This window comes from Prionailurus bengalensis, chromosome C2 (assembly GCF_016509475.1).
Source record: "Prionailurus bengalensis isolate Pbe53 chromosome C2, Fcat_Pben_1.1_paternal_pri, whole genome shotgun sequence".
NCBI classification, from domain to species: domain Eukaryota; kingdom Metazoa; phylum Chordata; class Mammalia; order Carnivora; family Felidae; genus Prionailurus; species Prionailurus bengalensis.
The window spans coordinates 4,516,952-4,587,905 of record NC_057350.1 but is presented as its reverse complement, the minus strand read 5'-3'; the positions used below and the strand labels follow the sequence as shown (position 1 = coordinate 4,587,905).

Below are 70,954 nucleotides of genomic sequence, written 5' to 3'. Positions count from 1 at the left end.
CTTCCACGGGCCTGCGGGGGTGTCTACCAAAGAAGCCCCTGATCCCACTTTATACGCCGAAGCACTGCGCGGGCAGGATGGAGGCCGCTAATGGAGCATTTTCTCAGAAGCACTTTAATTCTAAAGTCCTTCCAGGGAGTCTCCTCTTACCTTCCAACACTGAGTGGTGATTATAAAGGGCAGGGAGGAAGCCACGCCCGGCTTGGAGCAGCCCGGGCCGGTGCGTGCCTACGGGTAGCAGGAGCAATGACGGGGCTTCCAGGCCGAGAGCTCTCACACTCCCCCGCAGGGGGCCCTTCGCAGGCCCCGCCGCTGTGGGGCACACTCTTCTGGCTGTGGGACCCTCCTGCAGGGACCTTTGGCTGAGCAGTTTCAGCGACCCCAACGGCAGAAAAGCCTAAGGCAGTGTGAGGGGGTCCTACGGCAGGGCGGGCCGAGGGAAGGCCTCGGTGGACCTCCTGTGGCTCCCCGGGGCCCGCCCAGCAGGAGAGGCGGGGGTGGCGCCCACGGGACACGGGGGGCGCGGGAGAGGCGGTGGGGCCCCCTTTCGGCGCCGCGGGGCCTGCGCGGTGGGGAGGCGGCGGGGAGGGGGAGGGGGGGAGGGGGGGGAGGAGGGAGGTCGGGAGAGGCGCCCCCAGCGGCGGGGATGGCGAGGCGGCGCACACCGGCTCCGGCCCGCGGAGAAGGGCGGCGGCAGGGTGAGAGCGCGCGGGCGAGGCGGGGTGAGGCGGGGCGAGGCGAGGCGGGGCAGAGGCGGGGCAGGGGCGGGACCCCGGGGTTGGAAGGGAGCCGCCCTTCACTTCGGAGGACTCAGGCCCCTTCTTCTCGGCCGCCGGGGACACCCGGCCCCGACCCAGGGCCTCCGGGCTTGACCCCACGTGGGCGGCCGGGGTCGCGCGTGGGGTTGGGGCCCGAGACCCGTGCTCCTCCTTGAAAGCGGGGCGGACGAGACACGTGGGGAGGCATCCGGAAAGGAGGGGAGGCGGCGGAGGGGGGCCCCTGTCGGGTGCCATCCGGGTCATCCAGCGGGGCTGGGGTGGGGGGGGGGGCGGTCGGGTGACGTCACCAGAACCGCGTGGCGCGGGACGGGCGGGGCAGTGGGGCCGCGGGGGACCCCCGTGTTGGTGCGGGCCTGCGGTGAGTTGTGCGACGCTTTGTCCTTCCCTTCGCTGCTGATGCTTTCAGTTCTCCGAGGATCCCCCCCTCCCGAAAGGACGTCGTGTCCCAAGTGAGGCGTCACTCATCCCGAGACAGGCTCCGATCCCGCCCCAGGTTGGGGGGGGGGGCAGCTGTCTGCGGGGCTGGGAAGGGGGCCGCCCTCTCTCGGGTGCCTCACAGGAGGGTGGAAGAGAAAGTGGGCCTGCGGGTTCCGCGTGGGGGCCCGGCAGTGATGGGTGACGGTTTGGGGGTGCGGTGGAGGACGAGGGCAGTCCTCCCCAGGTTCCCAACCGCCAACCTATGGCAGCTGGTGCCGCTTCCCGGTCACCGAGTTTCAGAAATCCTGTGTTTTCCTCCTTTTAGCATTTTGGGACCGTTACGCGCGCTGTTGACATGGTTTGTGTTCTTTGCCAAAGGACTTACCTTTAGGAAACATCTTTTCTCGTCGGAATATTCTAGGACAGGTGTCCCACGGTGTGTTTGTGGTAGTCTCTTACTTAACTTTTTCCGTTTCTTTCTTTCTTTCTTTCTTTCTTTCTTTATTTTTAAAATTTATTTTGAGAGATAGCCGGGATGGGCAGAGAGGGACGGAGAGAGAGAGAATCCCCAGCGGGCCCTGCACTGTCAGAGCAGAGCCTGATGGGGCCTCCGTGTCAGGAAGGATGAGATCATGACCTGAGCCGAAACCAAGAGTCAGATGCTTAAGTGACTGAGCCACCCAGGCGCCCCAACTTTTTTCTAGATCAAAGCTGAAATTCAGCTAATTTTTCATCTTGATTGCTTGTGACAATGAGAAATAAAATAACTCCTAGAATCTCTTAAAAATAATAATAGTGACCATTTATGGGTTCCCTTCTTACATCCAGCATCGTTCTGGTACCTTCTCTGTATTCTCTCACCTCTGGGGTGGGTGTTGTGGACATCGCTCCCCACCTCCAAAGTAGCTCCCACCCTAGACCACCCAGCTGCTGTGAGAGATGGAGCTAGGAGATCAGGGTCAGTCTGATCCGATTTCCATGCTCTTCATCCTCCAAATTTCAGTCACTGTAGCCAGCAAAAATTGTTTCATAAAAAGTGAAAGCCAGCAGCAAAGGAAATGAGTTTGGGTGTTTGTTTTTTTGGTTTTGTTTCTCACAAACCTCGCATTTCCCGGGGAGGTGTGAGGAAACAGATCACAGGCACTTCGCATCTCGCGGTGTGTGGGTTCGAGCCCCGCGTCAGGCTCTGTACTGACAGCTCAGACCCTGGAGCCTGCTTCGAATTCTGTGTCTCCCTCTCTCTCTGTCCCTCTCCCTGCTCATGCTCTGTCTCTCTCTCTGTCTCTCAATAATAAATAAATGTTAAAAAAAAAAAAAAAGATGAACATTTCCTCTTCCAAGGTTGGAAGAACTTGGAAGGGTCGGCTCTTCCATTGTCCTATGGCTTTCCTAGGAGACCTCCCAGGACATGGAGAGCCTTTACTTTCCTTGTGGTTGGTCAGCTGGCCTGGACTCTGAACAGTCTCACTCCCAACTCAGCAGACTCTCTGGCAACCCTCAGTGCCTTATAGGACGAAGTGCAGTGTGCATAAACAATAACATGTCTCAGTGCCTGCTAGCTTCGGGCTGTCTGTGCCAGCACATTCCATATATCAGTTCATTTAATCTCAGCAGTTCTAAAAATGCTATAATACCATTTAATTATCACCCCCCAAAATGAAATACTTAGGTATAAATCTAAAAAAAATATGTACAAGATCTATATGAGGAAAACTACAAAACACTAATGAACAAAATCAAAGAAAAGGTAAATGGGAGAGATATTCCATGTTCATGGATAGGAAGACTCAATATTGGAAGATGTCGGTTCTTTCCAACTTGATCTGTAGATTCACTGCAATCCCAATCAAAATCCCAGAGAGTTATTTTGTGGATATTGACAAGTTGATTCTAAAGTTTATATGGAGAAGGAAACCACTCAGAATAGCCAACACAGTATTGAAGGAAAAAAACAAAGTCTCAGGACTGACATTACCCAACTTCAAGACTTACTATAAAGCTACAGCGATTAAGACACTGTGGTGTTGGTGACAGAATAGACAAGTAGATCAATGGAACAGACTAGAGAGCTTGGTAATAGACCCACATATAGTTAGCTGATCTTTGACAAAGAAGCAAAGACAAGGGAGCAAAGATAGTCCTTTCAACAAATGATCTTGGAACAATGGAACATCCACATGCAAAAAAAAAAGACCCAACCCCCCCCCAAACCCCGAATCTAGAAACAGACCTTACACCTTTTACAAAAATTAACTCAAAATTGATCCCGGGGGCTCCTGGGTGGCTCAGTCAAGATTGCAACTCTTGATTTTGGCTCAGGTCATGATCTCACAGTTTGTGGGATTGAGCACTGCATTGGGCTGTGCACTGACAGCTCAGAGCCTGACTGGGATTCTCTCTCTCTCCCTCTCTCTCTGCCCCTGCCCCACTCACGCAATCTCATTCCCTCTCAAAATAAATAATAAATAAACATTAAAAAAAGAAAAACTGATCCCAGACACAACTGTGAAATGCAAAACTATAAAACTCCCAGAAGATAAACTAGGAGAACACCTACATGACCTTGGGTATGGTGATGACCTTTTAGATACAACACAAAAGGCGCGATCCTGAAAGAAATCATTGATAAGCTGGACTTCATTGAAGTTCAGCATGTCTGCTCTCCAAAAGATAGTGTCAAGAGAATGAAAAGACAAGCCACAGTCCAGGAGAAAATATTTGCAAAGGACACATCTGACAAGGAACTGTCACCCAAAATATACAAAGAGCTCTAAAAACTCAACCATAAGAAAACCGACAACTAAATTTAAAATGGACCAAAGGATTTAACAGACACCTCACCAAAGATATACAAATGTCAGATAAGTGAATGGAAAGATAATCCACATCATATGTCCTGAGGGAAGTGCAAATTAAGACATGGGGAGGAAAGTTAAACACAGATCGCTAAGTGAGAAGAGCCCATCGGAAGAGGCGGAAGAGGCTAGTACTGTATGATTACAACTGTAGGACATTCTCGCTACAACTGTGGAGACAGTAAAACGGTCAGTGGTTGCCAAGGGCTGGGGGGCAGGGAGAGATGACAGGCAGAGCACAGAGGATCTTTAGGGCAATGAAGCTACTCCGCGTGATACTATGACGCTGGAAACCTGTCGCTATACGTTTGTCCACACCTACAGAATTTACAACACCATGAGCAAATCCTAGTGTAGACGGTGGACTCTGAGTGATTATGACATGTCTGTGTAGATTGATCAGTTTGTAACAAATGTACCCTCCCGTGGGGAATGTTGACGGGGTGGGGGAGGGGGGACTATGGGAAACCTCTATTTTCCGTTCAATTTTGCTATGAACCTAAAACTGCTCTAAAAAACATTGTTAAAAAAAAAAAAAGACACCTGGTATATATTTTGTCTCTAAGACAGTGCGGTGTGGCCACAGTCATGGTCTGTGTCCGTGTCCTCCATTTGTGGCCCCTCGTGTGGTCGGAAGAAAACTCAGGTGGGGCTTTATTACCTTTAGTTGGATGACTCCTTTCCTGTTTGTGACCTTCCTTCTTTCCAGATTCCTGTAAACCCTCCTGTTTATGGACTCTGCCTTCGGGCAGCCTTTGATCTGCTCGCTCAGTACCTAAATCAGAGTCCTAACTCCTTTCCCCTTTCGGTCTGCCGCCCTCCTGACCTGTGTCTCATTCAGTGGAATCCTTGGTTCACTCGTGAGTTCACGCACTCGCGTGTTCACCAGAGATCTGTTGAGAAACGCTTCTGTGCCAGGCTCTGTGCTGGGCACCCGGGGGCCGGCAGTGCGTGGGATGTGGCCCCGCCTTGGTGGAGCCTATGTGCTGATGAAGGAGGCAGACATTGAGCGGCTCCCCAAACAAGGCAAAGAACTTGGCTGGTCTTCTTTGCAGAGACCCCTTTGTGGGCATGTGTCAATGTCATGTAGGAGTCCTCATTATCCTCGGCCACCAGTCACGGGGGTAGACTGATCTTGCCCTTATCTCTTCTGTCTCCTGCTCGTTGTCCCTTACAGTTGACGGCATCCCTGTTGACAATGCGTTCCTCCTTGTTTACCGTGATGTTTCTCTAGCATCCCATACAATAAGTTTCTTGTGCCCCCTACTCCAGACTGAGCTCACCACCTCCCTATGCTCCCCAAAGATGCACCCCCACCTCTGGGGGCGGCATGCCAGGAAGCCGCATTCTATCCAAGGGCACTGTTAATCCCCCAAATTAGCACGAAGGAGTATGACACAGACCTTCCATGTAAAAAAAAAAAAGCGCGGGGGGGGGGGGGGGGGCGGGGAGGCCAGCTCCGTCAGGGTAGACACTAACCTCAGATGAACAGCTTATGTTGAATTATAGCCAGTTTTGAATCAACTAGGTCATTCATGAGTTTTCAAGCCTTGACTATATATATATATATATGTATATATATATTAATGTTTATATATATATATTAATGTTTATTCATTTTTGAGTGAGAGAGCGCATGGGCCAGCGGGAGAGGGGCAGAGAGAGGGGGGACAGAAGATCTGAAGCAGATTCTGTGTTTAACAGCAGAGAGCCCAAGGCAGGGCTCAGACTCGTGAACCTTGAGATCATGACCTGAGCCAAAGTCGGATGCTTAACCAGCTGAGACATGCAGGTACCCCTATATGTATATTTTTATAGATGGTCCCAGAGTGGTCATGACTCAGATCCCAGCAAAAACAAACACAAATATTTTCAGGAGCAAATTACTTTCACTGGCCCGAAGACGTTTTTTCACACATTGTTTTTTTTTCAAATACAATGCCCAGTGCACAGCCAGTCAGGCAAAAATCTCCATGAGCTACAAACCAGGAAAACAGCTTGCGAAGATTTCAAACAAATTATAATCAGATTATAGACTGTAATAATCTCTAGGTTATAGCTCTAGACTGTTAACTGGCTACACTAATTATGATTAAAGTCAAATCAGGCTTTAAGATACCTTCAGGAAACAGAAAATTATATAATATAAAGTTCTATTATAAGTAGCTTTGAAAAAGAACCAAATCGAATTCCTAGAAATAAAAGTCTGTACAATAACAACAAACTCAAATGACCGCGTTTAACAGCAGATTAGATAGAGCTATGTAATTAGTGACCGGAAAGTCACAAAAAGCTAAATAAACATAGTGCAGCGTAGAGAAACAAAAGGGTGCAGAATAAAGGGTGAGGGATGTGGAGACACAGTGATGACGTCTGACACCTGCCCCAGGAGAAGAAGGGAAGTTCGTTTCCAGAAATTTCCAGGCATTTCAACATGTGGAGTCTCCAGCTATGGGATCAATAAGAAAAACAACTGGCTTAGTTGTTAAGAGGCTAAATCTAATTCTTTGAAAGAAAAGTTAAAAGGCCTTAGCATTTTATGTGCTATGGATTTTTGAGATGGAGAATTTGGAAGCCAGGTCATTCTGAGGATCCAAGGAGACAGAACTTAGGGGCCATGACTATAGAGTACTGCGATTAGGAGGCCCTGGCCTGTCCTGTGCTGTGACTTCAGCAAGCAAAAACACTCAAGGAGAACTTAGTACATTCGGACTCACTTAGAATCCTTTGGAATCCTCACTCCCTAACTGATGGCTTTTGTGACAATTGATGCTTCATTTTACCATTAAGTCTTATTTTTGAAAGAGACACACACAGAGTGCGAGTAGGGGAGGGGCAGCGAGAGAGGGAGACACAGAATCCGAAGCAGGCTCCAGGCTCCAAGCCATCAGCACAGAGTCTGATGTGGGGCTCGAACTCACAAACCACGAGATCATGACCTGAGCCGAAATCGGACGCTTCACTGACTGAGCCACCCAGGCGCCTCTCACTTTACCACTTGTAAAGAGGTTAAGATAACTTCCCTTTAGGCTGTGGTGAGGGCTGAAAAAGATCTCTCAGTCCAGCCTCCAGATCAGAGTGTGGCCCATGCTGGGGGCTCTGTGGCTGGAGTGGGACGGCCAACATGAGCAGTGACAGCTGAAGCCAAAATTCTGGGTAAAGTGAACACACAAGGGTCACTAATACCTGAGCAGAGGGAGACGAGGCGGAGAAAACAGAATATAAAGTCCAGACATCAAAACAAGTACACTTGAGCCTTAATAGGGTGACGGGGCAATTCAGTCAATATTAGGAAATGATCATTCAACAAATAGCAAGCAACCGGCCAGCCAGACGGGAAGAAAATAAAATCTCCATCAGAGTTAATATGGAGGGATCAAATATTTTAATCAAAAAATAAGAAACCAGGGGGAAGGGGAGAAAGGCCTTTCTAAGTAAGGCAAAACTCCAAAGCTGTAAAAACAAAAAAATCAGATAATTCTTTTATTTTTTTAATTTTTTAAAATGTTTACTTATTTATTTTGAGAGAGACAGAGACAGCATGAGTAGCGGAAGGGAAGAGAGAGGAAGAGGGAGAGAAACTTAAGCAGGCTCCGTGATGCCAGCACGGAGCCCGACGCGGGGCTTGAACCCACGGAACCATGAGATCATGACCTGAGCCGAAACCAAGAGTCAGACGCTCAACCAACTGAGCCACCCAGGCACCCGCCCCCCCCCTTTTTTTTTTTAATTTTAATAAGGGGAGACCCATTTTAAATGGCAGTGCTTTCCCAAGTAAGCAAGTAAAGTGAAAATCAAGAGTAGGAAAAGTTATCCTGGAGAAGACTTTATGACGAAACAAACGTGCATCAGCATGATTGCCAATGAGTGCAACAGCCATCCAGGTCCGTTTTGGCAAACTTTTATCAAAATTACAAATAGCAGAGGCTCGGCAGTTCCGCTTCTAGGATTTTTTTTTTTAAGTAGGTTCTATGCCCAGCATGGGGCTCCAACTCGTGACCCCCAGACCAAGACTGCCCTGCTCTACCAACTGAGCCAGCCGGGCGCCCCAACATCAAAGATAGTTTTGTTATTGTTGTTTTATTCATTTCACGTAAGTGAAACGTTCTACGTGCAAGATTCTTGTTACAGTGTTAGTCCCAATGAGAAGTGGAAAAGAATGTCTCTAGTGAGGAGCTTGCTAGACAAATTGTGGTCCAGCCCCGCTGTCAGATGCTTTGTAGCTGTTGAAAGAACGAGGGAGAATTCTGTAGACACAAGTGAAAACTCTCCAAGATATCTTGACAAGCAAGAGGTGGGGGCAGGGGCAGAGTATGTGACAGTTTGTTCACGTGTGTGTGTGTGTGTGTGTGTGCGCGCGCGCGTGCGCGCGCGCGGGGTGGGGTTTGGTTGGGTATGTCGGAAGAAATTCTGGAAGGACACCCAAGAAATTAATAACTCCGGGTTTCTACTAGGTAAAGAGGATATGTGAGTAGGGAGGTGATTTATCACCATATATCTTTTAAGACACTTAAAAAAAATTGGACTATATTAATGTATTATCTAGTCAACAAAGTATTTCTCACAGCTACCACAACTCAAAAAGAAAAAGGCTAACAGCTTCATAGAAGACTGGGCAATTGATATGACTAGATGGTTCCTGAAAAAGAAATACAAATCACAAATGGCTTTTAAACCTACGAAAGTATATCAGAGCAATCACTTTTTTTTTTAAATTTACATCCAAGTTAGTTAGCATATAGTGCATCAATGATTTCAGTAGATTCCTTAATGCCCCTTACCATTTAGCCCATCCCGCCTTCCACAACCCCTCTAGCAACACTCTGTTTTTTCTCCATATTTAATAAGAGTCTCTTCTGTTTGGTCCCCCTCCCTGTTTTTATATTATTTTTGCTTTCCCTCCCTTGTGTTCATCTGTTCTGTGTCTTAAAGTCCTCATATGAGTGAAGTCATATGACATTTGTCTTTCCCTGACTGACTAATTTCACTTAGCCTAATACCCTCCAGTTCCATCCACGTAGTTGCAAATGGCAAGATTTCATTCTTTTTGATTGCCGAGTAATACTCCATTGTGTGTGCGTGTGTGTATATCTATAGATACATATATAGATATATATATAGATATGTATATAGATACATATATCTATCTATAGATAGATAGAAAGATAGATAGATACACCACATCTTCTTTATCCATTCATCCATCAATGGACATTTGGGCTCTCTCCATACTTTGGCTATTGTCAATAGCGCTGCTATAAACATTGGGGTGCATGTATCCCTTTGAAACAGCACACCTGTATCCCTTGGATAAATGCCTAGTAGTACAATTGCTGGGTCGTAGGGTGGTTCTATTTTTAGTTTCCTGAGGAACCTCCATACTGTTTCCCAGAGTGGCTGCACCAGCTTGCATTCCCACCAGCAGTGCAAAAGAGATCCTCTTTCTCCGCATCCTTGCCAACATCTGTTGTTGCCCGAGTTGTTCATGTCAGCCATTCTGACAGTTGTGAGGTGGTATCTCAGTGTGGTTTTGATTTCTATTTCCCTGATGATGAGTGATATTGAGCACTTATTCATGTGTCGGTTGGCCATCTGGATGTCTTCTTTGGAGAAGCATGTATTCATGTCTTTTCCCGATTGCTTCACTGGATTATTTGGTTTTTGGGTGTTGAGTTTGATAAGTTCTTTATAGATTTTGGATACTAACCCTTTATCTGATATGTCATTTGCACATATCTTCTCCCATTCTGGTGGTTGCCTTTTAGTTTTGCTGATTGTTTCCTTCGCTGTGCAGAAGCTTTTTATTTTGTTGAGGTCCCAATAGTTCATTTTTACTTTTGCTTCCCTTGCCTCCAGCAACATGTCAAGTAAGAAGTTGCTGCGGCCAAGATCAAAAAGGTTTTGCCTGCTTTCTCCTCGAGGATTTTGATGGCTTCCTGTCTTACGTTTAGGTCTTATATCCATTTTGAGTTAATTTTTGTGTCTGGTGTAAGAAAGTGGTCCAGGTTCATTGTTCTGCATGTCGCTGTCCAGTTTTCCCAGCACCACTTGCTGAAGAGACTGTATCCATTGGATATTCTTTCCCGTTTTGTCAAAGATGAGTTGGCCACACATCTGTGGGTCCATTTCTGGGTTCCCTATTCTCTTCCATTGATCTGAGTGTCTTTTTTTGTGCCACTACCACACTGTCTTGATGGTTACAGCTTTGTAGTATAGCTTGAAGTCCGAGCAGTCACTTTTTAGAAAATCTGTTTTTAACGTTTCTCAATATTTATGCCAACGTGGATACATGAAGGTTATTCATTGCAGCATTGTTAATAGTGCAAAAGACTAAAAATAACCAAAACTGCTCTTCTACACCTATTTAAAGAATATGTTCATCCCAAAATAAAGGGTGTGGCTTAAAGATATGATTTACCATGGTGGGGGGCGTGGGGGGAAGAAGAGAGAGATAAACAAACCACAAGAGACTCTTAACAAACTAAGAGTTGATGGAGGGGAGGTGGGGGGGGGGGGATAGGCTAAATGGGTGATGGGCGTACTGGTTGTGATGTGCCCTGGGTGTTGTGTGTAAGTAATGAATCACTGAATTCTACTCCTGGAACCAATATTACACTACATGTTAACTAACTAGAATTTAAATAAAGTTTTGAAAAAAAAAGTGACAGAGACGTGCTTCACCCAACCATGGAATCGAACACAGCACTCAGGAAGAATGAGCAAAGCCCGGGTGTGTTTATGTACAAAGCTTTCTAAGATATTCTAACATAAAAAGGTGAGTTGTGAAACACCACGTACAATATATCTTTTGTGTAAAAAGGCTGAGGGAGATATGCGCAGGCTTGCGTATGCGGAGACAGGCTCTGAGGACCACGGGGAATGCTAGGGACAGTAGCTGTCTCTGGGGACTCTGGGGAGGGAACCCTGGACCTAGCGGAGGGAAGGGGCCTGTTGAGAGGGAAGGGCTGTGCAGATGAGCCTGTGGCCCAGCTGGCCCACAGACGCATGAGGAATTGAGGGGGAACTGTGTGCTGTGTTCATTTCAGGTGTAAAACACAATGAGTCAGCATTCTGTGCCTTACTGCTACACAGCGCTCACTGCCAACTAGTTATCGTCTGTCCCCATACAAAGGCATTCCAATATTATACTGTACCTTTCAGCCCTGGGACTTATTTATTCTACAAGCAGAAGTTTGTGCCTCTTCGTCCCCGTCACCTGTTTCACCCATCCCCCCAGCCCCCTCTCCTCTGGCACCCACCAGTTCTCTGTATTCATGAGTCTGTTTCTGGTTTTGGTTGGTTGGTTGGTTGGTTGGTAGGTTTTTTCGATTCCACATAGAAGTGAGATTATGTCGTATTTGTCTTTCTCTGTCTGACTTGCTTCACTTAGCGTTATACTCTCCAAGTCTATCCATGTTGTCACAAATGGCAAGGTTTCATTCTTTTTTTTATAGCTGAGTAATATCCCATTATATATCTACGGCAGATCTTCTTTACTCATCTCTCTATCGATGGACGCTTAGGTTACTTCCATATCTTGTAGTGCTTATTTATTTAAATTTTTTTTAGGTAATGTGGCTTTATAGTACGCACAGGCAAATACCACAGGTTTTTTGCTTTTATGTGTTTCCGTCTAGTCTTCTTATAGGCATAAATGTCTGCTTTTGTTCCTGCTTTTTCACTTAAAGTAAATTTCATGTATATTTTCCATGTATATTATAAGTAATATATAATCTTGATACCAATCATTTTAAGTTCCTGAGTTGAGTTCCAAGTGGGTAATAGTAATTTATTTAAATAGTCATCCCGCCTTTTATTAGCCTCATAGATTTTTTTTTACATTTTTCACTGTTCGTATACATAGCATTTACTTTTTATAAAAGAAAAAAAATTCCTTAGTATAGATCAGCAGAAATGGAAATTATATCATTTTTTTTTTCTCAAACAATGGGAGCTGCTAGGGAGAATTGATTAGACATGTTTGTTACAGACCGGCTGAGAATGGGGAACAGGGTCTAATGCAGGTGATTAGAGCAAAATGAAAACACACCCTAACTTAACCAAGGACGCAGAAAAGCTTATACACTGAAAACTAGAAAACGTAGCTGAAAGAAAGGAAGGAAGTCACCAATAAATGAAAAGACACCTGGTGTCCACAGATTGGAAGGTTTATTATCATTAAGCTATCAATACCACCCAAAACAGTCTACAGATTCAATGAAAGCCGCATTGATCAAAATCGCAATGATGTTTTTTTTTTTTTATGGAAATAGAAAAATCCAACCAAAAATTCCAGTGGAATCCGAGAGGGCTCTGAATATCCAAAACAATCTTGAAAAAGAAAAAGTTGGAAGGCTCACACTTCCTGATTTCAAAACTTATTATAAAGCTACAGTAATCAAAAACGTGGTACTGGCATAAAGAAAGATTCTGTATACATCAATGGAATGTACCAGAGAGCCCATAAAGAGACCCTTGCATATATGGTCATATGATCTTGGACAAGGATGCCAAGACCATTCAATAGGGAAAGGACAGTCTCTTCAACAAATGGTATTGGGAAAAGTGGACATCCACATCAAAAGAATGTCGTGAGGCCCTTCCCTAACACCACATACGAAAACTAACTCAAAATGGATCAAGGACCTTAATGTAGGTCCTAAAACTGTAAAACCCCTAGAAGGAAACACAGGAGAAAAACTTCACAACACTGGCTTTGGTAATGATTTCTCGGACGTGACACCGAAAGCACAGGCAAGAACAACAAAAATAGAGGAGACTGTATCAAACTTATCAACTGTGCATCGTAGGACACAATCAACACAGTGGAAAAGCAACCTGCCGAATCAGGGAATATATTTGCAAACAATACATCGGATAAGGAATTAATATCCAGGATATTTCAAGAACCCCTACAGGTCAGCAGCAACAACAACAAAATCAGACTACAAAATGTCCGAAGAACTTGAACAGACATTTCTCCAAGGATGATATGCAGATGGCCAAAAAGCATACGAAAAGATGCTCCGTATCACTCATCATTAGAGACTCATGCAAATCAAACCACAGTGAGATACCAGCCCATAGCCCTTAGGATGGCTACTATTTAAAAAATTTAAAAGCAAAACAAAACATGTGTTGGTGAGGATGTGGACAAATTGGAATACGTGCACACCAATACTTTTATATTAGGAATATAAAATGGTGTAGCCACTGAGGGGAACTGCACGGTGGTTCCTTAAAAACTTATAAATACAATTGCCATATGATCCAGCAATCTCATTTCAGGGTGCGTACCCAAAAATAATTGAAAGCAGGGTCTCGAAGAGATGTGCATCCATCTGCTATGTTCATAGCAGCATTACTCACAGTAGTCACGAGGCGGACATAACCCAAGTGTTCATCAACAAATAAATGGATGAACATAATGTGGAATGTATGCACGGCGGAGTATTATTCAGCCTTAAGAAAGCATGAAATCCTGTCGAGCGCCCCTTGAGGCATCCAACGGATGCCCCTTGAGGACATCATACTAAGTGAAATAAGCTAGTCATAAAAAGACAAATGGTGGAGGCTCCACTTCTGTGAAGTATCTAAAGGAGATGACTTCATAGAAAAAGAGTAGAATGGCGGTTGCCAAGAGCGGGGGGTGGGGGAGGGGAGCTGATATTAACGGAGACAGAGTCTCAGTTTCGCAAGACAAAAATGTCCTGAGATCTGTTGCACGACAATGTGAATATACTGAACACTACTGAGCTGTACGCTTAAAATGTAAAATTTTAAATGTGGCAAAAGACAGTAGGTTTTATATTATGTATTTTTTTACCGCATTAAAAAAAAAGAAGAAGAAGAAAACAACAGGACATAAACGCTCAGTCTCCGAAGTCAGGTGAGCCAAAGGCAAAAAGCCGAGACTCTTGGTCAATGAAACCAATATCCACTTTATTAAAAACTGTTTTTAATTATTTTATTTTATTTTTATTTTTATTTACTTTTATTTATTTTTATTTCTATATTTTATTTTTATTTCATTTTTATTTTTTTATTGAGAGAGAGAGAGAGAGAGCATGTGTGTGTGCATGCATGAACAGGGCAGGAGGAGCAGAGAGAGAGAATCTCGAGCAGTCTCCATGCTCAGCGTGGAGCCGGACGGGGGGCTTGGCAGCACGACCGTGAGATCACGACCTGAGCCGATATCAGGAGTCAGATGCTCAACTGGCTGAGCCGTCCCGGCGCCCCCCAACATCCACTTTAATGAATCGATGCGCTTGCTCAATGTAACTTAGGAGCAGCTGGAGAGCAGCCCTGAAGCGGCATCCCAAGGAAAATGTGCCATGCTGAAGCTATGGTACAGTTCTCAAGCCCTGGAGCTGGGAGACCCCGTCTTCGGATCGCCCCGATGTGGGGAACCATTGGGGGAGGGGGTGACCTGGAGGACTCAAGCCAAACTGTCCACAGGACATGTGTCCCCAGGCTCCCTAGATGGGGCCACGCAGGAGCTCCTCAGGAGGCAAAGACCACGATGGGGAAGGGTCACGGTCAAGTCCCTTTTGACAGCCCACAGGTTGATGCGTATCCTGGGACTAGGTGAGGGGACTTTGTGTTGCACCATTGAGGCCTCTGGGCTTTTCCGGGGAAGAGAAACAGGGACCAGCAGAACTGTGGGGGCCACGGACTCGGGGGGTGGGCGTGGGTTTTTTGCAAAGACCTGTCCATCTGGAACACTCTTGCTCTGCGAAGGTGACCAACTGCCCTCGGAGCCTTAACTTACCCTTGGCAGTCTGAGGCCACGATGACTATGGTGTGTTCCAAAGAGCTGTAAAAACCTGATGGGTGTCTGGAATGTGAGTCTACACAGAGAGAGACTCTTCCTATCAGGAGCTGGGGCGTCTTCTGGGAAGCTTTCTTCGAACACCTGCCGGACTGCGGCCCTGGCAGCCCCAGGCCTCCATGTGAACAAAAGGGCTTGTAAACCTGTGACCCTGACCGATGGCGCCCGGGGCACTGTCCCTGCCACATTTCCCCAAATCAGGCCCCGAGGTTAAAAAAGGACACGAGGTGGAGGACTGTGGTGGGCGGTGGGAACGTTCTGGATGAAGCAAGGAGCCTCATGACTTTGGCCCAGGGGCTGATGACCGCTAGCCTGGACCCTGCTAGCACTCGGCTTTGACGATCCAAAGGCTCAGGACATGCTTGTCTTTGTAGCTGTTTCCTCTTGTGAGACATTATACTGGGGGCTGAGGCCGCGAACCGTTCCAGGACCCGGTGTCCTGCCTCAGGAACAAACCCTGCTCGTTACTCCTGGCCCCCTGTCGGCGGGGCGGAGGGAGCATCCCGCCTGGGCTGCCGGCCCGGAGCTCGCGGGCGCCGCCCCGCGCACCTGCCGGCCCGCACCTGCCGGATCTGCAGGCACCTGCCGGGCCAGCACCCGCCCGGCCCGCACCCGGCCCGCACTTCCGTCTCGGCCCCTCCGCCCGCCCTTTGCTCTCCTTCCCCGCCGCTGTGCGCTTCGAGGGCGCGTCTCGGTGCCTTCCTCGCCACACGGTCCCAGCGAGGTCCCTCGGGTCCCCAGGGAGCCGCACCTGGAAGATGCGCCCAGGGACGACCGGTGAGTGCTGCGTCCACCGCAGGAGGAAGAGGGGACCTTGGCCGGGGAGACCCGCCCCCTCGCCTACCCGGGACCCCTCCCGGTGCCTGCCGCGGCCGAGCCCGAGGGCGGGGCCGGCCCTGGGGCCGGGTCTCCTCGTCGTAGACCCGGGATCTGAAACGCGGAAAGCGAATCCAACAGGGGCCAGTTGGCCGGGGTTCCGGCGCAGGTAAGACCTACACCGTTTCCCGGCTCCGGGAGTCTGACGCTTTGCCTGGAAAGTAGGTCTCAGGTGAGCACAGGCACAGCCGGACCCAACGAGCTCCAGGAGGACGGGGCTCGGTCCCGGGGAAGGGCGCGTGTGCCGGCCGGGATGTCCAGGACCTCAGGCGCCAGCAAGGGGGGCGGGCAGCTGCCGGCTAGAGGCACTTGTGGGCTCCACCTGGTGGTCCTCTGGCTGGAATCAGGGGTCATTAGCCACAGGTCAAACTGACCAGCCCAGCAAATTATGGAAAGTGGAGAGGACAGTGAGGCAGCCGTAAAAAAAAAAAATTTTTAATGTTTATTTTTGAGAGGCAAAGACAGAGGGAGAGCAGGGGAGGGGCAGACACTGAGTCTGAAGCAGGTTCCAGGGGAGGGGCAGAGAGAGAGAGAGAGAGAGAGAGAGACTAGAATCCAAAGCAGGCTGAAGGCTCTGGGCTGTCAGCACAGAGCCTGACGCAGGGCTCGAACTCACTCCCAAACCGCAAGATCATGACGGGAGCTGAAGCCAGACGCTTAATGGACTGAGCCACTTGGCGCCACCGCCACCGGGAGGCAGCCTTTTTAAGTCCCTGGGGGATGTGGGTGGGCGGGACATGGGGAGGGACTAGCAGGGAGTGACCCGCGTCACTGACTGTAACAGTTCTGGTAGCATCTCTCCATAAGGCCCTTGTTATTTTCCCCAAACACCAAAATACTTGAGACCGCAGAAAGCCTGGGAGGAATAGGAAAAGGGAAAGAAACACAAAAGGGTCATCCCACCAGTCATTTGGTCTCCCAAAGCCGGCCTTGCTGACCGTGGCCTCTGTCCACAGTCACTTGCCTGGCTGCCTGGCTTTACAGGGCGCCCTGGGTTCCTGCGTTAACCTGCCCCACCTGCCTCCTTTCTGATTGGTTTTGCTGTTTCCTTCCTATAATCTGAGGGATCCGGATTCCTCCTGGAGCCGGTATGCAGACCTTGCCCCAAAAGGGGAAGTTCAGAAGGGGAAAGATCTCTCGGCCTCTTTAGCAGCCCCCTCCCCTCCCTGGGGGACAGCTTGTCTGCCGGGAGGGGGTCAAGGACCCTCTTTCCTTCTGGCACTAGCTTTCCAGCTGTGTGGTCACAACTCCAGAGAGTTCTAAAGGCCACCTTCACAGCTCCGGACCCAAAGTTTGGAAAGACGGATTTGAAGATTTCTCTTTACTGTGTGGAATAGTCATGTTCTCTACAAAACTGGTGGTTTGTGAACAACGTGGCTTTTGGTAACTCGTGTGGATGGTAGGATACATGGGTGGAAATACATGTCTCTTTTTGTGGGGGGAGAAAACATCTCCCCCAGGACACTGGCTTTCGTGATAGCTATTTGGGAAGATTTTTTCCCCCATTATTTCTGTATTGTATTCTTAACAATATTTTGCCGGTTACTTGATGGAAAATGCTGAATACTCTCAGATTGCTTTCCCCTCCCTACACCTTTTTCACACATAGCCCTATGAGTCATTGCACGAATCATGTGGTCCTTTCACACAAGGCTCCGACACGGCACCAGATTTGTATTTATATGGATGTGTGTGGTTATGAGAGAGGGTCACCTGCGGTAACTCAGAACCGTGTTGCTCTGGACTTTGTGAGCTAAGGATTTGGCAACGTTCTTGGAAGTGACATTTTCCTGGCTACTTCAGTCCAGCCCTGGGTCTGTCCCAGGCAGAAAGTTCACAGGAAGGACATTTTCAGATCGAATGGGTGAAGTGAGTTAAGCCAGCACCGCCCTTCGCCCGTGGGGCAGCTGCTGGGTGGTGGTTGTCCTAACTCCACAGAAGTGGGGCGTTGGTGTGCGAACCTTACAAGGCAGGTTACCTTCCAAACCTACTGTGGTGTTCGGGTGTCATACCTGCCAGTCTCTCTGCCCCCAAGCCCCAGTCAACAGGACAGCGACAACTGTGGACGCTGAGGCTGGCTGAGCCTGGAGCCACACAGCAGCCAAGTCCCGAGTAGGATGAATAGGGCTCAGCCACACCAGCCTGCTTGGCCCCCACCGGGGACAAGAGGGGCAGGTGTGGCCGCCTCCAGGGTGACGGGGGTTTGGGTTCGTGTCGGCAAGACAGCTTCCTCATCCTACTGCACGTTGAAGAAGTCCCACCAAAGAAGGTGTGTTCTTACGGGCTCAGAATTGCCTTCTTCAGGGCCCCCCCCCCCCAGGTTGGAGGGGTAGGGGGAGCCCTGAGAGCCACCTGCCTCCAGCCTGGCTTAGCGTGAACTCTGGGACTGCCGTCTTCTGCAGCGTAAGTGAAGGGGCCGGGGCCGGCCTGAGACCCCGAGAATCTGCGGGCGCCGATGAGGGCAGGACACACACACAGAGGCAGGAGTACACAGTGATCGAGAGTGTCTGGAGAGGAGTTTCACTGACTCCCTATCTGTGCTTAGAACTGACCTTCGCTCTAGCCCTCACATGTGATGCCTGCCACACGGAAGCACATAGGATACGTATCTGTCAGCCACCGAGGACTTCATTACGTCACAAGAAGAGGCTGGATCCTGGTTACAGGGTCACAGAAGGTTCCTGAACTCTGCATACTTCCTCACCATCCCCCCCCACCTCCTCGGAAGCTGCTGGACCCCCTCCCACGCAGGTCCAGGGAGCCGTCTTAGCTGAGGTCTGGCTCCCACTTTTCCCAAGATGAGTCCTCACCCGTGCCCTGCTGGGGCTCTGGATTCTTCTCTGCTGCCCAGGGTCTGAGGCTATCGCCACAAACTGCCCCGTGTCCCATCTGCTCTCCACTCACCCCAGGGACTGAGCTCCTGATGCAAGTGCCTCAGCTTGTCTGGACATTGTCCAGGCTCCCGGGCCTGCTTTCCCCTGCCAGCCGGGATGCTTCTGTGACTGTGACCGGCCTGTGCACTGGCTGATGGGCTAGCTCATCCCTGGCACCTGCCACCTAGGTCTCACTGTGGACTGGCCCCGGCCTGTGCTGCCCGGTCTCCCCTCCTGCCATCAGGTGGTTCTGGCTCCAGCTCTCGGCTTCTCTCAGCCAACCCCAGAAAGCCGCAAGGTCACTGGCTCACCCCTCACCTGAAGCACACACACTCCATAGCCTTCCGAGGAGCCCTGGAAAATGTCCAGGGTCGGGAGCTCATTGCCTTGCAAGGCAGGCCGGCCACAGTTTATACTCTTGCTTACGAGGATGCACGGGCTCCTTATTCGTTCCTTATTTTCTTCCCCGTCACTTCCATTCATTTGTCCTTGTTCGGCTGGGGACGAAATCACGTCTCCCTCCCCTGTCGCTGTCCTATCCATGTTTGGAAGGTAGCATCATGTTCCGTTCCAGAATTCTCCATGCTAAACGGCACCTCTGCTCCGAGATCTCACACGGGACATGGCGCCTGGAAGATCCTGAGAAGAATCTCTCATTGCCAGTTTTCTTCTTTAAATGTGACACTTGGATAAAATAGCCTGGCCATGATCCCACACACACACACACACACACACACACACAGGACACAGTGGACTATTGTTGCTTTGAACCTGACACTGTTAATGCTGACTCCATATTTCCAGCAGTCCTACCGCACTGTTTACTCAGTGTGCATCCAATGGAATATTCTGGAACATACATGGCCCGTGCACTCTCCTGGAGGACCTTGGTGTGCAATGCTGGCAGGGCATGTGAAGGGCTGGTGTGAGGGTGTGTGGCAGGCTGCACTGAGGTCGGGGGAGCCTTGAAGGGAGAGAGAGAGAAGGCTGGGCGTCATGGAGGAGAGCACCCCGTAGTCGGAGGGACAAACTCATACAAACGTGTGAGACAGGAGAGGGCCTGGGCTCCCGTGAATCGTGTGACCTGGTACAGAGCAAACCCAGGAGTTGCAGGAACAGGGTCGGCCACACCTGTGGCTGGTTTTTCCAGCTTTGAGGGGTCCCTTCAGTCCTGCAAATGGAGGTGGTCACAACTGCCCCGGGTGCTTCACAACAGAAGCCATCCCCGCAGAACCTTCTAGCAACCTTCGGGACCGCGGGGTTTGCAGAATGGAAGGAGGGCGTTGATGTCGAAGGTCACACTTGAAAAAGACCGACTCATCACGGTCAAACCGAAGCCTCCCATCCTGTCCCATCAGCACGACCCCCTGCGCTCAGGAGCCGCCCCCACGCACAAACACACACCGGCTCGAGTTAACATCCCCAGTGGACAACCCGTGGATCGGGGGGACCAACCGAACGAGGAGGCTTCTGGGGGGTAGGCTGGGAGGGCCCCGGCCTCGGAGTTCTGGGCCTTTGCCCCGTGGGCTGATGGCACATTACCGTCCTCACACACCCGAATGTTTGCTACAGGAAGGGACCCACCTTCAAGGTTCGGGAGTCCAGAGTTCTTGGATCTTATTATGCCTCGGTTACATGACCACGTGACCCAGGCGGGACTCCCTTCCCTTTCCTCTCCTGGAGGTCGGGGGCAGGGCTGGAAGCGCCAGCCTTCCGGGCACATGCTGGGCCAGCCCCTCCCTAAAAGCTACCTAAGGACCTCCCCTCCCCCCTTGTCACCTCCTTAGCACGGGCTCAGGTGTGGTTGAACGGGGCTCCTTTATGAACACCGCAGACACTCGTAAGAGACAACAGATAGCAAGGGTTTTAGGATCTCTTGCCAGGGACAGGGACAAAGACCAAAATCTTTATCGTATCCCCTGTGATAAATGGACACGTCATCTGGAAGCCCAGGCGGGTGTGGGCTTTTCTCTCCCTGTCAGCGGGAGGCAAGATTGAGGATGGTCGTGGCCTGGGGAGGGGGAGGCTAGAGAGAGGCAGAGAAGTCCGGGGAGGTGAGATTAATGGTGGAGGTAAACCCATGGAGACTGGCCGATGGATTCCATCAGGGCTGGGTGGGGAAGCATGCCACGAAGGAAGGGTCCCAGCTGCCTGGCACCTGACCCCGTCCATGCACTGGGATGGGCCGCACGCGGGTCAGGAGCAGACCTGGGGGGCAGGGAGGAGAAAGGGCTTTCCGGAACGTGCCAAATGTGCAGCCTAGACATCCCAGGGTGCTGACCGCAGGTCCGCGGTGGGGTGCCCCTGCCAGGAACTCAGAGGATCGTCTGGGTGAGCCGGCCCCAGGGTCCTGAGGAGAGGCCCGGGCTGCGCCCTGGGAGGGAGAGCCGGCAGAGAAGGCCAGCCGTGCCCACAAAGTGGGAGCCCTGTCAGGAGCGGGAGGGTCGTCCGGGGAGGCCATGCACAGGGGAGTCTGCCGTCCAGGGACAGGGCGCTGGCAGCGTGGAGGACTTGAGAGACCTCGACCAGCACAGCCATCCTGAGCCACCTGTGGGAGGTGAGGCCTGGAGGCTGTGGGAGGGGACAGTTATTTCTAGGCGCTTGGCCTGAGTGGGTGCAGATGTGAGGCAGCCAGAACATGGTGGGACCAGGCGTTGGGGGGGGGGGGGGTCCCTTCCCTTCCCCTTTTCTTTTTCCACCTTCTTTTCTTTCTCCTCTCCTCCCTCCCCCCTGTCCTGCTTTTTCTTAATTCTTAGGACTGGACCCATTAACACATAGTTAAATGCTGATCGGGAAATTCGTGCTGTCTTTGTATGCTGGGCCTGCATCTTGGCACTGTGGGTGATCCTGAACTGAGTCCTGATCTTTGAGATATTTGGGGGCTGAAATCAGAAAGGATTGGTGGCAGGTTGTCTGTGAAGGGACGAGGAGTTGACCCCCTAGGCTTCCCCTGACCTAGGAGTGGGTGATGCCTTTTTTTTTAAAAAATTGGGGCACCTGGGTGGCTCAGTTGGTTGAGCGGCTGACTTCGGTTCAAGTCACAATCTCACCGTTGGTGGGTTTGAGCCCCGTGTCAGGCTCTGTGCTGACGGCTCAGAGCCTGGAGCCTGTGTCTCCCTCTCCCTCTGCCCCGCCCCTGCTCACACTCTGTCTCTCTCAAGAATAAATAATAAAACATTAGAAAAAAGTGGGAGGAAGGTACCAGAGCCAGTCAACCAGAAAGACTCCCTCCAGGGACTTTCTGCTTCTGCCAGACCTAGGTTTCGCCGCCAACTTGTCTGTGATGATAATGACAGGCTTGGTGGCTGTTCCCAGTGTTACAGGGACTCCAGGTGCTGTTCTCAGTGCATCTTCACAGGGCTCCCGGTGCTGTTCTCAGCATAAACCAAACAAAGTCCCCGCCCTCTGGGATTTTCAGTCTGCAGGCCACTAATGAATCGTTGATGTTAGCATTTGAGGAAGCTGAGACCCAGACCGACCGCAAATATAAAAAATGGGCGTAGAAAACATCCCTAACTTGTTTGCATCTTTCGCTGCTATGGCGACAAATGCTTAGTCTTAGCAGCGCCAGCGAAGCCATCATGGTTTCATCGAGGCAGCCATGGGCCTGACCCGGCTCCCGCTTACCCAGGAGTAATTTCTCCTCGGAGCGCCCTGCAGACATGGTGCAGGAAGGGGGCTAGGATGGCACCTGTTCCCCGGGCATCCACCAGTGTGTCTTGTCTGTCCCCAGGCACTCTGAAGGCTGTGTTCTTCCTCTTCGCGTCCATATGCGCCTGGTATTCTGGGTACCTGCTCGCAGAGCTCATTCCGGAGGTCTCCCTGTCCAGTGCTGCTTATAGCATCCGGAACATTGGTGAGAGGCCCGTCCTCAAGGGTGAGTTCCATGAGATGTGTCGACTCACGGTTCTGAAACCCAGCCGTGGTGGTGAGGGGGCGTCTGGCCTCAGCTGTGCCCAAGCTGGCCATTTGATGTTGATGAAGTTGATCATGATGATGATGGTGATGGTGATGGTGATGATGAGGAGGAGGAGGAGGAGGGGGAGAAGGGGGGGTAATACTCGCCCCTTGGGCTCCCACACCTTTCCAAAGTAGGGTACCCCTGCTCATCCCCATATGAGATCCCACGACAAACTATGATGTTAGGAAAACAAAGAAACTTCATGTTCAGGAGGTGTCAGATAAAAATAAGCATTTGGAATACAACGCAAACTGGGAATGAAGTGAAACCACAGAATCTCCGTTACGGTCTCCATAGGAAAAGGCGTGGGGCACTCAGGTAGTAATTCGTACCCTTTTTCGAAATCTCATTGTAAGTAGGTAAGCTGGCACGTTTTCAATGCAGAAATGGGTCCTACAAAATTAATTTGCGCAAATATAAAGAACTGGGTAATGATTTTTTTTAAATTTTTTTTTCAACGTTTATTTATTTTTGGGACAGAGAGAGACAGAGCACGAACGGGGGAGGGGCAGAGAGAGAGGGAGACACAGAATCGGAAACAGGCTCCAGGCTCTGAGCCGTCAGCCCAGAGCCCGACGCGGGGCTCGAACTCACGGACCGCGAGATCGTGACCTGAGCCGAAGTCGGGCGCTTAACCGACTGAGCCACCCAGGCGCCCCTGACTGTTTTTATTTTAAATGAAGTTTCCATAGTGAATGTGCATGCAATTGGGTACGCTTACAGCATCCAGACTGCGGATGAGGCTCAGTGCCACGGGGGGCCCACACACATAGAGAACATGGGGGACACCCTCAAAGGGCTTTCTCATTGTCCCCATTGTTATACAAAATGTGCCGTCTGTCCTGGACGTGGGCTTGCCTCTGGGAGCTGCCTCTGAGGCCTGCCTTTTGAGTGGGGCTCCTTCGTGTGGTTTCCCAGCCCCCCCCCCCCCCACCCAGCGCAGGCCGGGGGAGGCCCTGTCACCTTCCCCTGCAACTGAAGCACTGTCTGGTTCCTGGAAACCCAGAGGTGGCGGGAGAGCGGGTGACCATGGCTGGTGTGAGGGCTGCGTCCTGGCTCCTGCTGGCAGTCGGCCCCACTTGGGAGGGACACATGACTTCCTGGGCGTCCGGTGGGCTCAGAGTTTGGGGGTTGAGCCTAAGTGATCGATTGGTGGTTCAGGGCTCGCGTGGATAAGACATTAACAGGGACCGCGTCGTCCTTGGGGCTCTGCGGGCTTTGCTGTGGGGCTCATTTCGTGCCATTGTCAAGCCCCCAGGGAGTGGCCTCCGTGCAAACACAGGTACCCTTTGGCCAGGCACTGCCTGTACAGCCCTGGGTCCCTCTGGACACCTGCACTCCTCTGTGCCTGTTGAGCACACAGGGACCTAGTCATCCTTGGCTTTGGACAGGGTTCAAGGTGAGCGCAGGTCCTGCCATCAGCACAGGGACCTCTGTTACTCTTGGCTCAGCAGAATGACGGGAACACCCTCCTGGGAGTGTTTGTTCTCATGTCCTCAGTGACCCCCCCCCATGTCTGATCAGATCTGAAGCAGAGGAAGGAGTGTGTTGGCCTGTGAGATCGGTGCTGGGCACCGACGGACGGGGGCCCAGGAGCCGGAGGCACCCACAGAGCACTCACCCCCGTGCCCGAGGCCACGCAGGCTGAGCCCCCCTCACTTGGCCCTGACGCCCCTCCACCTCAGGCTTTCCCCCTAATCCGTGGTTTGCTTTTCCACTTCATAAACTATTCTCTGAAAATGACCCACCTCCCGGCACAGCCGCCCAGCCCGGGGAGGGTGGCTTTGGGTTTTTGAAGTTAATTCTCACCCCGCGAGTCCGTGCTCTGCTGGGCTCATACCGTCCCCACGTTGGATGTTGCCTCCCCGCCGTCTTTACGAGACGGTAAATCTGAGCTCACCCCAAGTACCCCTGAATCTGGTGGTTTCCGCGACCCGGCCGTTGGGAATCCGTGCTCCGGCTGCCCTGTGCCACCCTGTTCCTCATGTTTGGTGAGAGGACTGACTGCGTCGGCCTGGCTCCTTTGTGAAGGATGCTGTGCTCGCCCCAGAGGACAGAGCGCCTTCCGGCTCCTTCTCTCCCCTCAGGCCTCAGTCTCCCCCCACCGCCCTTCCTCCCCACGTCTTTGACCCTCTGCCCGGGTGAGGGAGTTAACATGCCGGGTTATCACCTACCTGGGCAAAGGCGGCCCTGGTTTGACTTTTCCTGCCCCTTCGCCCCATTTTCCGCTCCAGTCCATTCTCCCAACCAGCATCTCTTAGTGACAGCATCTCTCTGTTTGGATACCTAATCGCAGACAGAACTGTCCTGTCCTGCCGACGAGTGTATCTTGGCATCAGAAGGCGCTGACCCCTTGGCCTGTGGTTCCGTGGCAGGTGGCGACTGAGAACGCCAGGCCTTCGTCCCTGTGCCCTGTCCCCTCCTCCGTATACTGCGCGTGTGTGCCTTGCCCGTTTCTCTGCGGTGGTTCTCTTTCTTCTTGTTGATTTGCAGGGAGTTTTGGGTACGTGTGAAGCTACTGATGCCTGATCACCCCCCTCCCCCACCCCACGGCACAGGTCACAATGTACCGTGACCCGTCCTAGCTTACCTTCCGTCTCCCACGTTTGCGTGTATGAAAGCTCCTGCGTCGACTGCGGTCCCGTCCGGTTGGGGCCGGTACGTGATGTCTAACAGGTATTTTAGTAAGTGTCCGTGGAAGAATTTGTACGTCACTCGAGGGGTGCATCTGGTGGGAGGCCCCGCGTGCCCCACACACAGCTTGCACCCCCAGGCCGCGAAGGTCAGTTTCAGGAGACAGCAAGTGGAAGGAGGATCCCGTTGGAGTTTTTTCTCGAATACTCCAGATACGAGGTCGTCGAATCATTTTCCTAGGCGCTCTTGCGAGAGGGGACCAAGCCAGGCAAATCAGCCGTGGTGAGCTGCCTTCCTAGATTCTCAGCCGAGGTGAGAGGAGCTGACGACCGCTAAATGGCTACCGTTGCACAAAAAAGCCAGAAAAAGTACTTTTTTTTTTAATTTTTTTAATTTTATTTATTTTTGAGACAGAGAGACAGAGCATGAACAGGGGAGGGTCAGAGAGAGAGAGAGGGAGACACAGAATCTGAAGCAGGTTCCAGGCTCTGAGCTGTGAGCACAGAGCCTGACGTGGGGCTTGAACTCATGGACCATGAGATCATGACCTGAGCCAAAGTCGGACGCTTAACCGACTGAGCCACCCAGGTGCCCCGAAAAAGTACTTTTTAAGAAATGTTTATTTATTTATTTATTTTTGAAGGGGCGGAGGAGGGGTAGAGGGAGAGGGAGAGAGAGAATCCCAAGCAGGCTCCACACTGTCAGCCCAGAGCCCGATGCGGGGCCCGAACCCACGAACCGTGAGATCATAACCCGAGCTGAAATCAAGAGCCAGACAGTCAACTGACTGAGCCACCCAGGTGCCCCTGAAAAAGCTACTTTTTTTTTTAACCTTTATTTATTTTTGAGAGAGAGAGAGAGAGAGAGAGCGAGCATAAACGGGGGTGGGGAAGAGAGGGGACAACAGAGAGAGAGAGGGGGACAGAGGATCCGAAGCAGGCTCTGTGTGGGCAGCAGAGAGCCTGACGCAGGGCTCGAACTCACAAACTGAGAGATCATGACCTGAGCCAAAGTCAGACGCTCAACTGACTGAGCCACCCAGGTACCCCAAAAAGCCACTTCTGATTCTGCTCTTAACTAGTTGTCAGTGTCTTCGAGATCCCTCCTCTGTCACTGAGGGGACATTGTAAATGCGGTCTACGTCTGAGGCTCTTTCCAGTTCCAAAATCAACCCTGCCTTCCAGGGTGCTGTGTCCTCCGGGATCAGCTGTGTTTCCTGCTTTCTAATCCCATGCCCCCTCAGTGAAGGTGCAATGCCACTCCCTTTGGGGGGACATGGGGACAGAAGCTGGTGGAGGTGACACGGCGGTGTGCCCACAGTCTCCCCGTGGGGTTCAGCATCTTTCTGCATTGGCATCACTGAGCCAGGTGAACCGGTGGGTGTGCCAAGCGTCTGCCACCTGTCACCGCCCTTGGGGCATCTGAGGAATCATTATCACTGATTATGAGAGACACCAGCCCTCTTTGGGTGCCTTCCGGGCTTTGCTTTTTGTGGACCGGACTTTGATCTCCTATAGAACAATGAGGCGAGTTGACATGGCTGAAATGCCTTCAGCGCACGCCCGGGAGCACCCTTCCTCTCTGCCTGGAGCACACGGCAAGATTGCATTTCTGGAATCACCTTCCTCATTTAAAGGGGTGAATGTAGCCATGGTTCCCAAATCAGGAAGTACTTCAGGAAGACAGGTTCCTGGACCCTGCTCCAGGAAATTAAAAATCTGGGTTCAGGGTGGAGCCTAAGAACCTTTATTTGCTTTAGTTAATGTATGGATAAGAACTAACTTCCCTCAGCAAGAGAGTGATTTCTGGACTGAAATTCCCAGCAGGAGGCCAGCTGTGTGGGAACCACACCGCCCATCAGGACATCGGGTCTTACTTAGAACAACAAGCAGGTTTTATGGGAGACCCATAAGCAGGATACTGACCAGCAGGCTGGCTGTTTGTGCTGGCTGGGCGTCAGCTTCTGGGTGCTCACGAGGGCTTTCCTGTTCAGTCTTTGGGGAATGAATTTCAGGAAAAGTGCCCAGGACCTAGATGTAACACAGTGTCAGGTATTTAACAGGTATTTTTTGAATACCTATCTGTGAGGTCAGACTCTGTGAATTTGTCAAGGAGTGAACCTGGTTGGGGAGCATGGTGGGGAAGAGGCAGGGTTTGGACAGAGCTCTGTCTTCTGAGACGATGTATCTGTCTTTCCACACCCCCACTCCAAATAACGAATACGATCTTTGTTCACGTAATGGTATTTTGTGCTTCTAGGGAATGGGTTGAAGGTTAAGAAAACCTTAAAAAATTTTTTCTTAGTGTTTATTTATTTTTGAGGGAGAGAGAGAGACAGAGCGAGGGAGGGGCAGAGAGAGAAACACACACACAGAATCCGAAGCAGGCTCCAGGCTCTGAGCCATCAGCACAGAGCCCTATGCGGGGCCCGAACTCATGAACCGCGAGATCATGACCTGAGCCGAAGTCGGACGTTCAACCGACTGAGCCCCCCAGGAGTCCCCAGAAAACCTTTTTAAAATGCCACACAACCGTCCCCAGGCCCTGTGAGAAAACAGCATCTCCATGTCACTTTGGTCACAAGAGCCACATTCTCCTTGGAGAATCCTATGAAAACCAACGCCTCCCTTCTAGAAAACGCACCCACACACATCTACACGAGCAGCACCTGCATTTTGCAAGGGCCTGTGAGTGGCGGGGCCACAGGTTTGGAAGACCGGCCCGTGGCACTCCCGGCAAAGCGTGGGGCCCTGCTCCCAGCCCACCCGGCCCCCAGGGGAGCTGGCCGCCGTGCAGACAGCAAGTCGGGTCATGCTGCTGACCCCAGGGGAGGAGGAGGCCACGGGAGAACATCCTTATGGGAGCCCTCCTCCCCATCTCCCAAGGACGGCCCGGCTGGGAAACTCCAGCGTCAGGCCTGGGGTGAGAGGGCGGGAGGGATGGGCGGGTCAAGTCTGTACTGTGCTTGCCCTGCTGCGCCAGTCACCTTGTCCGTGTCCCCGTGTCCCCGAGCCCCAGCCAGGCGGGGCAGAGGGGACAGCAACAGGAGAACAGGAACAGCTCAGGTTGGGACCCAGCCCTCACTGCCCCACCCAGCCCTTTGTTTCCTCCTGACCTTCACCAGGTCTCTCTCCCAGGTGGAGTCCCGGCTCCTGGCTCTAGAACAATCCAAAATCCCTTTTCCTCTAACCCTTGCCGTCACTGTACTAATCTGCTGTCGGTCTGTCTCCACATTCCCAGGGGGCACAATGTGGCCGTTGGGCACACGGGTCACTGGCCACCTCCGTCAGTCAACACGGCACTCCTGTCAGCGTGCTCAGTGCGTTTAGGACACATGTAGGTCCTTCTCAGCTTTAAGTTGAGAGGACCACATGGCCAGGGCCCTCCTACAGCCTGGGGTGATGGCAAGACCCGGAAGCAGTGTCCTTCTCCGAGAGCAGAGGGCTGCTTCGGTGACTCTTGTTTCAGTTGTGTGGGGAACAGCAGGGTCCGCGCACGAGGGAGCGAGTCTGTGTGCTTGTTAAGGGGACAGGGACACCAACGTTAAGGCAAGGCAGGTACCCGGTAGGATGTATGTGGATCCCCGTTCAAGAATATTCTCTCCGGGTGGGCTGTATACACAGGATGTCTGCGTGCCAGGAGACAGGGCACACCTGCTTTTATTTTATTTTTTAAATGTTTGTTTATTTATTTATTCTGAGAAACAGAGAGAGAGAGAGCGTGTGCGAGCACGCACACATGGGAGGGGCAGAGAGAGAGAGGGAGAGAAGGAATCCCAAGCAGACTCTGCACCATCAGTGCAGAGCCTGGTGCGGGGCTCAATCCCACGAACCGTGAGATCGTGACCTGAGCCAAAACCAAGAGTCAGATGCTTAACTGACTGAGCTACCCAGAGCCCCCCCCCCCCCACCCCGGACACATTTCCTTTTAAACAGTATGTTAACGTTTTCAAATACTATGCCCGGTGCGTTTTTAGGGAAATTACCTCTAACTTTGAAGTAATGGGTATTCTTATTAAATTGGAAAAAAAAAAAAAGAGCTAAAATAAATACTGTAGTGCCCCAAATCCAGAGACACAGAGAAGATGCTGTATTTTTGGCACTTTTTCACATTCATGGTTGGACCCCTCGCTTTAAATTTAGAGATGGGGAAAAAAACGTATTAAGTACATTATGTGAACACTTATGGAAGTAACGTACTGCTTGAATATATACAACCTATGTTTACCAACTTTGCAGATGCCCTCTGCATGCATAGAAAAGTCTGGAGGAAGATACGCCAAAAAGAATCTCAAGATTGTTTAGAGTGAAAACATGTGGACTGTTTTCCTTTTCTTTCGCTTTATTTTTCTCCGGCAGAAATTAAACAAGGAAAGGTAAAAAACCCCACGGTCCTTTCTTGTGTTAAAAGATAGACTCGATAGGAAGGAAGGTTGGTGAAGGTGGACCGGGGCCTGCAGCCACACGTGTCCAGAAAGCCTTACGGTCCCTCGCGGCTTTCGCATGGGGTGCGGGGTGGGGCCAGAGTTCGGTGTCTCTGAAGTCAGGAGATTTCTCCCCCACCCGGGGGGTGCAGATGCCCACTCAGTCGGTCAACTAAGAGTAGAGCTGCTGTGTTTACCACATCCCACCCGGGGGCTGGGAGCAGGGCGGAGAGGAGACAGACACGGTCTCCTGGGGGAAGGGGACTGGGGGATAAGCTGAGGGCCAAGAGAAAGAAAAGAGAACAGAGAGCTGGGCAGCGGGGAGGTCTCAGGGGCGGGGCAGGCGAGGAGGGAGGGGAAGATGTGGATGGGGCACGCGCTCCCTGGAGAGCTCTGTGTGCCCCCATCCCCAGCCGGGGCACCTGCTTCCCTGTGCTCCCCGAGAAGTTCTGCCCGTCCGGCTCCGGACCTTCCCCGTGCGTGTCTGCACCCGGATTCCCGCCAGCAGGGCCTCCCAGGGCCTCACCATCCGCCTGGCTGTCACAGCCGTGCGTCCTCAGTCAGAGAGGCACGGATCACACCTCTGGTCAAACTGGACAAGCGAGAGGGGGGCTTGGGATTTAAATCTGAACTGGGCACAGCACGGCGGGTTCTGTGGACGACGGCAGACAGAGAAGGGCACGTGGGAGGGACGGCCACAGGGCACCCAGCAGAGGGAGGGGCGCGGGGCTGTTCCAAGGCCAGCTGGGCTCCTCAGGTGCTGCCCCTGTGAGGTAGGGGTGCTGGGGAGACAGCTCTATGGCCTGCCAGCGCTGACCTCGTCGCCCCCTGGCGGAAAAACTCAGTGTCTCAGGCTCATATGGAAGGAAAGGGGTCACGTGGCCAGAGCAGGTGTGTGTGTGTGTGTGTGTGTGTGTGTGTGTGTGTCAGGGTGTGTAAATGCAGAAGCTGGATAGATGCTCCATAGATGGCTGTTGCTTTGCTCACCAGCTCCCAAGGGAGCTTTCTTTCCATATTGTGTGCCAAGAATGTCAGTGAGGGAACCGGCCCTGGGCAGGGGTTCCCTCACCTTCTGAAATTGTTATGCCCGCCCAGCATCCTCTCCCTTGTGCAGATTTGTTATCTTAAGACAAACACAGATCAGGGGCGCCTGGGTGGCTCAGTGGTTAAGCTTCGATTTCGGCTCAGGTCACGATCTCACGGCTTGTGAGTTCAAGTCCCGCGTCGGGCTCTGTGCAGACAGCTCGGAGCCTGGAGCCTGCTTCCGATTCTGTGTCTCCCCCTCTCTCTGCCCCTCCTCAACTTGTGCTCCGTCTCTCTGTCTCTCAAAAATAAATAAACATTAAAAAAAAGACACATGCAGGTTAAACCAGCTGTATCTCTAGGGGAATTTCGGACGCTGCCAATGCAAAGTTGGTGACTCCCTTCCCCACTCCAGGTGGGACTTGCCAGGGTGGAGTCTTGGGATCGAAGGGCCACTGCTCACGGTCGAGTAGTGGGTCCATTTGACAAGTACCTGCAAGATGCTAACCGTTATGTTCCTGTTTGTTGCAGCCCCAGCCCCTAAAAGGCAGAAATGTGACCACTGGACCCCGTGCCCCTCGGACACCTACGCCTACCGCTTGCTCAGCGGGGGCGGCAGGGACAAGTATGCCAAAATCTGCTTTGAAGACGAGCTGTGAGTACCCGTGATGAGGACACCCACGTGATGCCTTCCCTTCCCCGGGGCCAGCCCCGCGGCATGCGTGCCCTCAGAGGGAAAGGCAAAGGCTGGGAGTCCAAGCGGGAATGGGGGCGACAGCTGCTGTGTCCTGTGGTGGGGGGTGTCCCCGCCTTGAGCTCTCATTTGCCTGCGGGTGGGACAGCGCCGAGCTTCCATGTTGTGCCCTGCTTCGAACACGTGGCACAGCCCTCCAAAGTCAAAATTCAGCAGATGCCGTCTTGCTTTCCTTCTTTAAAAAAAATTTTTTTTACTGTTTATTTATTTTTGAGAGAGACAGACAGAGCGTGAGCGGGGAAGGGGCAGAGAGAGAGGGAGACACAGAATCCGAAGCAGGCTCCAGGCCCCGAGCCGTCAGCACAGAGCCCGACGCGGGGCTCGAACTCACAGACTGTGAGATCATGACCTGAGCTGAAGTCAACCGACTGGGCCACCCAGGTGCCCCTTGCTTCCCTTTTGTTTTTATGGTCCTCACCCTCGTGGATTAAAGCAGATGTCGTTTCTCCTGGCAGCCCACACCTCCTCCTTCCTGACGGCCTGACCCACGATAGCTTAAATAAATCTCGGCGCTTAGAACTGCCCTGGCCTAGTGTTTGCCTCTGCCCGGGTGGCCCTACCAAAGCACCGCGGACCGGATGCTTAAACAACAGCCATTTATTCATTCTCTCACGGTCCTGGAGGCTGGTCGCCCAAGGTCAAGGTGTGGGCAGGGCTGGTTCCCTCTGTGAGGGGGAGTCTGTCCCAACCTCTCTCCTGGGCTTGCAAAGAGCTGTCGTGTGTGTGTGTGTGTGTGTGTGTGTGTGTATGTGTGTGTATGTGTGTGTGTGTGTCTGTGTCCTAATTCCCCCCCTTTAAAAAGGACACCAGTCACATGAAGTAGGACCACCCTAATGGCCTCATGTTAACTTAGTCACCTCTTGGAAGGCCCTTCCTCCAAAGAAGGTCACGTTCTGGGGTACCGCGGAGCTAGGACATCAGCATGTGGATTTTGAGAGGCCACAGTGCAATCCGTAACACCTAGCTTAAGGATGCTTAGGCCATGAATAGTTACTACAAAGGAGAGAGAGCGTGGGCTTTCCCCAACACGGAGGAGGAAGTCTTTCCCAATCATCCACCCTTTTCCCAAAACTGGGCTCGCCTTCCTTTCTCCTTCCTGGCTGGTTCATTGCAAGAGATGCACGTCCCTCTCTCCAACTTTTAATTCGTCGTCTCTGCACTTAGCTCATCCTCCCAAGGAGCGTAGCACGCCAGGGCACGAGCCGTAGACTCGGCACCCCCCCCCCCGCCCTTGCCTGATCTCAGCACATTCCTCATTCCATACGGGGACTGGATGGAAAGCACACTGCCCTTTGGGGGTCCCTCACTCACCCAAGGCCCGCTTTACTCAGCCCCGGGGGGGCTTATCGATAAACATTCCTTCACACAAACCCCCCGGGTGGGGCACTTGGTGGCAGAATAGTGACAGTAAACATGGCTCTTGTGCTCAAGGAGCTGATGTCACAGTTCAGGGTTCTCCACCTCAACACCACTGACCCTGTGGACCAATGACCTTGTCTGTGGCGTGGGTTCAGTAGCATCCCAGACGTCCAGCTGCTGGACACCATAGGCTACCCCGTTCAGCTGTGACAGCCATACGTGTCTCTATACACGGCCGCATGTCTCCTGGGGGCCAAGCCCCTCCTTCCCCACCAAGAACTGTTATACTTGGGAGAGAACAGATTTTTCCGTCTTCCGTGGTGAAGGCGATATGGTGATTTTGTGGGTGGTTGTGGAATATTCCAGAAGCAAATGTACCATTGAATGGGATTGCCAGAGAGGTCCATGGAGGAGACAAGGTGGGGATTCGGCTTGAAAACTGAGCAGGAGCCTGTGGTAGAGAAGAGGGGAGGGGCACCTGGGGGGCTCAGTCCATTGAGCGTCCAGCTCTTGATTTCAGCTCAGGTCATGATCTCACGGCTCATGAGTTCGAGCACCATGTCAGGCTCTGCGCTGACAGCGTGGAGCCTGCTTGGGATTCTCTGTCTCCTTCTCTCTCCGCCCCTTCCCTGCACTCTCTTTTTCTCAAAACTAAAGGAATAAACTTAAAAAAAAAAAAAAAAAAGAAGAGGGAGACCTGGGAGGGGTAGGGACAGTGGGATAGGGATGCTCACCCAGAATCACATCACCAGAAGGGAATTGTTCCAAATTAGACCCAGAGCACCGGGTTCCCACTGGTCCACACTGCCTGAAGCCTTCCCCTGACCATGGTCCCAAAGCAACAGCTTCATGCCAACCTAGGACACACTAATGCACGTATGTGTTAACTTCAGGCAACTTCCTGTGAGGTGTCCCGTCTGTCATCCCCATGGCACAGTCAAGGGGACCGACTCACAGATTCAGCAGCCTGCCCCTCGTCACTCAGAGCTCGTGGCAGAGCCAGGATTCTGCCCTGGAGTCCAGGGGTGTGCTGGGTAGACTGGCTTGAGTCCAGTAGTCTAACGGAACAACTCACGACATGAATAGGCGGGACCCAAATGTAGCTCGCCTGCTTTCAAACAGTATTCCAGATGGTTTTCAGAACACGGCGTGGTGCAAAGCAGGGTAGACTCAGATAAAAGCAGGTTAAAAGGGACAGGGGAGTAAACCCAGGCAGAGGCCTACGGAGTGTCACTTGCCGGGCATAGCGTTGTGGTTTTTTTGTAGTCGATTCACGGAGCAAGAGAGCTGGGTTGTGGTGATCATCATATGAAGAAAAAATACAATTTATGTAGAAAGACAAGGCGGTTCTCTGCTGCTCGTTTCCTTAGTGCCACCAGCCCTTACTGGGCACCGCAGCCGTGCCGGCCCCAGGGACAGCAGTTTCCATCTCTCAGCAGCCTCTTTCCTTACTTCCCGTCTCTAATGGCAGCCTCGGGCTAGCCCTTGTTGGCTTTCCCAGGTTAGGCATCATCTGTGGGCCGGCCACTCAGTAGGTGAGCGGTCCCCCCACACCGCCCACTGCTGTCTTCCTCCACACCGTGGTCCTGACCCACGCCTTTTAGCGTGATCAAACCCCAGCATTTGCATCAGTAAGACCGTCAAGAGAAAATCCAAAGGACTTTTCCTTGATATGAGCGTGTTACTGAGTGGGAAACGGTTGGAGAACAGGAGACCTCCCAACCGACCGTGGTTGGAAAGCCCAGGCCTCAGTAGTCACAGCGGCGTTTACGAGGCAGGCGTGAATTAGTGCATTGTTGTCCAGGGTCACTTGTCACTGGAGACGGCCATGCCTTCCGGAGGCATGACCTTGTTTGCAGCTGAAAAGTCACCCGGATGTGGGGAAAGGTCACATTTTAAGGTCAGAGTCAGTGTCTCCGTGTCAAGTTTTGGTTACGTGACTGTGATGGTTGGTCTAGGGATATATTCAAATAGTGGCCTCCAGTTTTGTTTGCTTTTTTTTTTTAATATTTATTTATTTTTGAGAGAGAGAGAGCATAAGGAGAGGAGGGGCAGAGAGAGAGGGAGACAGAGGATCTGAAGCGGGCTCTGTGCTGATGGCAGAGAGCCTGACATGGGGCTTGAACTCACAAACGGTGAGATCATGACCTGAGCCGAAGTCAGATGCTCAACCGACTGAGCCACCCAGGACTCCCTGTTTGTTTTTTTTAAACACGGCTAAGTGAAGGTTCTTCATGGCTGAATCACATTGTGTACAACCATCGTGTCTCCTTGTCTTTTTGTTGGTTGTCAGCTTGCTTGGTTTTCTGTTACTTACATCAGTTTAACCCCAAAATGTTCTTCTAGTTAAAAAACAAATCTAATGTCCCATCAGATATCCACCAAGTTCCTCTTCTGGAGCCTTCCGACCCACTCGGGTCAGCCAGGTTGCTCTCGGGTCACCGTGCAGCTGCCATCTGGCACCCCTATCCACCGTCATCCTGGGACGGCCTTGTCTCCCTCTCTGGAGTTTTAACTCCTTTTTCTAAGATATGGTGCCTTCCACTTTCCTGGTCCCCTCCTGTGTTTTGCTGAAGGCGGGCCGGGTGATCAGACACCACGTGGATAGCAAACCCAACCAGATATGGAGGGTGATCAGCTATCAAAGGGAGGGGGACCCGGATAAACTGACTTAGCAGAGTTCTTCTAAAATTGGACAATGCAGACATGAGCACAACGTTCGAAGTCAGACCTAGTTAAAAAGGAGCTCAGGGGAGAGTTTGGTGAAGGAGAAAATCCGTGTGAGCAGAGGGGCACCAGGCAAACCCACTCCTGGGAGAGTCAGGCTCTGCCGATGGCCGGCTTGGGTTCCAGATGCCCCGGTGGCCTTGCTGAACCCTCCAGAGACTGCAAGTCTCCATCCCCCTGTCTTTGGCTTAGGGTCAGACTCGTATTGCGGTCTGATGGCTCTCCCCCCTTAACTCAGCCCCTTCCCCCTCTCCTCTTGTAGGCAGTTCCCCTGATACAAATTCTTGTGCATTTTATCCTGTTCAGATAGCTGCTTCTCAGAGGATTCAGATTAGCACAATGAGAATGACCGTTCCCCCGTAGTCTGTCCAGCCCAGCATGTTGACAGAGACTTTGATCTCTGCCTCTCTGAGAGATAGAAATTGAAGTCTCCGATGAGATTTTTACTTTCATTGCTTTTGCCGTGAGTGAATTGAGGATCTTTTAAGCTAAGAGCCTTTGTGTTGATTTTCTGTAAACTGTCTGTTCATATCTCGTGCCCATTTTCACCTCTGTCACTGGCCTTTTTATTGGTTTACAAGATTCTTTACCTATTAAAGTAGTCTTTTTGTGTGTTTGTAAAAAATCTTCTCCGTATTTTATCTGTTCACTTATTAAAATGCTATTTAAAAAATATATGACCTTTAACAAAGCCAAAAACACTGTATGGGGTGCCTGGGTGTCTCAGTCGGTTGAGCGTCCAACTTCGGCTCAGGTCATGACCTCGTGGTTCGTGGATTTGAGCCCCGTATCGGGTTCTGTGTTAATAGCTCAGACCCTAGAGCCTGCTTCGGATTCTGTGTCTCCCTCTCTGTCTCTGCCCTACCCGTGTTTGTGCTCTGTCTCTCTCTCTCTCTCTCTCTCTCTCTCTCAAAAATAAATAAACGTTAAAAAAAAAAACGAAAGAAAAAAACCTGTATAGTGAAAGCAAAATTTAAAAATTTTAAAAAGCAACAAAACCAGAAAACAACCCAAGTATGATGGTATGACGAATAACTAGTAGGTCTCACATAATAGCAGGTGGTCCGAAAGCTGCCAGTTAAGGGAAAACAACTCTTAGATTGGATCACGGCACATAAACCTCCAATTTTTATGCTATACATAAAAGCATACACATACCCGAGAATTGAGGTCACAGGGCAAACCACCGGCCTGAAAATGGGAGAGACAGGCAGATCCCCAGAATCCCACGTCAGCTTGGAGCCAGCATCAGGCAGGAATCCTTCAGGGGCAATTGGTCAGTTGCTGCTGATGGGGGTTTTGGACCATTTTGAGAGATTAAAACTCCTGCAGGCCAAACCTTGGAGGAATCCCCACACTTTCCTGCCAGGAACCCCACCAGGCTCTCAGAGTAAAGATCAAAGAAAAAAATCCCCTCCTGCTTTTGTCAGGGGGAAGGGAAAACAGCCGGTCTGAAATATGCCCCCAGGGCTCTGTTCTCCTTCACGACGGCCTGCCTTCAAGAGAAACTTTTTGCCAGAGTCTAACCAATGTGGGTTTTCCCTGATACTAACTGACCTGTGGAAGGAAATACCCAACACCAGAGGGGCCCCCTCTAAACCAGCCCCCTCTAACCTTCCTGTCTCACCTAAGGGGTCAAAGAAACAATATGGCCTCTTGTGAAGCCCACCGCCCAAGTAGCATAGGCTCCCCAAAAGATTGAGACTCAGTCTTGGGACTGTACAACATTTCCCCTTCCCCCACATCTTAACGTCACACAAAAGAAGCTCCTTTGACATAACAGGGGTTTGCAGTTGGTTGAGCATCTGACTCTTGATTTTTGCTCAGGTCACGATCTCATGGTTCGTGGGATTGAGCCCCGTGACCTCCTGCTGTTAGCATTGAGCCTGCTTGGAATTCTCTCTTCTCCCACTCTCTCTCCCCCTCCTGTTCTCTCTCTCTCTGTCCCTCCAAATGAATAAATAAACATTCAAAAAAAAAAAAAAATAACAGAGGGTTACAGCGTAAAAGAACCACAAGGCTAAATCCAATTTTAAAAAGAGTCTCTAGGCATATCCTAGACATAGGAGAAAAATTTTAGCCTTTGGCACCTACAGCCCACAGCAAATACCAAACACAGCTCACTCCTAGTCAGGCGAACATAAACACTCACGCCAAAGTTCTATTTACCTCTGTTCCTTTTTTTCAAAAAAAAGTATTCACTTATTTTTTCATTTCCATGCAAGTTAGTTAGCGTATAGTGCAATAATGATTTCAGGAGTAGATTCCAATGATTCATCCCCTATGTATATGCCCAGTGCTCATCCCAACAAGTGTCTACGTTAATGCCCATCACCCATAACCCTCCAGCAACCCTCAGTTTGTTCCCTGTATTTAACAGGCTCTTATGTTTTGTCCCCCTCCTTGTTTTCGTATTATTTTTCCTTCCCTTCCCTTATGTTCATCTGTTTTGCATCTTAAATTCCACATATGAGAGAAATCGTATGATTTTTGTCTTTCTCTGAGTGACTAATTTCACTTAGCATAATAACCTCTAGTTCCATCCACGTAGTTGCAAATGGCAAGATTTCATTCTTTTTGATTGCCGAGTAATACGCCATTGTATCTATATACCACATCTTCTTTATCCATTCATCCATCGGTGGACATTGGGGCTCTTTCCATACTTTGGCTATTGTCGATAGTGCTGCTATAAACACGGGGGTGCATGTGTCCCTTCAAAACAGCTCACCTGGGGGCACCTGGGTGGCTCAGTCGGTTGAGTGTCCAACTTTGGCTCAGGTCATGATGTCACGGTTGGTGGGTTTAAGCCCTGCATCAGACTCTGTGCTGACAGCTCAGAGCCTGGAGCCTGCTTCAGATTCTTTCTCCCTCTCTCTCTGCCCCTCCATGGCTTGCATTCTCTATCTCTCTCTCTCAAAAATAAATAAACATTAAAAAAATTTAAAAAACAGCACACCTGTATCCCTTGGATAAATACCTAGTAGTGCAATTGCTGGGTCATAGGGTAGTTCTGTTTTTAGTTTTTTGAGAAACCTCCATACTGTTTTCCAGAGTGGCTGCACCAGCTTGCATTCCCACCAGCAGTGCAAAAGAGATCCTCTTTCTCCGCATCCTTGCCAACATCTGTTGTTGCCTGAGTTGTTAATGTTAGCCACTCTGACAGGTGTGAGGTGGTATCTCATTGTGGTTTTGATTTCTATTTCCCTGATGATGAGTGATACTGCGCTTTTTTTCATGTGCCAGTTGGCCATCCGGATGTCTTCTTGGGAGAAGCGTGTATTCATGTCTTTTCCCGATTTCTTCACTGGATTATTTGGTTTTGGGGTGTTGAGTTTGATAAGTTCTTTACATTTTGGAAACTAACCCTTTATCTGATATGTCATTTGCAAATATCTTCTCCCATTCTGTCGGTTGCCTTTTAGTTTTGCGGATTGTTTCCTTCGCTGTACAGAAGCTTTTTATTTTGACGAGGTCCCGGTAGTTCATTTTTTGCTTTTGTGTCCCTTTCCTCCGGAGATGTGTTGAGGAAGAAGTTGCTGTGGCCAAGATCAAAGAGGTTTTTGCCTATTTTCTCCTTGAGGATTCTGATGGCTTCCTGTCTTACATTGAGGTCTTTCATCCATTTTGAGTTTATTTTTGTGTATGGTGTAAGAAAGTGGTCCGGGTTCATTGTTCTGCATGTCGCTGTCCAGTTTTCCCAGCACCATTTGCTGAAGAGACTGTCTTTATTCCATTGGATGCTCCTTCCTGCTTTGTCAAAGATTAGTTGGCCATACATTTCTGGGTCCGTTTCTGGGTTCTCTATTCTGTTCCATTGATCTGAGTATCTACTTTTGTGCCAGTAGCATGCTGTCTTGATGATTACAGCTTTGTAATGCAGCTTGAAGTCTGGGATTGTGATGCCTCCAGCTTTGGTTTTCTTTTTCAAGATTGCTTTGGCTATTCGAGGTGTTTTCTGATTCCATACAAACTTCAGGATTGTTTGTTCTAGCTCTGTGAAGAATGCTGGTGTTATTTTGATAGGGATTGCACTGAACATGTAGATTGCTTTGGGTAGTATTGACATTTTAACAATATTTGTTCTTCCAATCCAGGTGCATGGAATATTTTTCCATTTTTTGTGTGTGTCTTCTTCAATTTCTTTCATGAGCTTTCTGTAGTTTTCAGTGTAGATTTTTCACCTCTTTGGTTCAATTTATTCCTAGGTATTTTATGGTTTTTGGTGCAATTGTAAATGGGATCGATTCTTTGATTTCTCTTTATGTTGCTTCATTATTGGTGTATAGAAATGCAACCGATTTCTGTGCATTGATTTTTATAGTCTGCCACTTTGCTGAATTCATGGATCAGTTCTAGCAATTTTTTGGTGGAATCTTTTAGGTTTTCCATATAGACTATCATGTCATCTGTAAAGAGTGAAAGGTTGACTTCCTGATTGCCAGTTTGGATGCCTTTTATTCCATTGTGTTGTCTGATCGCGGAGGCTAGGACTTCAAAACTATGTTGAATAACAGTGGCAAGAGTGGACAGCCCTGTTGTGTTCCTGACCTCAGGGGGAAAGCTCTCAGTTTTTCCCCATTGAGGATGATATTAGCGGTGGGTCTTTCACATGTGGCTTTTAAGATCTTGAGGTATGATCCTTTTATCCCTACTTTCTGAGGGTTTTTCTCAAGAAAGGATGCTGTATTTTGTCAAGTGCTTTCTCTGCACCTATTGAGAGACTCATTTGGTTCTTGTCCTTTCTTTTATTGATGTGATGTATTACATTGATTATTTTGTGGATATCGAACCAGCCCTGCATCCTGGGTATAAATCCTCTTGATCATGATGAATAATTCTTTTAATGTATTGTTGGCTCTGGTTGGCTAGTATCTTATTGAGGACTTTTGCATCCAGGTTCATCAGGGTACCTCTGTTCCTTTTAACTCGCATACTATGCCTAGCTTTCAAAAACAAGTAACAAGCACACTAAAGGTAAACAGCACAGTTTGAAGAGACGGGGAAAGCAATCAGAACTTGACTCAAGCATAGCAGAGATTTTGCAATTAGCAGACCAGGAATTTGAAACAACTATGATTAATATGCTCAAGGTTCCAATTGAAAAAGTGGACAAAATACAAGTACAGACGAGCAATGTCAGCAGAGAGATGGAAACCCTAAGAAAGAATCAAAGGAAATTAATTACTGTAACAGAAATGAGAAACACCTTTGATGGGTTCATCAGTAGACCAGATACAAGAAAGGAAAGAGTTGGGGAGCTGGAGGATATGTCAATAGAAATTCCCAAACTGAAAGAGGAAGAGAAGGGAAAAAAAGACAGAAGGAAGGGAAAAAAACGCAACAGAATATCCAAGAACTGTGGGACAAGTAAAAAGGTATAATGTATAACAGGAGTACCAGAAGAAGGGAAAGAGAAAGGAACAGAAATATTTGAAGCAGTATTGCTGGAAGTTTTCCAAAATTATTGACAGGCCCCAAACCACAGATCCAGGGAGCTTAATGGAACCAAGTAAGATAAATACTAAAATATCTACACCTAAGTATGTCAAACTACAGAGGATCAAAGACAAGGAGAAAAATCGTATGAGAAACCAGAGGCAAATAAAACAAAGTAAAAAAAACCCAAAAGCACCTTACCTATAAAGCAACAAGGCGAAGAATTATATTGGGCTTTTTTTCAGAAACCAGGCAAACAAGAAGAAAATGGGGTGAAACATTTTAAGTATTGAAAGCAATGTGTTGTCCTGTGTTACATTCCCATCAGTGTATGAGAGTTGATCCACCATCATGCTGCACTAACACTCGTATGCTCAGTCCTTCCAATCTAGGACATCCTAACAGGTGTGCAGTGGTATCTAAGTTTCTAATCTGCATTTTCCTAATAACTACTGATGTCGCACCTCTTTCTGTGTATTTGCTATATGTATATCTTACTTGATGAAGTGTCTATTTAAGTCAGTTGTCCATTTTTTAACTGGGTTGTTTTCTTTTTAAAAGAAATATTTATTTAAGAGGCGCCTGGGTGGCTCAGTCGGTTGAGCTCCTGACTTCGGCTCGGGTCACGATCTCACAGTTCATGGGTTTGAGCCCCACATCAGGCTCTGTGCTGACAGCTCAGAGCCTGGAGCCTGCTTCCAATTCTGTGTCTCCCTCTCTGCTCCTCTCCTGCTCACGCTCTGATTCTCTCCCTCTCTCTCTCAAAAATAATATTAAAAAAATTTTTTTAATGTTTATTTTCGAGAGAGACAGTGAGAGAGCGTACACGTGGGGGAGGAGCACAAAGACAAGGGAGCAGAGGATCTAAAGCGGGCTCTGTGCTGCCAGCAGCAGAGACCCTGATGCGCAGCTTGAACTCATGACCCATGAGCCTGAGCTGAAGTTGGATGCTTAATTTACTGAGCCACCCAGGTGCCCCTGGGTTGTTTTCTTATTATTGACTTTCAGATTTCTTTATATATTCTGTATCCAAGTCCTTCATCAAGTACATGATTTGCAAATATTTTCTCCCAGTTTGTGGCTTGTCTTTTTTCTTCTCTTAACTGTGTTTATCAAAGAGCAGAAATTCTTAATTTTATTGAAGTCCAATTTACCAGTTTTTAATTTTAGGATCATATTTTTTGTGTCCTATCTAAGATCCTGTCTGCCCAACCCAAAGTCACAGAAATTTTCTTGTATTTTTCTTCTAGAAATTTGATAATTTTAGATTTTTCAATACATACACTGTGAGATACCCATTTGGGGTTAATTTTTGCATATGATGTGAAGTCTGGATTGAAATCACTTTTAAATGTGGATATCTGATTGTTCTAGCACATTTATTCAAAATACTGTCTTTGTCTACTGAATTTGTACCATTGGCCAAAATCAAGGGACCATATCTAATTCTGGACTCTCCATTCCCTTCCACTTGTCTGTCTTTCATTATATAAACTGCCCTGATAAATGTAGCTTTACAATAATTCTTGAAGTTCAGTAACATAATTTCTTCAGTTTTGTTTTTCTTTTTCAAAATTATTTTGACTATTTTAGATCCTTTCCATGTACATATGAATTTTAGAATCACCTTACACATTGCTACACAAAACTATTGGCTTTTGATTGGGATTGCATTGGGTCTCTAGAGCAATTTGGGGAGAATTGGCATTTTAGCAATATTGAATCTTTTACTCAAGAAACATAGTTAGCTCTCCATTTATTAAAATTTTCTTCAACTTGTCTCAGTAATGTTTTTACTGTATTCAATATACACATCTTGTAGCTCTTTTACTATATTTATCTGTAAGTATTTCATTTTTGATGCTGTAGTATATTTAAATTTTTTTTTTAAATTTCCAGCTGTTTATTACTAGCATATAGAGATACGATTGATTTTTGGATAATGAGCTTATATCCCACAACCTTGCTAAACTCACTTATTAGTTCTAGTAGTTTTGTTTTTACATTGGATAGTCTATGTAGATAATAATGCCATCTACCCACCCCCAATAAAAGAGAGTTTTACCACTTCTTTTCTTTTTTTTAAGAATAGTTTTTGGGGCACCTGGGTAGCTCAGTCGGTTGAGCGTTCGACTTCAGCTCAGGTCATGATCTCGCAGTTGATGAGTTCCAGCCCCGCATCAGGCTCTGTGCTGACAGCTCAGAGCCTGGAGCCTGCTTCCGATTCTGGGTCTCCCTCTCTCTGTGCCCCTCCCCCACTCATGCTCTGTCTCGAAAATAAAGATAAACATTGAAAACAAAAAAAGAATATTTTTTTAGGGAGGGGAGGGGCAGAGGGAGAGACAGAGAGAGAAGGAGAATCTCAAACAGGCACCATGCTCAGCATGAAGCCCAACACGGCATGAAGCCCACGACACTGGGATCGTGACCTAAGCCAAAATCAACTGAGCCACCCAGGTGACCCTTACCATTTCTTTTTTAATCTGCATGCCTTTGCTTTCTTTTTCTTGCCTGATTACACTGGATGAAACCTCCACTACAATGCTGGATAGAAATGATGAGAGTAGACATCATTGCCTTTTTCCTTGTCATAGAGGAAACACATTCCATCGTTCATCATTAAATATGATGTTAATTAGGGATTTTTCATAGAAACTCTTTATCAGTTGAGGAAATTCCTTCTACCTCAAGATTCCTGAGAGTTTTTAATCAGTGATGGATACTAGATTTTGTCACATGTTTTTTTTCTGCATCTCTCTTTTTTTAATGTTTATTTTTGAGAGAGAGAGAGAGAGAGAGAGAGAGACACCAAGCACGAGTGGGGGAGGAGCAGAGAGAGGAAGACACGGAATCCAAAGCAGACTCCAGGCTCCTAGCGGTCAGCACAGAGCCTGACATGGGGCTCGAACTCACAGACCGCGAGATCATGACCTAAGCTGAAGTTGGACACTTAACCGACGGAGCCACCCAGGCACCTCTATTTTTTTACTGTTTAATTTTTTAATTAAATTAATTTTAATTAATTTTTTAATTTTTTTAATGTTTATTTCTGAGACAGAGAAAGACAGAGCATGAGCAGGGGAGGGGCAGAGGGAGAGGGAGACACAGAATACAAAGCAGGCTCCAGGCTCCGAGCTGTCAGCACAGAGCCCGATGCAGGGCTTGAACCCACAGACTGTGAGACCATGACCTGAGCCGAAGTCGGACGCTCAGCCGACTGAGCCAGCCAGTGTCCCTTCTGCATCTCTTGAAGTGATTATATAGTTTGTCTTTTGTAGTCTGCTAATATGGCAAATTACATTTTTGACTATTAAGCCAACCTTGCATTTCTGAGGTAAGTCCCACTTGCTTGTGATATATCATCCTTTTTCTATATTGTTGGGTTCAATTGGCTAAAATTCTGTTAAAAATTTTTGTATGTGCATTCATGAGAGATATTGGTCTATGGTTTTCTTCTTATTTTTTTTTCTGGTTTTGGTATCAGGGTGGAGTATATTGGTGAGTATTCTCTCCTTTTCAATATTCTGAGAGAGTTTGTACAAAATTGGTATTATTTCTTTAAGGATTTGGTGCAGTTCCCCAGTGAAGCCTTCTGGCCTGGAGTGTTCTTTGCGAGAAGATTTCTAACTGCACATTTCAATTTCTTTAATAAATACAGAGCTACTCAAGTTATCTGTTTCTTCTCAAGTGAGCCCCGTTATTTTGGGTGCATAAAGAAAAACCCCATTGTTTTCCTTACACTACACACGATACTCTGAGTGCATCCGTACCCAATGTGTGGTAGGTTTTTCCCAACATCAAGCAATTATCTGCCACACCAGCTGGGTGGTCCATAATTCAACTCGATTCTGACCCTGTCTACTTGAAGATGGCCTCAGACTCCACAGGTTAAGGGCTTAGTCTCACAAGACTCTCTCCCCCCACACTTCAGATGCAATCACAAGTCCCAGATTGTTCCTATGCTTCTGACTGACTGGCTATAACTCCGAGTTCCCATGACCTCCTCCTTGGGTTTCGCTATTTGCTAGAACGGCTCACAGAACTCGGAGCAACACATTTACTAGTTGGTTATAAAAGAATATGATAAGGAATACACACATCTACGTAGATACACTCACACATAAGTGTACTCATACGTGTATATATACCTATATGTAAAACACAGGCGTAAACATATATTAATCACACACATGCAATTTGCTTATTTTTGACATAAAAACACACACTGGAGGAGTAAATCAGAAACTAAGAAAAATTAATGGAAATGAGAACACGGGATGAGGAGAACAAAGTGGAGGATATAGGGAAGATTTCTTTGGGTATAATTTTATTTTGTGCACATAACGGTGATTTTTGAACCGCATAAATGTATTGCATATTCAAAAATGAAATACAATCCAAAGAAAAACAGAAGAAATTCTAGAGTTGAAAACGGGCTGAAATAGGTCCACTTGGACATCAAATGTGTAATATAATTACACATCTCCTTGTGGACATGTGCATATACTTCAGTTGGATATTGTTTTGGGGGGTCGCACAGCTACCCTCAACTTCAGTGATATTCTAGGGGGACTGGTAAGACTCAGTAACAGCTAATACTTATAGATAAGGTTTATTACAACAAAAGATACAGAACAAAAGCTTCTGTGTTGTCTGGTGGTGGGGAACTGTCTCAGTGTATGTTGAAGTATCTTTATTTCATCTTCATTGTTGAAAGATGTTTGTTCCAAGGTTGTGTTTCAACCCATCCAGATACCATTCCATTGTCTTCCGGCTTCCATTGTTTCTCATGAGAGTCAGCTAACAACTGAATTGCTAATCCTGTGAAAGTAACAGCCTTCTTTTCCCTCTCCTATTATCTGTATGATTTTTCCTTGTCTTTGGTTTTCAGCACTTATACCCTGCTGTGTCTGTTGTTATTGCTGTATTCTCTTTGGTGTTCATTATGCTTCTTTAAAAAAAATTTTTTTTAATGTTTATTTATTTTTGAGACAGAGACAGAGCATGAGCGGGGAAGGGGCAGAGAGAGAGGGAGACACAGAATCTGAAACAGGCTCCAGGCTCTGAGCCATCAGTACAGAGCCCGGTGTGGGCTGGAACTCACAGACTGTGAGATCGTGACCTGAGCCGAAGTCGGATGCTCAACCGACTGAGCCACCCAGGCGCCCCTTGTTGTGCTTCTTAAATATGTGTGAATTGAAGGCTTTCATCATCTAACAAATTCTCTGACGTTGCATCTTCTTCTCCATTAACCTTCTGTTCCTATGAGACTCCTAACGAAACATATGTCAGATCTTATTATTTATTATATTCTCTCTAGCCTTCAGTCTATTTTGTATTTTCCATCCTTGTATCTCTCTGGTTTTCCTTGTAGACAGAGCTCTTTTCCTCTGAACTGTCGTTCAGTTCACCGGTTCTTCTGTGCCTAATCTGCTGTTAAACCCCTCTGTTAACTACCGATTATTAAGCGATTTTAGTTTTAGAGCTTCATTTTACTCTTCTTCCAATCTTCATGTCAGTTTTTGTAGTTTCCAGTTCAAAAATTTTCATTTATTGTCTATATTACATCTATATCATATTATCTATATCTATATTATATCTATATTATCTATAATATCTATATTGTTTCATTTATTATCTTCTTTATCGTAAAGTCTGTTGGGCAATCTATTCAATCTATTTGGAACCCTCACACATCATCACTATTCTCTATTATTTTCTCCTGTCTCATCGACACTTGTTTACGTTGGCATCTCTCCTTATGTGCCAGGTGACATTTGGTAGTGTGACAGACCATGCGTTTGAGAAGTTGTGGTGATTTTTTCTTAAGGCATTAGATGATATATTCTTCTGGGGATTTTTGTTTGCTTATACCAAGGACTTGGAACCATTAGCAGAATAGAACGATCTGAATAAATGCTAAGGATTGAGATTTGGCAGGGGCGGGGGTCATCCAGTTGACTTAAAATTTGGAGGCAGCTATTCAAGTTCTGATCTATTTCTGGTTCATTCTTGTTTTTAAGATTCAACTGTTTTTTATCCCAACCCAAAGAAGATGAAGGATTTGACATGGCCTTCCGTTTGGGGGGCCCAGCTTCCAACTTCTGTCCCACTAGCCTCACATGGTTGTCAAAAGTGCTACTCTTCTTTTTTGACACTTTTTCTGGAATTAGCAAATGCTCCTGAGGCAAAGTAGCTTTACATGCTGAGCTCACCTGCTTGAAACTTAGTGTTCTCCCACCTCCTGGCTTTGGAACTCTTCACTTCCTTGTTAGGTCTCCAGTACAGTCAAGTAGATATACTCTTCAAGTCCCGTTTTTAAATTTTTCTCTCTGAGACGTTAGGTTCAGGTGACTCCACTCTCCATGATCACAAATGGAAGTTTCTTTTTCAAGATACTATAGAATATTCTCAAAAATTGTCAAAAAGCTATGCCTCCAAAAAGGACTTAGCCTGAAAAGCCCCCAGGAGAGTTTTGGTAAACATGTCAAGGGCAACATATTATAGTGCCATATTCACTGCTCCCAAGCACGGGGAAAGGAGGGAAACTTCCAGCTTCTTGTTGTGACTGTATCGCTGATTATAAAACTTGACAGAGGGTACATGCACACACACACACACACACACACACACACACACACACAATTCCAGGATCTTCAGTAAGAGATACCATCTCCAGGAAGGTCAGTCTTCTTACTGGTTTTAGGGCACAATTCGTTTGAAGTGGACATTTCCTATTCTCCAATTTAAAAGTGAAAATTAAGCGACGTGATATAAGGCATTTCTTTGAGGAGGTAAGCTGGGTTCCGCTTTGTGGCTGGATAAAAGGATCATCAAGAGTCAAGCAAAGCCTCCGTCAGTACGAGGACAGAGGGTGTATACGTGGGTACCAGCCTTGAGTTAGGTCTATTTCCAACTGACCCACCTCTTAGGACTTCATAGCTGTAAGATGGAAAAATGAATGGTGGTGAGATGGCCGAGGATTCAGTGAAACAATATTTATCAAGAGCCTGCACTACACAAATACTTGATTTTCCTTTTCCTGGCCATTTGTCTGGGTATGTGTGGAGCAAGTATGGGGGTGACTTTCAAGGGTGCTGGCCAAGGCCGGTGTGGACCTGTGACGGGATGGTAAGCACCAATGGCAGTGTCTCTGTCGAGAGAAGATTTTATGGAATGGGGAGGGCTACTCATTTCTTAATAAGAAAGGGACTCTGACTGACCCTTATTTATATTTCAGGCTTATAGGAGAAAAGACTGGAAATGTTGGAAGAGGAATAAATATTGCCATTGTCAACTGTGAGTTATTAAATGTTTTCTTTCAAGCTTCTCTAAAAGCTCCCATGATTGGGTTTTCAAAGATACCTTGGGTTTTTTATGATTTTTGCACACGATCTAGTCTAGGCTTATATCTGAATGCGTTTTAAAATTTTTGGGTTATTTTTATAATGCCTCACTGTCCAGATTATTTGTGGTTTCTACCAAAAAAAATGGGGTGGGGGGCTCCTAGCTGGGTCAGTCAGAGGAGTGTGCAACTCTTGACCTCAGGGTCGTGAGTTCAAGCTCCATGTGGGGTGTAGAGTTTGCTAGAAATAAATAAACTTTTTTAAAAAGTCAAATATAAATAGGCTTTTAAAAACCCCCCCAAAATAAAAAGGGCCCACAGAAGGCAGTGTTAAAACCAGCTAAGCATGCTATGGGGGCACAGACCGGTCTGGCATTGCTCTTGGATTCCTATGAGCCCTGCAGAGGGTGGCACCAGCAGCCAGTCCCCACCTCTGTGAGAAAATGCCACTTGGGCCTCAGGGGAAGCTGAGCTTGGCATCCTCGTAGACCTGGGAAAGACATTCTGTCACGATTGCCACTGGGGGCCCATGACCATGAGAACTGTTGCAGGCTTGGGGAATGGGTTTTTCAACGTTTATTTATTTTTAGGACAGAGAGAGACAGAGCATGAACGGGGGAGGGGCAGAGAGAGAGGGAGACACAGAATCGGAAACAGGCTCCAGGCTCTGAGCCATCAGCCCAGAGCCCGACGCGGGGCTCGAACTCACGGACCGCGAGATCGTGACCTGGCTGAAGTTGGACGCTTAACCGACTGCGCCACCCAGGCGCCCCGGGGAATGGGTTTTGTGTGTGTCCTGTGCCTGACAGCAAGCTGAGCACGCGGTCCCCTGATCGCAGGGCTGTGGGAACCAGAGAAAATGTGCCCGCTCTGGGAATCCGGCTGGGAAATTAAAATATGAAGCGGAGAGGGCTGAGGTGGGCACCCCAGTGTTTCTGTGGGAGAGGTGGGTGTGTCAGGAAAGGGTAGGGTCCACCTAACTGAAAGCAGACAGGAGGAAAGTTCTAGAACAGCTGTTCAGCCATGACCTGACCCGCCCACAGCAGCCGTGCTTCCTGGAAAGAGGAATGTGTCGTTTTGAGCACCGTGGTGCCACAAATGCATCCCGGGGTCCAGTGAACTTTCTTTTGAAAACTATTTCTTTTTATTTTTAGATATGACTGGGAAGGTGACGGCAACACAGTATTTTGATATGTTTGAAGGAGGTAAGAAAACTCTTTTCCTATGAAAATTAAAATGAATTCTAAACATTAAGATTAAAAAGAAAACACAGATAAAAATGTCAAACATTCTTATTTTGTCTACTAAAAACGTTCCAGAAGCTCATGTGAATATTCTAGAACACTCTTACACAAGCCCTCCTCGTCTCTAACTGGATTCGTATGGTGAAGTTTGAAGGTGTTGTCTAGAAGATGTCTTCTCTGATCACGCTTGTCCTGGATCTTTTCTTCTGTTCCTTCATCAGATAATGGGAAAGAGAAAACATTTTTTTTTAAATCAGATATGTGTAAAATACTGTGATTAGCCTTCATCCCTGAACAGCATCATTATCCCTATCCTGTTCGTGATGTCCCGCTGGGCTAGGCACACGCATCCCTGGGATGCACTGGACTTGACCGCAGTGGTCAGTCAGGATATAGCAGCCCCTTATATTTTTATTGAACAGTGAGGCTTATTAAAAACAAGTCTTTATAAGGACAACAGAGAAATTAAGAGATGGCTGGATGCGCCTGCTGGGCACTACGCATTTTTACTCTGTAAGTAACAGAAGCGTCACTGTAAATGACAAGCCCCCGTGGTAAAACCACGGGGGCTTGAGATTAGCCCTTCCTGTTCTTCCTGCAAGACCTACCGTGCTCGGTCTGGCCAGCACGTCTGATTTCTCACCCCCATTCTGCATATGAGTGTCCTGGGGCCACTCTGCTGTCAGATGGTTCCTCTCGGGTCAGGGCTTCATTAGTCATTGCAGAGAACGGGCCACATGTGCTGCGGTCTCAAGGTCGAGTCATAGAATCTTAAGGAGCCGCCCGTGCCCCTCACCTCTGCTGGTTGCTCCGTGGAGCCCAGCGGCCACTCACTCGTGAACCAGGAGTACCATTTACGTGGTCGTGGGAGGAGCTCCAGGAACTGGAAGATTCCAAGCAAACACAGCAGCTAAGAGCAGAGGAGGCTCAGCGTCCGGGGCCAGTGGACCAGGAAGACCCTAAAACTGATTGATTTGCTTTGACCCAACAGATAACTCCGGACAGATGATAAACTTTATTCAGAGCGCACCGCCAAAGTCGTTGCTTTTCATGGTGACCCACGATGATGGCGCCAGCAGGTGAGTGTGTACAGATTTGTCACAGCGGCAGGGGGGAAGCCAGCTGGCAGAGAGCGCCAGGCCAGCAACAGGGCCCCTCAAGAGCATCCTGTAGGAAAGAACACAAATCCAAAGAGCAGGATGCTTTCTTAAGGAGAAAGAATGGGAGCCTCTGACAAAGCAGCCTGTGTTCCTAAAAAACCCATGAGTAGCCAGGGGTAAGTCAGTACTAGAAGCTAAAGAATCTTTCCAGGTAGCAAGACGGAGCCACCACTGACCACAACTAGCGCAGGAAAGCTAACGCTTGGCCCAAAAAAGCTTAAACCCAGGGCTGGACTCACAGAAATAGGAAAGGGAGTTGAGAAAATTCTCTGTAGGAGCACCAATAGAATGAAAAAGACACGCCCACACGCACACAGTATTTTCCGTAGGGAGAGGCCCATCTGGCTCCGCGTTTCTCGCAATTCTGGGTAAACGCGTGCACCTTCGCTGCCAGACTTCCAAGGACCTCCAAGTGCTTCTGTGTGCTGCGTTTCCAAGGTGGTTCCCGAACCCAGCATTCCCAGCTTTATGTGACCCCAGCCCTTATTTTTTTTTTTAATTTTTTTTTTCAACGTTTATTTATTTTGGGGACAGAGAGAGACAGAGCATGAACGGGGGAGGGGCAGAGAGAGAGGGAGACACAGCATCGGAAACAGGCTCCGGGCTCCGAGCCATCAGCCCAGAGCCCGACGCGGGGCTCGAACTCCTGGACCGCGAGATCGTGACCTGGCTGAAGTCGGACGCCCAACCGACGGCGCCACCCAGGCGCCCCCCCCCCCACCCAGCCCTTATTTTTAATAGAGGATCTTACCAGACTGAAGTTATCTGGTGCACACTTGGAAAAATTCCGACTTCGCTCCCTCGGGGAAACTCTGAGCTCGTTGTTTTGTTTTTGTTTTTTTCCTTTCCTTGCTGCCTTCCTTCCTCTGCTTACTCGAAATTGCACGCTTTTACGATGGTTGGCCGTGTTTTCCATTTTTTGTTTCCTTTTTCGATACTGACCTTTGTGAAAATGAAAGGGACCATTCTGACCTTTGCTGTCATCTTTCAGCAACTTCTGTCTGCTTATTTCGTGGTCAGGAAGCAGGAGGGACAGCAGAGCCCAGCGGTTACGTTGGCTGGATGCCAGGACGTGACTGCACCCCAAGACACAGGGCTTTTGAGAATCGAGAGTTAAAACTGTGCGACCCACACTGGTCTTAAGGAGTCCCTGATGTTGTCACGTGTTTAGAGATCCGATATCCTCCCGCTGTTTACGCCAGGAGGAGGTAGATTGCTTTAGAAGCCCCTTTCCCAGGACAAAGAGGGGTGCCCCTCTGGTGTCTCCACATGCGACCTTCACACGCCCTCCCTTCTCCCCCCAGGTTGAAGGAGACCGCCAAGAAGGTCATAGAAGGACTTGGAAGTAAACACATCAGGAACATACAGTTCAGGTCGAGCTGGGTATTTCTCACAGCCAAAGGCCTTCAACTTCCCGAAGAAATTCAGAGAGAAAGTGTAAGTGTTTTTCAAAGGTCCTTTCCCACAAACGGTCCGTAGAGCGCGCTCTGTGATTTGAAAGGCTGTGGGTTGGTTACGGCCGCCTACCTCCGAGACATTCCTGCGCCAGGCCGGCCGCGTGGGCTCGTGGCCTGGGACTCTGCATTCCCAAGTCCGGGAAGAATCACGGGGAGGTGTTCGAGATGCCCTTCTAGGTGAAAGAGCCCATCGCACAGTGTGGGTAACCCTTTTCACGTTACACCGTGAAAAGGCGCTCGACTCAAGTTCACACTGCCCAAGCCTGTTTAAAAAAATTTTTTTTTCAACGTTTATTTATTTTTGGGACAGAGAGAGACAGAGCATGAATGGGAGAGGGGCAGAGAGAGAGGGAGACACAGAATCGGAAACAGGCTCCAGGCTCTGAGCCATCAGCCCAGAGCCTGACATGGGGCTCGAACTCCCGGACCATGAGATCGTGACGTGGCTGAAGTCGGACGCTTAACCGACTGCACCACCCAGGCGCCCCTGCCCAAGCCTGTTTAAAAGCCGAGGACGCTTGAGACTCCACAGTCCGGGACAAGCCTCTCTGTCCTTCGCCTCGGCCGTGAGGCCCGTAGCCGCGCCGGTTTGGGGACTCACCCAGCCTGTGCCCGTGATGCGCTTAAAGCAGCGGGTGCCAGACACGCGATGGATGAATGCAGCCTTCATCGGTGTTGTTGCCAGAAGTCCACGTGTCATCGAGTCCCCCCCACCGTGTCCTCTTTGTGGAGGGAGAGCAAAGACCGAGAGAATAAGGTTTCTAACGCAGGAAGTCGGTCGCCTGTGAAACTTCCAACGGAGCATCGGCACCTGTCCTGGGGGTCACAAGCGGGCGCCCCTGGGGACCGTCACACAGCCCCTTGCAGAGTCACCACTCGCTGGGACACACGACAGCTTCTGGACGGGAGGGGTTAGCGGCATCGGAGTGAGGGCCCCAGCTGCTCCTGCGCAGGACAGGCGCCTCCTTTCTAGGAGCCGGAGACTCGCAAGGAGGCAGTGGGCGTCTGGAGGCCGTTGCAAGAGGCTGCTTCCGACTTCAGGCCAGGTGCCCTCCTGGCGCCCTCTGGTGTGGTGACGCGTCTGGGAAGGGAGATGCGCAGAAACAGACAGCGTTGTTGTCTCTCCTCGTTCGCAGGACCACCCTGGCTGGAGACGGGGGCTGGCCGCACAACCAGGTAACTCGCGACCAGCTCCCAAGGGAAGGCCCTCGGCTTCTCTGATGCCCTCCGCCGTAGCACTCTGGAGGCTGGGCAGCCGGGGTTATTTTAGCACGCCTCTAAAAAAGCACGTTTCCCCTTGTAACTCTCAGGTTCTTTTACCGACAGGAAGCCAGCCTCGCACAACACGTTAGGAGTGTTTACCTGGCGCCCTAGCGTAGACTTCTTGTTACTAATGGCTGGGTCCGGACACCCAGTGCCCAGCAGGGACCTCAGCGACCTGTCCTAATGAGAAGGGCGTTCCCTGGGCTCCGCGTGGTAGCGCTTGTCTGGGCCAGGGCCGCCTGGACCCACTCTGCTCCGCGAGGTGAGCTGAGCCAGGGGCCAGGCGCAGCCACATAAGGGTCCCTGGGGATTGAGTGGGAACGATGAGCAGAGAGCAACTTCCCGGAGCTTCCCCTGCCCCGCCACGTGGCACTCGTCCACCCCCAACCTGCCGTCCCCAACCTGAGTCTCCATAAAACACTGATGCCCAGGCCGTATGCAGGCCAGCCGGACCGGAGTGTCAGGGTGGGAGCTGGCTGGTGATTCTGACGCACAGGAAGGGTTGGACCCGTTGCCTTGATTTGCGCGGCAGGTTGGAGGCCCTTGTCCCAGCTCTCTTACCCTGTGTCCTCCCCACCTGCCCGCCCCCCCCTTCTCCACCAGCTCCCTCAGCCTCTCTGGGTGCCTGGCTCCACCCCCACGCCACCTGCCCCAGGTCAGGGACCCCAGCCAGAGCCCAAGCCTGGCCGCCTAGGGGCGTACCGCCCTTACCACCCTGCCCTCTGGTGCCTGAGTGGGTCCTCAGTATCAGAAAAGCCAGGCGTGAGGCTTGAATCCCTTCTAACTCAACGTTAACATCTCAACAAACAGGTTCCCTACTAATGTTCAGCTAAGACACTTAAAATAAGACCTCATTTGAATTGCAAAGTAGCAGTGGCCCTTGCTCTCCAGGCTTCTCTGCGGGGGGGAAAAAGTTTCTGGAAGAGGAAGAATCAAGGAAAGAGTGGGTTTCCAAACGCGGTCCTGAGTTCAGAGAACCCATGTGTTTTGAAACGGTGGGGGGTGGGAGGGGGGGCTCGAAGGGAATTTTGGGAAAACGCGTGTCTTCCCTGCATGGGAGGGTTGAAGATTTTTGCTGCAGTGGCTACAAGAGTATCCGGATGAGACCTGAACCCGTGAGCGGGTCTCGCGAGGGCTGTTAGAGCCGCGGCTTGGGGACACTCAAGGGGGTTTGCTCAGATGCCGGTGAGGCCCGAGCTGGGGGCCTCATCTCACCCAGAGCTCCAGTCGGGTACTGTCGGGGGATTCACATGTCTTCCTGATTTGGATATGCGGACTTGCTGCGTGGACTTCCCCGAGGGTGACGTCTGGCTGTGTGGGATGGGCCTCCGGAGCCCTGGGTGGCCCCCAGCCACTGTCGCATCCAGCCCCCTGCTGTTTCCAGGACACAGCCCGCGGGTCATTCTCGCTCAGAAGCCTCCACCAGCCCTCTACACACCAAACTGAATCTTACAACGTAAGACGCTTGCTTTCTTCCGAGCTACCCAGGGAGGGATCCGTCCCTCACCATTCCGCATGCCTGTGGTATCTTACGGGGAGACTCGCGGCGTCCGGGACCTTGACGTCCTGCAGGCAGAGGAGGAGGATGTCCTTGAATTCCTTGCAGCAGGAACCCACCTAGGCGGCACCAACCTTGACTTCCAGGTGGAACGACACCTCCACAGAAGGAGGAGTGGTGGCGTGTCCGTCATGAACCTGAGGAGAACCGGGAGAAGCTTCTGCCGGCAGCTCGTGCCATTGTGGCCATTGAAAACCCGGCTGATGTCAGCGTCCCTCTCACCCAGGAATCCCTGGCCAGCGAGCTGGGCTGCAGCTGGCCGCTTCGCTCCTGGAACCCTCCGGAAGCAGATCCAGGCGGTTACGGGTGGTGGTTGCGGACCCCAGGGCTGACCACCAGCCTCCCAGGGAGGCATCTCATGTTAACCTGCTTCCCGTCGCTCTGTGCAGCCCCGACTCTCCTCTGCGCTGTGTGGACCGGTCACCATCCCATGCAACGCCAAGGGAGCTCACTCGGGGGGACGCCGGCCTGGAAGGTTCTGCGCGTGGGTGGCTGTGGGAACTTGTGCCTGATTTTCGCTTCTACGGAGGCCTGAAGACATTGTAAGGGAAGAGCAGGCCGCTGCTGGAGAGGCTGTGACCAAAGAGGAATTTCAGGGTGAACGGGCTGCCCCGGCTCCTGAGGTCACACTGGCCTGAGGCGGGCAGGTGCCCTCTCTGCCTGTTTGGCACTTTACCACTGGAGACTGAGCAGTCAGCCCGTCGCTGAGGACTGGTCCACAGCTTCCCCTGCTCGGGCCACTGAATGGCTAGGAATGACCCCTGATTCTATACTTTATTTTATTTTTTTTTTATTAAAAAAATTGTTTTAATGTGTATTGATTTTTGAGAGACAGAGAGAGATAGAGCATGAGTAGGGGAGGGGCAGAGAGGGAGGGAGACACAGACTCCGAAGCAGGCCCCAGGCTCCGAGCCGTCAGCACAGAGCCCGACGCGGGGCTCGAACCCACGACCTGTGAGATCGTGACCTGAGCCGAAGTCGGACGCTCAACCGACGGAGCCACCCGGGCACCCCTGATTCTACACTTTCAATGTGAATTTTATCTTAGTAAATCTGTTCTATAAAAAAAGGAATGTAAAACCGGAATGAAACTCATGGGAAGTTACGGAAACCACAGTCCCATAACGATGCGTGCGATCCCTCCTGTGCTTTAGATTAGGGCGTTCCGTTATCTGTGAAAGGATCAAAGACGTGAAAAACTAAAGCCCAGTCAGGATGAGCACACATTTGCTGAGCAAGGGACTGTACAGTTTCCCTGAAAAACATACAGTCCTACTCCCAGAGAATTGGAAAGTAGGCGTTCGAGCTATGCGGTCCAATAAGGCAGCTCCTGGCCACATTTGCATTTACATTTAAATTTATTTAAATTAAATAGAGTTTAGGGGTGCCCGGGTGGCTCAGCGTGTTAAGCATTGGACTCTTGATTTCTCGCGGTTCATGAGGCCGAGCCCCACACCAGGCTCTGCACTGATGGCCCAGAGCCTGCTTGGGATCCTCTCTCTCTCACCCTGCGTGTCTCTGCCCCTCCCCCACTCGCACACACGTGTGCGCACTCTCTCTCTCCCCAAATAAATAAACATTTTTGAAAAAGTAAAAAAAAAATCAGTTCCTTAGTCATAGTGGCCACATTTTCAGTACTCACTAACCCAAATGTGACTCTACGGGATAGCATAGACTCCTGGATAGATATCTACATCATTGAAGAAAGTTCTAGAGCTGCATTAACACCTAGTTCCAATATTATTAAACAAACTTTTTTTAATGTCTATTTATTTTTGAGAGAGACAGGGAGCGCGAGCAGGGGAGGAACGGAGAGAAAGGGAGACACAGAATCCGAAGCAGGCTCAAACTCACAGACCGCGAGATCATGACCCGAGCCAAAGTTGGACGCTTAACCAACTGAGCCACCCAGGCGCCCCCCCCCCCGGCTCCAATATTATTATTTTTTCTCCATTATTATTAAGAAACATGTTGAGAAAAAAAAATCAAGTACCCAGAGTAGTTTGGAGCGAATCCCATTTTAGGAAGTGATTCTGTTTTTATATGACTTTGCTCATCGCTGACACATTACATATTTGTTAATGAGATTGGTGGATGCAGAAAATTCTTTTTCTTCTTTTACACAGATCAACCACTCTGACAGTGCAAGGAACAGATACTCTGGCTGGCCTGCAGAGGTACAGATAGAAGGCTGCATACCGAAAAAAACAAGCTAACGTTGCGCGACCTTAATAAATAGGTTATGTATAGACCAACACCGTGTGGAATGACCCGAGCATCTTAACCAACGGTCAATATCTGATGAGTACTTGGAGTCTGTCTTCAACCGAGCAGTATTTGCTAGCTGGATACAACCTTGGCACACGGTGTTTTTACGCCGGGACTTATCTAGTGAGAGCACTAATGAGCAGGAAGGCTGACATGGGTAGGAATTGTGAGGGGAGGGAGGGTCTGGCCTGGCAAGGAGCTTCTGGGGGAAGCGAGCTTCACGTAGACCGCCCCGCATAGACAAAACCTTTATTGTGTTAGCGCCAGGCACATCCTCGTTTCGGGCCCGGCTCTCCCAGCAGACTGCGCACAGAGGGCTTACCAGAGCTGCCTTGGTCCACTCCAGCTAAGCCCTTAAACTCTTCCTGGGGGTCCGTGAACTTACTCATTCGCCCCAGCAATCTGGCCGCACCTGCCTTCTGGCACCAACATCATGGAAGTGAGGGAGACCCAGTCTCTCCCGTGAACGTGGGGGTGTCTCTCTGGGGGCGGGGATGGGAGGGAGGAGCCCGGGCAGGGTGAGCAGGGTCTGCTGTCAGGAGGACAACTGTATACCCCCCGCTTACCGGAGGACGTATCATGAGATATGGGGCTTGGGGGTAAGGAAGTCACGCGCAAAATTCATACGTTGAAATCCTAACCCCTGGGGCGTCCGAACGTGACCCTTTTTGGAAATCGGGTCATTGCAGATGCAGTGGGTTAGATGGAGTGGGGTGGGCCGTGAGCCAGCGTGACTGTGTCCCTGTGGAAAGGGGGAATGTGGACGCGGACGCACACACAGGGAGAGTGCCCTGTAAGGATGGACGCAGAGATCTGGGTGATGCCTCCGTGAGCCAAGGAACCCCGAAGACACCAGCAAACCCCTAGAAGCCTGGGGCGAGGCCTGGAGCAGACACTCGCCGGGAGCCCGAGGAGGGCACGGGGCCAGGGCAACGCCTGGGACTTCTGGCCTCCAGACTGAGAGTCAGCGTCTGCTTGTTTAAGTCACCCAGGCTGTATGCGGCCCAAGGGACACGGATACAGTTGCCTTGTGGTTCTAAACTCTCGTGCCCATAGACCTTTCTGTACTAAAGACGGGGAGGGAGCATATTTTATTCTGACTGGGATCACTACATTTGCATAGCACCGTGAACTTGATGAGGCCTCGGGGCCTCCTGGCCTAGCACATCCCACAGTCCTGCCCCGGGATGCGAGGCTCCCGTGACACCCCCACCCTGACACAGCACTGGGGCCCCTCGGTCTCTTCGGGCACCTGCGGTGGCCTTCACTGGTGCGTCCCCACCAGGGGCACAGGACCCTGAACCGTCCCTGTCCTGTCTCCTGCTTACAAGGGCACTGAGTGTGGACGTGGTCATGGCCCCCCCGGGCGCCAGCGCTGGGGAGGTCCCCATGTCCCTTTCTCACCGTGCCACCTGGTGACGCTCGCTGGCCAAGCTGACTGCCGGCCAAACACAAAGCTTCCTGAAAATGTCCTCCTCATCAGGTTTATGTTTTCTACCTGAGCTTCCACTGTATTCCGTTAAATAACATGGCCGGTGCAATGGCTCCACATTAGCGCGTGTGACACTTTAGGCCTGGGGTACTGCTGCGGGCTAGGCCCCGCCACAGGGTTTTCTTCCGGCAGGTCTCGCGGAACTTTCCTGAAAGCATCTGTTCCCTGTCTGCACGGGGCGGCTCACGGCCCAGGAACAGTGTCAGCCGTGGGACGGCTGTGCTGACGGTGTCCCCTGCCCCGCGCTGGGGAGTGCTTCCTCCCCGCAGAGCCCAGTGTCCTCACCAGCCACCTCCCGGGAGCCCCTTTGGCCCCCTCTGCAGGAGGAGTCAGGGGCTCTGGACCAGAGGTAGCTGGAGACAGTGAGGTGGTCACTGAGGGGGTGGCAGAGTGGGGGCCGCGGGCAGGCCTCGGGGTGAGGGTGGGGTGGCCGGGTGGGGCTCAGAGGACCTGTCAACGTCAAAGCCACAGAACGCCCACCACCGAGAGGGAGCTTGATGCAAACCGTGGACTCCGGGTGGTGCTGTGTGGGGGCGGGTTCCTCCACCGGGACCACGGCCCCACTCTGGTGGGGATGTCCACAGTGGGGGCGCCGGGAGGTGGGCGAAACTGCGCCTTCCTGTCCCTTTTGCTTTGAGCCTGTAACTGCTTTAAAAATAGTCTATTTAAAAAAAAAAAAAAAAACGTGCCAGCCAGCCAGAGATGGGCATGCCGGGGTAGGTCAAAGCGCCCCTCTCCGGGGCAGAGCAGGAGTGAACCCTCCCCAGAGGAGTGCAGACCCTGCCCTTCCCTATGGCAGGTTCAAGCACAGCAGCAGGGGAGTCTGGAAGCAGCTGCCCCTTCCAGAGAGGCTACCAGGGCCTCAAGCCTCTGCCCCACTACCCCCACCAACCTCAGCATCTCCATTTTCAAGATGCCTTGGACTTTGGGGTGCCTGGGTGCTCAGTCAGTTAGGCCTCTGACTTCCGCTCAGGTCACGATCTCGCGGTCCGTGAGTTCGAGCCCCGCGTCGGGCCCTGTGCTGACGGCTCAGAGCCTGGAGCCTGCTTCCTATTCTGTGTCTCCCTGTCTCTGCCCCTCCCCCAGTCGTGCTCTCTGTCTCTCTCTCTCTCAAAAGTAAACATAAAAAGTTTTTTAAAAAAAGATGCGTCTGATCCGAACACCACAAAACTGAGAAGGGAGCTTACTCCCGAACAAGCCTTTCCTGGAGAAAAGGGCGTCGCCAGCTGGGATGCACCAGCCCCTTAGTGGACCTTTGTCCCATCTGGCCCACACATTGCCACTGCCGGCCCGGGCCAGTCCACCACGGACGGCACCCTGCGTGAGGGCCGACAGGCTGTCCCATGTGCCCAGCCCGCTTGCTTGTGGACCCTCCACCACTCCTCGTGCCCGCCCACCCTGGGGTGGGGGCTCCATTGTCACCCCCCGTGAGCTGGGCACGTCCCCATCCACCGGCTGCAAGGACCCCCGCCCGGCACTTTGAACACTCAGGCGCCCCTGCATCTTCCTGGAGAGGCCACTGGGATTAGGAGCCGGCAGGAGGCGGTGCTCTTTGGACGCCGACGGGGGTTCTCCGCTGCCCCTGCAGAAGCTGGACCCGCTCTGTCCAGCTTCTCCGAGCGGTGCCTCCATTGTGCCTTTCCTGGAGCTGTAGACGCGCCCCAAGCTGTCTACAAGGCGTCAGCGGGGAAACAGGAAAGTACCCGCTGCAAATCGGCAGCCCGGTCCCCCCCCCCCCCCCCGGGGGACTCTGTAGTTACTCAGCTCAGCCTCGGAGCCTACAGCATACAGATCTCGAAGGCTCCCAGTGCCAGCGTTCTAAAAACATTTGTTAAGCCTTTAAATTCCTTCCTTAAAGGAAAACTTGCCCACAGAGGCAGTAAGTAAAATGAACGAACCAAGAAGTGCTTGGGATTTTTTCCCCCGTGGTTTCTAATGTTTGGTTTTGGGGGGAGGATCAGAGACTGAGGCCTGCACCCCGCTTCTTGCACAGCCCCGGCATCCCGAGGGCTCCTGGGGTTCCCTGACAGCCGTGCTCTAGGGATGGGAAGTCCCCACTCACTTCCACTCCGTCACAGAACGGGGAGCCTTCAGGACCGCTGGGGCACACGCCTGCACTTTTGCAGGTGACACAACCTAGGACCAGAAGGTCAACTGGCTCGGCTCAAAGCTGAGCTCCTGGGCGGCAGCTGCCTTTAGTCTGGACCCGGCTGTCTTCCTGTCCCCGCGGAGAGCTCTCCAAGCGGGGGACCCGCCAGGGGTTCTAGAGTGTGCACTGCGCAGATGGGTTGTTGCACGAATGGGTTACGGACTTCCCTTCTTTGGGTTTGCAGCCCTTAACATGGGGAGAGGGTGACAACTGTCTGGGTGGCTCAGGCGTGCTGCCACGGGGCAGCTCAGAACTTTTAGATCAGAGGCCTGCCGGACACGGTCCAGAATGGGAGCCACACGCTCAGTGGCTCTTTAAGTGAATTAGAATGAAACAGAGTAAGGCGCTCAGGTCCTCAGGCTCAGCAGCCGGAGTGGCGCCCGTCTGTATCAGAGAGCAAAGAACAGAACGTTCCCACCGTCGCGGGATGTCCTGTAGGACACGGCTGCTCTAAGTCGCTGGGTCCCCGACTGTGGCCCGACACCAGCCTCCCCTGAGAACTCATCAGCGATGCAGATTCTCAGGCATCCGACTTCCCTGGGCAGCAGACCCTGTGTCCCCAAGCCCTGCGGGAGACCCCGATGTGCAGCTGGAGGCTGAGGACCTCTGCCTGAGCCACCGGGGAGGGTGCTGTTTCTACAGTTTCATTTCTGGGGCCTGGTGTCCGGTCATTTCTCTCACTGCCGCTCAGGAGGAGTGGTCCACGCGCCACGTGGGAGCGAAGGGAAGAAGGGTGGGTGACTCACCTGGTCTCTGTCCTGAAGGCACACAGGTGACAGCAGGGCTGGGTTGTGGGTCGTGGGGTTGGGGCGGGGGTGGGGGGAGGAATTCACGACATCCTCATGCAGCAATTGGCCTTTTCAAAGGACTTCCCAGGAAGGGTGGCTTGTCCTGGCAGGCAGGGGACAAAAAGGCAAGTTTCCGAGGCTGCCCCACGTGAGATTTGGAAAGGCCTGTGCTGGTGCCCGCTGATGCAGAGAGAGTGCGTTCTAGAGAAGAGGCGGCTGGCCTGGGGGCCCAGGGCAGCCCCCCATCCTGAATCTGACCACAAGCCCCGTGGCCACAAAGGGGTGGCTTCTGGGACGCTTTGCTCAGCGTTGATGGTGGACACGCGTCTGGAGGTGGGGTGGGAGCTTGTGCCCCTGTGATATTGTGATTATAAGGTATATTAACACTAGTCACGCTGCTATATATTACCTCCCCAGAGTTTGTAATAGGGTGGCTAATAACACTGCATTGCATCTTTGCAAGTTGCTTAGGGAGTAGATCTTAAAAGTCCTCATGGTAAGAAAAACGAAGCTATGTATGGAGACAGATGTAACTACATTTATTGCAGTGATCATTTTGCCATATATACAAATATCAGAAAAAAATAATTAATTTGAGAGAGAGAGAGAGAGAGAGAGAGAGAGAAAGCATGAGCCAGGGAGAGGGACAGAGAGAGAATCTTAAGCAGGTTCCACACTGCAGGGGGGGAGGGGGATCGATAAGGGGATCCATCCAACTACCCTTGGATCATAATTTGAGCAGAAATCAAGAGTCAGATGCTCAACCATCTGAGCCACCCACATGCCCCTAGGAAAACACACACACACACACACACACACACACACACACACACACAAGATTTAGTCTTCCTTCCTGGCACAGAGCTCCTCAAACCCTGGGAATTTCCAACAAGGAGATAGTGTGGTCTTTTGTTATGCTAATAAGGTCACTTTGGAAAGCATCTAAGGGTGGGGCTGGCCTGTAATTAGTGTTGGAACTTCCAGTCCCTCCCCCTGACCTCCTCCACTCATGCTCTGTTTCTCTCTCTCTCTCTCAAAAATAAATAAACATTAAAAAAAACTCACGTATTGGAATTGGTGTCAGACTTCGAGCCCCAAAGCCTGGTGTTGGGACTTCAGATGCCTGCTTGCTTGTGACCCTGGTGGCGCAGGGCCACCTGAGTGGGGTGCTGGGAAACTGGCCCCCCGAGAGGAGAGGGCGCCTGCCTTCTAGTATTTGCTACTCTGTATCATGGCACGTAGTGTGGTGTGGCGCCTTCACAGTGTTACTTACACCCTGATGCCAAGACTTCCCGGCAAAGAGTGGCCTTCGTGGGGAACAGATTAGGCATAAAGCAGGGAGTGTTAGTGAGACTCACAGGGGTTTAGATCCTGCACTGATAACTTAAGAACGTGTGGGGCCAGTCTGCAGGTTGGAACCAGCGCGGGGGCTGATGGATCGTCCCTGATGCCATTAAGGCAACCTCCTGGCCTGATGGTGGCTGCTCGGTCTTGCCTTCTTTTCTTCCCTGGAAATGGTTAACTGCTGGGGGCTGTTCTGGACTTCCAACATATCCCAGGAGGCTCTGCAAAAATGTGCTTTGGGCAAATAGCGCCTGTCAGGATCGCAAGATGTCCGGGGCCCAAAACGACTTTTCTTATGTCAAGAAAGCGACGTCTCATCTTTCTTTTCCTGGGGACCCCTAACTCCTTCTGCTCGCAAAACCATAAAACAAGAATGAAACCTGGTAAGACTCTGGGGACAAAGCCACGGAGCACAGCAAGGCCCACGACCCTACGACCGCTGGTGATTTGCTTGTGAGCCTCCTTGCTGTCAAGGGCCAGGCTGCACAGATGGGTGTGCCCTGCTCTCTGGAGTAAGGGGGCACTCGATTCACCAGGAGGGAGAACGTCTCCAGTCTGGCCCTCTGCAAAGTAATTTACTGTATTTTTGTCTCATAGAGGTTAATATAACTTACATGATTTCCTTATTTAAGGAGGTTAAATAAGTCGATGATTTGTTCTTGATGGCAACTTTACTTAAACAAACAAAAAAGCAGGGGTGCCTAGGTGGCTCAGTCGGTTGAGTGTCTGACTCTTGATCTTTTAGGTGTATGATATTATGATTCATAAGAAACATATATTTGGCCATTCTGATGACCGGAATGTATTTTCATATATATTTGGTCTTTGTCCACAGTTCCTGGCTCATGGCTCCAAAAGCCATTGGAATTTCCTAAGCGTTGAGGGTGATAAAGGTGTCTTCTATTTATTGATGGAGGTGACCTCTGGACCCCACCCTGGGGCAGGTGCTGGTGTAGGGAGGCCCAGAGGGGAGAGGGTTGGCACTTCCGGTCCCACCCCCACCCCACCCCCACTTCCGGGGAGGGGAGGCGGGCTGGAGGTTGGGTCAACCAATACCCGAGGACTCAGTCAGTCATGCCTGAGTAATGAAGACTCCATAAAACCCCCGAGAGGACTGAATAGGGAGCATCTGGGCTAGTGAACAGGTGGAGGGGAGGGTGAGTGGTGTCTGGGTTGGGGGGGGGGGTGGGGAAGCTCCAGGCCCTCTCCGGGGACCTCACCCTTCACATCTTTCATCTGGTTGTTCATTCATATCATTTATCACATCCCTTTTTTTTTTTCTTTGAGAGAGAGAGAGTGGGGGGGTGGGGGGAGGGAGAGAGAGGGAGAGAGAATCTCAAGCAGGCTTCATGCTCAGCGTGGTGAGATCACGACCTGAGCTGAAATCAAGAGTCAGACGCTGAATGACTGAGCCACCCAGGTGCCCCTTATCACATCCTTTACTAAACCGGAAACAGTGAGGGTTTCCCAGAGTTCCTTTCGCCGCGCTGGTGATGTAGAAGCCTCCGAGGAGGAGGTCGTTGGAACCTCCAGTCTGCAGCCTGGTTGTCACAAGGACAGAGGACAGCCCGGTGGGGGGGGGTCCCCTGCTGTCTCCTCCCAGCCAGTGTCAGAGCTGAACCCCCGCTGGTGCCCGAGAACTGCTTGGTCCTGTGTGGGGACGCCCATGCTGCGACTGGGTCCGGGAACCCGCCCGGAGCTGGTGTCAGATGGACATGGGATGACAGGGGTTTCCAGCCCAGGACGCACCGGCTGTGGGAAGGGACCTGGGCGTGATGAGTACCTGAGTCCCTGCTGAACAACCTCACGGTCGCCTTTCCTCCGTAGGGGGGAAGGGAGGTGGCGCAGGCTGCGAGCCGCGTGGGATGCAAAGCAAACAGGAAAGCACGAGGCTGGCAGGACCGCACGGTGCACGGAAGCTACTGAGCTCCAGGTGGGGAGACTCTCGTCACTTCTGGTGTTTCTGCCTTTGCCTGCAAGCGGAGGGCACGCACGGCTTGGCTGGGGCTCAGGGGACAGGCTGTGACAGGCAGCGGGCCACCGGGGGGTGGGGCACGGCTCTGTGAGTTAGCAGGCGTCCGTGAGGCCTCAGGAGCACACTGCGAGTAGGCTTGGTGGGGAGGGATGGCCGGGGGTGGGGGAGCACGGCTGAGGCGGGGGCTTTGCACTCACGGGGGCCCCCGGGAGCGGGGTCCCTTCCGGGATTGCGGGGTGCAGGCAGGTTCGTATCTGGTAAAAAGCCACCAGGCTGGGTGGCCAGGTCAGCATGTGATTGAGATGGCTTGATCATGTGATCCACCGTGGCTTGGGTCAAGGTGGTGAGAGGTCAGATGCTGGACATGTCGAAGGCAGAGTCCACGTGTTTGCCGAGAGGGGGCTGTGGGGCTGATGGGCAGAGCGGCTGGGGAGGCGTTTGGCCAGGGCTGCGGGAAGGTCGGAAGTGGCCTGAACTGGGATGGGAAGGTGGGGTGGGGGGGGTTGGGGGTGGAGCGTGATACCAGTTTTATTTCTGAGAGGGGATGAGGAACCCCTAAATCCTCCCCTAGAACAACAGCCATCGCAGCCCCCGCAGGGGAGTATCGGTCCCCCCGCCCATTCGTTCATGCAGCCAAAGTCTAGGGGGCACCTGCCATGTGCCCGGTGCCAGCCTGGGGCAGGGGACTCAGCAGTGCAGAAGGCACAGTACCTGCTGTCATGAGGTGACGGGTGACAAGTAAACAGAGAGAGAGCGACTTTGTAGGTGCCCCTCCCTGGGGATCCCTCCGCACGTGAGGTCTCCAGGTCAGTGGGACTGACCGACCCGTCATAGGAGGGCCTTCCCTGCCTCTTTCCGGCCCAAGCCCAGGTGTCAGTTCTGGCTCCGACAACACCCGGGGGCCAGGCCCCCCTCGCCCCCTAAAGGAGCTGCCCCCAGGCTTGGCTTTCTGAGCACCCCCTCCATGAGAAAGGGGGGGGGGGAGCTTCAGAGACAGAGAAAGCCTGGCCCCGAGCCTCCCGTCACACCTTGCTTCTCTGAACTCTGAAGTTTAAAACAAAAATGAAAAAGAACAGAAAGCAAGACAGAAACGGGGGGGCCTCCTCCCCGGGGGTCCCTGGCAGCTGGGAAGGAAGTGTGGGGAGAACCCTCTGTCTGCCGGCACTGAGCCCAGGGCCTTCTCCTCGGCCGGAGCAGCCCTTCCCGCCCTGGGGTCTGGCGCCCGGGAAGGGGGTGGCAAGAAGGAGAGAATGACAAGGCCGGCACCGGCTTTCACTCTTGGAGCCACGTTGCGCCTGGCCCGGTGCTGCGCCTTTGCATAAACCCTCAGCCCTCTAACACCCTCACGGGGTGTCATGACGAGGGATGTGGCCAGCTCACCCACACAGCTAGTCCGGCCCCCAGGTCCCGGTGCCGGATGCCTCCTCCATGCTGAGCGACACCAGAACTAATCCTGGCTTCTAAGGATGTATCCCGAAATCTGACCGTGAAGTTTATCTTCAAGAGAGAGCACTGCCGCTTGCTTTTCTCTGATTCTCCTTGCTTTGACTCAGTCGCCGCCTCCCGGAAGTAGAGCCTAAGACAGGACCTTGTGCGGAGATTTGCAGGGAGGGGTTCCCAGGGAGCAGGTGTAGGGTCTGGGTGGGTGCAGCCAACCCCACACGGGCCATTGGGCTCCCTAGGGAGCTGGGCAAGAACGTGCACATCGGAGAGAAGAGCAAAGTTGTCACAGCCGGCACGCGTCACAGGTTGCCTCAAGGGGCTTAACTCTGTGCTCCCCCCCCCCCCGCCCCAGGTTGTGGGTATGCTTGGGAGCAGGACAGGTGCAGGTGGGTGCAGGCAGGTGCATACCTGGGAGCAGGCGGGTGCAGGCAGGTGCAGACGGGTGCAGGCGGGTGCAGGCAGGTGCAGGCGGGTGCAGGCAGGTTCGTATCTGGGAGCAGGGTGGGTGCGGGCGGGTGCAGGCAGGTGAATATGTGGGAACAGGGCAGGTGCGGGCAGGTGCAGGCAGTTGCAGGCAGGTGCATACCTGGGAGCAGGGCGGGTGCGGGTGGGTGCAGGGCAGGTGCAGGCAGGTGCATCCCTGGGAGCAGGGCGGGTGCAGGCGGGTGCATCCCTGGGAGCAGGCGGGTGCAGGGCAGGTGCAAGGCAGGTGCAGGCAGGTTCGTATCTGGGAGCAGGGCGGGTGCAGGCGGGTGCAGGCAGGTGAATACCTGGGAGCAGGGCAGGTGCAGGCGGGTGCAGGGCACGTGCAGGCGGGTGCATACCTGGGAGCAGGGCAGGTGCAGGCGGGTGCAGGCAGGTTCGTATCTGGGAGCAGGGTGGGTGCGGGCGGGTGCAGGTGGGTGCAGGCAGGTGAATACGTGGGAACAGGGCAGGTGTAGGCAGGTGCAGGCAGGTGCATCCCTGGGAGCAGGGCGGGTGCAGGCGGGTGCAGGGCAGGTGCAGGCGGGTGCATCCCTGGGAGCAGGGCGGGTGCAGGTGGGTGCAGGGCAGGTGCAGGCGGGTGCATCCCTGGGAGCAGGGCAGGCGCAGGCGGGTGCAGGCTGGCGGCCCGGCTGCAGCTTCAGAGAGACCCCTGGTGGGGCTGGAGGGCGAGCTAAGCCCAGGCAGCGCAGGTGGTGGGACGCGGCTCCCGTGTCTTCCGCTCGCACCCGTGTCTTCCTACCTGGGACTGGGTGCCATCCTCCAACTCCTGGTTTTGCCTGGGTTTGAACCCCACCACTTAGCAGCTGGTGGCCTCTGGTTGAGCGCCTCACTTCCCTGCAGTTCTGCATCCTGGTCTGTGAATCACCAACCCTGCAGGCACAGGGTGGCGGTGAAAATCCGTGCCTTAGCCTGCAGGGCACGCAGATGGAACGCCGGAAGTGAGAGGGTTCTGGGTCCCGGGCCTGGTGGCCGTCAGTCCCGAACCTGGGACTCTGGCTTTGGCTGACGACTGTGCCTCCTCATGTCCTTGCCTTTTGTCCACGCCGCCTGCTCTCCCTGCCTGTGTAAACATCCATCAGGTCACCCCACAGAGAGATGGGACGAGGCTGGGGGTTTAGGAAGAAGGCAGGTGCGGTAAACAAACACACTTGCGCCCAGTGTCTCGAGGACGGAGGGGCTGGGCTGAGCGGAAGGAGTCCAGCTGGGCGAGGCGCGTGAACGGACTTCCCAAAGCCCAGCCGGTTCGCCTGGAGACCCCAGGCCATCCCCACTCTGTGACCTTCCTCAGTCTGTCTTCACAAATTACCCACATTCAGCAGCTTAAAACCACCGAGACGTGCTCTCTCACAGCCTGGAGGCCGGAAGGTCCAGATGGAGGCATCCGTGGGGCTGGTGCCTCTGGACATTCTGAGGAGGGACCTAGGCCTCTCCCAGCTCCTGGTGGCTCCTTGAGGTCCTTGGCATGCTCGGCTTGGGGCCACATCAGTCTAGACCCACCTCCGTCTACACTGGTCTCTCCCTTCTTCCCGGATCTGTGTCTCCAATCTCCCTCTGCCTCCTCTGACCTGCGGCTGGGTTTAGGCCCCATGTCCAGGTCTTACAAATACTCCGAGAGACCAAACACCCACCTCTCCCAGACGAGTCTGGGCGAGAACCAGTGAGGGCCGGGCAGAGATTAGCTTCCAGAGGGCCTGAGAGATACCACCTCCCATCTCTTCCTGCCTGATGGTCTCCTGTCTGGTCCTCGGCCACAAGTGACACGGAGCCCACCTCTCTCTAGAGGAACGTTCGACCCCCTCTGTGGAAATGCGGAGTTATGCCCAGAGGCTCACATTGTCTTTGCCAGTAACTCAGGACTTACAATTTATAGAAATATTTTGCAGGGGACGAGCCTACAGTATACAGGACAATCTCTCTCTCTTTTTTAAAAATTTGTGATGTTTATTATTTATTTTTGAGAGAGAAACAGCGTGAGCAGGGGAGGGGAAGAAAGAGAGGGAGACACAGAATCCGAAGCGGGCTCCAGGCTCCGAGCTGTCAGCACAGAGCCCGACGCGGGGCTCGAACCCATGAACCATGAGATCATGACCTGAGCCGAAGCTGGCTGCTTAACCGACTAAGCCACCCAGGAGCCCAAGGACGGTATCTCTTAATAGGCCAATGAAGAAATAACATACTCCAAACCAGTGATAGATTGATTACCCTACTGGTCCAAGCAAAGGGGACAGAAACAAAGTCCAAATTTAGTTGAGGTTGCTTTCTACAAGTTGGTTCTTAGAAGAGTCGATCCAGTTAGCCCACCAGGAGCTGATGTCCAGCCACCGGCACAGAGCAGAAGTCCCCTGATTCCAGAGCATGGCGCTGGGGAGCAGAGCTGTGGGGGCAGGCGGGCAAGACGGCCCCCTCGGAGGGGCCACTGCACGGCCTTCACCCCTGCCAGCAAAGAGGGGCCTTGCTGCTCCAGAAGCCAGTGCCCCCAGGTCTGCAGAGAGCTTTCGAGCTCTGCAAAGGGTAGCCTTGCCCAGACGGAACACTCTCAGTGGGTCCTCACAAACTCTCGCCATTTGAAGTTTCAATGTCCGCTGCGTTCTGCACACCTGTCCATATATTCTTATATCCGTAAGTCCCCAGTGGCGCCCGCCAGCTGCTGAGCGACTGCTTAGTGACAACAGATGTCAAGGATGACGTCCTAACACAGCTTCCTCTATGTAAGTAAACGCACCCTTAGATCTAAATAGCTTCCCATAACTCGTAAACAGGTGGTTTTAAAAGCATAATAAACCAATACATGACAGGAAGTTCTCTGCCCCTGTCCCCACGCCCTGGGGGCCGCCGAGACCCCAGCTGTGAGCTGCACCTGTTCACTGCGGCGGCCTCTCCTGCGGACTGGGGCCTTGCTGGGCTGCCAGTCTCCCCTGTGTGTGGGTTGTGTGGGCTCGGGCGAGGTGGGGGGGGCTGGCAAAGGTCCAGCCTGGGAGGGGACCGCCTGGGGACAATGGGGCACTCTGCCAGCTTGTGTCTTTGCAGAGCTCGTGAAGGAGGCGGGAGGTGCTGAGCAGCGGGGAACCCACCCCCCAGCTCGGACTGAATGACAGCTAATGCCTAAGGCCCACGGTTCTTGGCCGTGCCCGAGGCACAGTCTGTTTCCTTTTTTTTCTTTTCCTGATAATGTGCAAAAAAAGAAATGAATCTCGTCCAGAGACAGCCACCGCCATCCGGCACAGCAGCAGGGCACATGATGTATCCCCCAGATTGGCAGGTGGGATGGCAGGACCCAGTTTAGCTCACCAAGAAGTTCAACTTGCCGACACTGAACCTTCAGCAGCCAGGAGGAAGCAGGGGCCAACGGAAGGCAAAGGGAAGTCACATAGAGGGACCTTCAGGAAGGGTGCGTTCCAGGCGCCGGCCAGAGGCGAGCACCCCAACCGCGGCCATAAACCTGCAAGCGTGGTCTAACCCCAACAGTGTGGCTGGTGCCCCACAGTCCCCCAGGCACCTCTGACATGCACCAGGGGCACCCGGTCTCTGGGGCAGCAAGTATGGGGGCTTCTTTTCCAGGTGCTGGGGTCTCCCTCCTGGGAGCTCTCCCTGCAACTATTATCACTGTGACCGTTGCTGACCCACCCCACTCCCCACCCCACTCCCCACCCCACCCCTGCTCAGCAGCCCAGGGCCTGGCTCCTGTCCTCCCTCTGGCCAGGAGCTCCCACCCTGGGTACGTTCTCCCTGCTCAATGAGACGCCTCCTCCCCCGCCAGACATCCCACATCAGCAGAAGCAAATCCTGTGCGGGACAAGAACACAGGGACCTCCCAGAGGCACACGCACCTCCCGTCTGCAGCCCAGCATCAGGAGAGGCACAAATTCTGCCCCAAATTCCCAAGGATGATGATGGGACTCCGATCAGAGGCCAAGGCCGTGAAGTCCGGTCTGCCTCTTCCGGGGCCCGAGAGCGGCCTGTACAGCCAGCACGAGCGGAAGGTGAGCCCCCGCACTGACCTCCTCGGCTCCCTGCGGACCCTGGGTGTGGAG

The 70,954-nt window shown here is 51.3% G+C and overlaps 1 protein-coding gene across 1 annotated transcript; it reads left to right on the top strand.

The window, feature by feature from the left end:
- Nucleotides 1–15,432: 15,432 nt before the first annotated feature.
- On the top strand, nt 15,433–57,233 carry FAM3B (FAM3 metabolism regulating signaling molecule B). Its single transcript, XM_043593561.1, has 8 exons — nt 15,433–15,659; nt 22,365–22,508; nt 31,204–31,327; nt 48,192–48,250; nt 49,451–49,501; nt 50,532–50,619; nt 52,005–52,137; nt 57,105–57,233. Exons 1-8 carry the CDS (start codon nt 15,641–15,643, stop codon nt 57,192–57,194), a joined length of 708 nt encoding a protein of 235 aa, XP_043449496.1. The 5' UTR covers nt 15,433–15,640; the 3' UTR covers nt 57,195–57,233.
- The last annotated feature ends 13,721 nt before the right edge of the window (nt 57,234–70,954 follow it).

Excerpts from the sequence above, each read along its gene's own strand:
- FAM3B (XM_043593561.1), top strand. Across the intron at positions 31,328-48,191 it reads ATCTGCTTTGAAGACGAGCT|GCTTATAGGAGAAAAGACTG; the intron begins GTGAGTACCCGT and ends TTTATATTTCAG. Across the intron at positions 50,620-52,004 it reads CACGATGATGGCGCCAGCAG|GTTGAAGGAGACCGCCAAGA; the intron begins GTGAGTGTGTAC and ends TTCTCCCCCCAG.